Genomic DNA, 72,089 nt, shown 5'->3' on the forward strand with positions numbered 1-72,089 from the left:
TGTTCTTTCTCTCTGTAGACAACCTTCCTGGGTGGCGGTGCTGCTCCAAAATGCATCTGCGCTAGTTTCGCTCTCTCCGAAATTTCTACCTTCTGGATCAGTTCGATAAATCTGAAGATGTTTGGATGCTTGTGCTGGAGGGACTTGCCAATTCTCGAGTGGAAACCTTCTAGGTTGTTGTTTGTACGGGGCATTTGTGTCGCATGGTGATTCCACAGTCGAGGTGGGAACCGGGCATCGTCATCCACCCATGTCGTAACGATGTAGTCGCTCATGGCATCAGGTTGGCGCACGTCAGGGCACTGGTTCATGGCTTCAAGCCAGGCATCTTGGACCTCCAGAAGGTACATAGGCGTTGTCTCTTCCCTGGGCCTCTTCCTTATGGCGTTGACAAATCTCACTGCTCGGTCATCACTAGGTGGATGGTTGTGTTCTGACGTGCCGCGAACGTAGTCTCTGACTGTGGTGCACTTGCCACTGCAAGATCTGTTCACACACCTCCAGTACACATTTTCATTCTTCGTCCTGTTCTTAGCATATGTGTAGCCGTCTAGGAGAACTTGTAGGGCACCTTTCTGGGACAAGACATACTCAACTTTCGTAAGTCCGGCCATTGCTTAATTGGACGAGGTTGAAGCTTATGTTCAAATATATTCATATGTTATACCATACACAAGAGAAGGAAGTATTAGTGATTAGTGACAAATCCCACAACTTGTTTAAAGGTAATGTTTGAATAAGATTTGTGATGTACCGGGAGCAAATTAAAGAAAGGAGGAGTTTTTTTAAGACAATGTTGTTGTTGTCCACTACTGCTCATTGTCTCAACATATTGACAATCCCTCATAGCAGGGGAGTGGACCAGTCCATTAATTAATTATGTGTGACCAGCATGGCATTAATTAGTGAGCTAATTTTAACTGCTTTTTGGGAGGTCTGCATTTTGGAGGTCTACGTTATGGGGGGGACAACTATCCTGAGATACAATGCGGCAGTTTTGACATGAATACCCCTCTCAGACACAGTATACTGACTCCCAGCCGACAAGTCCTTGTTTTAGCCCCGTAATGCCAGCGCCAGACACAAGTACCATTTGCTAGCGTCTTATACATTTGGTGTCCGGGGATCGAGCCCCCGACTTTCGCTCCCCGAGCAGACGTTCTATCCACTGGGCCACATTGGCTGTCTTAGAATAATGATATTCTTTATTGGTGTGTTTGGCAGTTTTGCTGAGAACCTTGTTGTTGTTCTGCGATAGTCTGGTGTAATACAATAGCACAGCATCAACACCAATCGGTGCAAGTAAGGGCTTCACGGATAAAACGTTTGTTCAAATAAACATCTCTCTTTACAATCCATGACTCATGCATGCTGCTGTGTTTATCAAAGTAAAATGAGAACCAATTATACTCAGATAATTCATTGTTTAATATGTATAAATACATTTGGATTGGAAAATATTGTTAAGATATGCTTTGTGAGAGTAAGCAGTTGGAGACTGAGTTTTCGATTCAGACTTAAAAAAATATATCACACAATTATCGACTGTTCAAAGCGGCTTTAAAAACAGCGCACTTTTCCACTCCAGGCTCTACGTGAAATTCAGCATACCGAATGGTACGACAGAAGATCAGCCGTATAGATAGTTGCGGGCATCCTGTTAACAAGCGACTGGGAATGTTAAGATTTTGTTTTTGTTTGTTTGTATGTTGTTTAACGCTGCTATCGGCAACATTCCAGTTATATGACGGCGGTCTGTAAATAATCGACTCTGGATCAGACAATCCAGTGACTGACATCATGAGCATCAATCCACCAAATTGGGGTCAATGACAAGCATCATCCAAGTCAGCGAGCCTGACCACCCGATCCCGTTAGTCGCCTCTTACGACAAGCATAGACGCCTTTTACTGCAAGCATGGGTTACTGAAGGTCTATTCTATCCCGGATCTTCACGGGTCTTTTGTTTTTTTAGCATGAAGTGATATCTTAACCTCTTCTATATGTTTGGATCCTAAACTTTTCAAGTTAAAACACACAAAACCTTTATTCCATTTAGAATATATGCATAGTCTTAAACACGTTTCGATACAATATTCCTAGCATAATCATACATTTTACACCGAAACTCGTGTTTTACAATGTAACAGTATCGGTAAGGTGTTCCCAGCGGTATGAGATCTGAGACAACATAGCGTCTTAAAGGTATAACACTTTGTGCATACGGTCATTATCTCCCCTCGTGCCATATAAAATGTCGGGCAAAAGAAAGTATACACTTGAAATTTGGATTTGACCCAAAAATTAAAATCGTTGTCAAAACATTACTAGGCTGAAAACAATCGCCGAAACACTACTTAGGCCCAAAACACAACTATGATACCCGTATTGAATACCACCATCGAAAAAACATTTCATGTTTGTTTTTCTTTATTTGCTTTTTATACTTCCGTGTTTCGTGACAATTACATTTAGAACGCCCAGATTCATCTTATTAAGGCTTTAAAGATACGATGGCATTATCGTGTGCCGTGCGTGTCCCTGACTGGTTATGAATGTTATCGAATTGTAGCTCAGCTGGGTTTTAAAGCAGAAACCATGTCAATTTCCTTGTGCCATTACTTCCTGAAGTACTGTTTCAGGCATAACAAGGTTGGTTGGTTGGTTGGTTTGTTGTTTAACGCCGCACTCAGCAATATTCCAGCTATAGGACGGCGGTCTGTAAATAATCGAGTCTGGACCAGATAATCCAGTGATTAATATCATGAGCATCGATCCACGCAATTGGGATCGATGACATGCATCAACCAAGTCAGCGAGCATGAGTCGCAAACATGACAAGCATAATCGCCTTTGACGGCAAGCATGGGTTGCTGAAGACCTATTCTACCCCGGAATCTTCACGGGTCAGGCATAATAAGGAGATATGTTAGCTTAAATATAGTAGGCCTGTGGGGAACCCGGCCTAGAAATGTCCCGAGGAGCCAATGCTGGTCGTAAGAGGCGATTTGATGGACCTTGTGGTCAGACTCGGAGTCATGGCTGAAAGCACGTCATTGTAAACCGACGGCATAGGACGTTGCTCATAATTTCAATCACTGGGTTATAGCTGGTTGATTGTTCAACGTACAGTTGAGAATAATTTCACAGTGTAAAAAACACTGAGGCTCGCGTTATCGTCATCGGTGTGTTTCAGGCAATGAAATTTGACTTGCCTTTGCATGTGTTTGTGAACACCTGGTATCATCACTGTTTGATAGTGATTCATACACACATGCTTATGACACAATCGGAATCGTACAGTGGACACTGATTTTCGTAGATTGTTTTGTTATGGACATGTTTGTGGTCCTTTTGTATTTTCGTGTTATTGGATACCCGTGAAGATCCGGGGTAGAATAGGTCTTCACCAACCCATTCTTGCCGCAAAAGGCGATTATGCTTGTCGTAAGAGGCGACTAACGGGATCGGGTGGTCAGGCTCGCTGACTTGGTTGTAGTATGTCATCAATTCCAATTGCGTTGATCGATTCTCATGATATCAATCACTGGATTGTCTGGTCCAGACTCGATTATTTACAGACCGCCATCATATAGCTGGAATATTGCTGAGTGCGGCGTAAAACAACAAACCAAACCAAATCATTGTTAATGGTGTTGATATTGAAGCATACATTTTATTCTTCATGGATACACAGTTGGAATAAATCAGATCAGGAAAATTTGAATCATATCACTTGTCTGTCAAAATATTCTATTGCGTATCATGTATAATATGTTATACATTTATTTTTAGAAGAGGAAAACGGCGGTTTTGTTCCTCATTGATATCTCTCGATCTTATTATTCAGAACCGAGTGTGAACGTTTAGAAATGTATTAAATAACCTTATCATAACCAGTGTGCATATCGTCTCACAATAAGGTAATGTCATTGGGCCATGAAGTATTGTCAGTTTTAAATAAGGAAAATGTATGTTTCTGTTACTGTTATGGTGTATAAAAAAAGTTACAGAACAGTAAAGCTCGGTAAAGCTTTCAAGAGTTTTATGGTAGACGTTTGGAGGACATTTCCAACTTTGACGCATCATTGACAAAGATAATGTCCGATGCATTTATTTTGACTTGTACCATGTGTTTCCGTGTTTTCTTTCAGGTGAAATATTGCCTTGCCTTTGCGCGTGTTTGTGACTGTGCGAACGGTGGGGCAGGATACACTCGCCTTTTCGCGAACATCAGGTACCATCACTTTTGATAGTGCTTATAGCACACTCGGAATCGAACAATGTGCTGCTTTTAGCAGATATTTCTTATAAATATGGAAATGGAGTTGTCGCTTTTATTTCAACGCACCAAGGTCAACCAAGGTCAAAGTTTTAAACCTATTACAGTTTTTTTCGAGAAATTATTCAGAGGCATCGTGAAAGTGCGTTCTCATTCCTCGAGGCTACTAAAATCAAATCCGACCTGCTTCGGGTTTGAAATGAACGTTGTAAGATAGGGTTCGCCCTGCATGTAATTCAAATGACACCACCGTGACAAAATCCACACTTCTGTACCTATTATAGCGCCAAAGGTCCCAGTGTGTGGTTATTCTTTGTAGGGTGGGACTGCAGTCTTTGGGGTAATATTTCAACAAATCACGTTGGTATGTTTTTGTTGAGGAACAGGACCCCGCCAAGACTCCCATGAACGTGAGAGTAAGTCACGAAATCCGGTACCCCAGCAGTGTTTTTTTGCGCTGGTAAAGGTTGATTGTTGTAACGGTGGCATAAATGGCGGTTCTCAGCTGTTCTATAGGAACGTAATTGCTTCTAATGGGGAAAATAGTGTCGATGCCGCATAAAACACCATTCACTCATTTACCGGCCGATAATTACACCTCCAACACGTCTACACTTTTAGCGTTCCTCACAACCCCTAGACAAATTCCGACCGACATGGCAACGGGCTTTAGCAGAGGTATGATAGTCCAGTGCGGCACGGCCAGAGACCATCTATCTTTAACGACCGTGGCGTTAGTTGTGAGGGTAGCGAGGGGAGGGTGGTCAGCGATTGTGCGATTCCTTCATTTCTACGATACCGGGTTAAATTTTAAAATTTTAAGAATGTATGATACCGACATTTGTTCCCTGATATTAATAATTTAATTTCGGCTGTGGGGAAGGGTGGTTTTAAACCTTGTCAGTGGGTCTGTGTGCATGTATATATCCTCACCTCCTTTGAGGAGAGTGTCAGCCTCAACCAGCTCTTCCTACCGGGTACCCATGTGTGACCTTGTTGCGTTCAGGTACACAACCACATAATACCATGAGGGGTATTCGGGTAAACTCGGCTTGTTCCGTGACTTATATAACACCTAGGGCAGCAATCATTCGTCACCACTCGCCCCTTTCCGTAACCTGCAAGAAGTCTCGTCCCCCTATCGATGAATGTTAGGTGCGAAAATACGACAAACCAATCAAAATGCGCGTATGATTTCAAGTTCTTCGTCAAAGAATTCCTCAGAAATAATTTTTGATTTTACATATGTCTTGCATCTAAAAATATACCCAAGACACAGTTAAATGTGTTAAACCATACTGTATAATTCCGCATGTCCCGATGTGCTTTAACTTGCATCTGAAACATATATAATATACGGGGAATGCGTATGTGAACCATTACGCAACGACTTGACAATTGTTTTAGGTATGCCCGTTTGCGCTAAGACGGAACCAGGTCGCAAAAATGGCCATGAGAGGGGCACGAGTCGCTATTCGGCTTGTCCCGGAATAACACGAGTTGGTCACGAATGGGCAGCAATGTACTGGTCACGTGGCATGATTTCACTGTACACCGCATACCGATCAATCCGTTATGTAATTAAACGCCTCAAAAGAAGTAAAGGAACACCCGATTCTTTCATATGACTACAGTTAATCTGTCGTGGCTGATGGGTATTGCAACACACAGCCATTCAGTGGTGGATGCCCTTTAACTAGTTTTGATTAGTCTAGTTACGGTTAATACAAAATGGCGGCTGATTTTGAGAAGATCTTTTCTTTTATGGTCTACAGAAACAATTTGATATCGAGCAACATTGATATAAGGGTCGTGGCTGCTGCAAGATTGTGTTCTGATGTAGATGCTTCCTCATAATGACTGTGATGATGGCGATGCTATGTGGATAACTCGTTCCCAGCGTTTCATGGTTAAACTGTTGAACAAATCACAGCAAATTGATCACTTGCTCATTAGCCTGACTGCCTTTCGTATAGGTCGATTGAATCATTAAGAACAATTATCTCATACAACTCATACTTGCATAAACGCTTTTCTGATAAGCCCACAGAGAAGAATACTTTTGTAACATATTGCCTTTAATGAATTTCCCGTGAGTGTGTTATATGGTGTTGTTTGTTTGTTTGTGTGTTTGTTTGTTTGTTTGTTGTTTAACGCCGCCCTCAGCAATGTTCCAGCTATATGACGGTGGTCTGTAAATAATCGAGTCTGGACCAGACACTCCAGTGATTGGCATCATGAGTATCGATCTACGCAATTGGGATACGATGACATGCATCAACCAAGTCAGCGAGCCTGACCACCCGATCCCGTTAGTCGCCTCTTACCACAAGCATAGTCGCCTTCTATGGCAAGCATGGGTTGCTGAAGACCTGTTCTACCCCTGATCTTGACGGGTATCTGTAGTATCAAGAAGTAGCTGATAATTGTATTCTTAAAACCGACCTATATGACCAAGAAGATGCACACTGTGTGACCTAGCAGCTTGAAGAACTACCTGGACAGCGTATGTCGTTTTCCATGCCATTTCATCTTGTTTGTCTGGTCAAGACTCGGTGATACAGTTGAATGAAAACATTATACACGTGGGTGGTTGCGTATTCCAATGGGTTAGATTCCAAATCAGTATTGAGTTTACCCTGGTTACCATGGAATTAAATTTATCGGAATAGAAGCACGGTTGCTAGAGCGAGTGAGTTGTATTTTACGCCGCCTTTTGCAATGTGGGGATCGAAAAACGGCCATCGTAACGAAGTCCAGTCAGCTTCACAACAACGGGGTCTGAAGGTGTGAGTAAGTGAGTGAGTACGGTTATACGCCGCTTTTAGCAATATTCCAGCAATAACACGGTGGGGACACCAGAAATGGGCTTCACACAATGTATCGGTGTGACGAGCGAACTCTTTAACCACTAGGCTACCCGACCACCCCTCTGAAGGTGTGAAGGTGTGGGGGTCCTGCATCATTGTCCAAATGTTAACATGCCGTATGCCAAAATTTTAACAGACAATGCTTGTCAACCCGAAGGGATTTGGGGCAGAATGGTATCCTCAATCTCAGGGACAGCCGACGGAAATTGGAATGGGTGTATTCCACTATGCGTCCAATGTTGGGGTTCCCAGGTTACGGAAAAGCACGAGTGGGGACGGCTGGATGTGTGACCTGCCCGAGTGTCGGCGTAACGCCACGTCGTGGATAGTTGTGCACGCCTTATATGGGATAATATGCCATTAGCCTCATTCAGAGAATAAGCCGAGTGGTTACGAATGAATGTAGACGGTTATGTAGCCGGTGCGGGCGTATCACGGCGTTGTCGATTACCACACAGGTGAGATGAAGTGGAATAGGGTTTAACGTCGCTTTCAAGATTATTGCACTTACATAGGTCATATAGTGCTAGCCCACTGAGATATCACGCCACAGTGTAGTAGGAAAACCCCACTCAGACACAGTATACTGACTCCAAGCCGACCAGTCCTTGTGTAATCCCCTTCTTGTCGAGTTCTAGCCAGGGTAACAACAAGTACTATCTGTACATGTCTTTGGGTAGACGCGGCCAGGAGATCTACAGGGAGGGGGCGGGGGGGGGGGGGGGGGGGGGGGGAGAGAAAAGGTAAGCGTGGAGAAAGATCGGGTGCTGTTAAATACGCCTTGTATACAGACATCCTGTAAAAGCATTACTGCTTTGGGTTTTTAAGTTCAGAGTACCATACAGCTCGCGGTTGAACCGAAATAAAAACATTTTAAATATCGGGCCTCCATTCTAATCCAATTATCGATATGTTCCACGTTAGACTTCTGATATAACGAAATGATTTAATTTGTGGCTTGGCGTTCCTTACCTGTAGATGGATGAGGTTGATGTGGCTGTGTAGGAATATACACCTAAAAACTACCAAATTTTGATGGTAAGGAAATTGGCAAAATCAAACCCGACACTTCAGGAATTGGCAACCGGCCTATGATGTAATCTTCAGATTTTTCATTTTCATTTAGTGTACCATTCTAACTGAAATTATCTGCAAATATATCGATTGTGTTGTGTATCCATTCGTGGCAAGAATCAATATAGGAAAAAGCAACTCAATATTGTTGGAGATTTGATGTAGTTTCTGTACAGAATAAACATCATTAACTCGAAGACCTGGGGACCGTATAAAACACATCCAGTTATCCAGTATGTTCGAGTCGGCGGGATGTCGATGGTTGATCATAGAGGTAACATTATTTCCACCCTGATCATGAATTTAAATCCATAGGGGGGTAAACGAATATATAATGTTCGACTTAACGTGTTTAAACTTGATGTAAATTCGACTCAACGATGTTTCACGTAGTTATGTTCGAACTAACGTGGTTTGGCTGTATGCATGTTCGATTTAACTTGGTTTTCACATAATGCATGTTCGATTTAACGTGGTTTCACATAATGCATGTTCTAGTTAACGTGGTTTTCACTGTGTGCATGTTCGATTTAACGTGGTTTCACATAATGTATGTTCGTTTTAACGTGATCTTCACTGTATGTTTGTTCGACTGAACGTGGTTTCGCTGTAGATTTGTTCGATTTAACGTGGTTTCACATAATGCATGTTCGATTAAAGTGGTTTTCGACATATGCATGTTCGATTTAACGGTTTCACATTTTGATTAACGTGGTTTCACATAATGCATGTTCGATTTAACGTGGTGTCACTGTATACACTTTCGACTTAATGTGGTATAACTGTATGTACGTTCGACTTAAAGTGGTTTCACTGAATCCATGGTCGACATAAGGTGGTTTGACTGTGTGCATTTGTAAAACAACGTTCCTCTGCATGACGATCTGGTAGTTTGATTGTATGACAGACAACAAAACAAAAAAGTACCATGAGAAATTTCTTTATAAAATTGAACCCAGCATGTGTGGACATACCTCCCTACATAAGACAGTACAAAAGTTCGTGCACAAAACATGGAACGGCACAACACATCTCAAAACTCAACGACCACAAAACGAATACTCGTTCGTGCTGACGAACACATTATCGAATTCTCCCAAGGAAAGGAGAACTAGAGTTAGATTATCATGAATAAATTATATCACAATTGTTCTGCAGATGAAGAGCACTGTTTGTCCATTGGGAAAGTCTTATTCGAAGTTCCTCTCAACTTCAAGTCAGTGTAATGTCAACAATGTTGTGCGCGCGCATACGCCTAGCTAGCACCAAGAATCAGTTTCCGGCAACTGTCACATCCGGGGTATTTGCTAGCTTCTTGAACTTTTTTCGCAACAGCTTCTGACACAAGAAGGGCTGGACCAAGCTTCATGCCCAGATTTTTCATGAGGTGGTCGGTTGTAAGTAAAGGCAGTATTTTTCCATCCACTCGTTGCTCTCGGAAATTCTGGAAGATAATAATAATGACATTACAAATTTGAAAAATAATAGTTGATTCAATATACATCGAAACATGAAGAATTTTAGTTATCACGAGGCATAAGTAATTAAATACGTCTTAAGTACATTTGTTTCATTAAATTCCCTAAAACCTATTTAGAAGAGTCGTCTCCTTGTTGATATATACAGAAGGACAGATATAACGCTGCGTTGTAACAATTTGGACGGATATGAAGGTTGAGCCTGAATACAGAGAGGTCGGTAATTGGAACCATTTCTCAAATAGATTCATTCCAATTACTTCCTTAGTTTAATAAATTGTCAGGATTAAAGGTGATTACAAACATATTCTCCCAAATAGACGACTTTTAATGAAATCGTTATCAAAATCTGAACTTAGAACCAATATATCTGTCTAGGAATATTGGTACACTCGAAGCGTTGATATTACTGTGTCTCGAAGCCACGGCGCTTCTATATTACCGGAGGGCTAACAGTGAGACTGGCTAAGGCTCTTAAGGCACAGTAATATCTGTGTCGCTGAGTCCGCCTCGCTTTATGTCTGGGTATCGCTAAGCTATTGTCATTTCCCCACTAACTGAGGTTGACAATATACGCTGTGACATCAGGATAAATCTGGTTTCAGTGGCGCACAACATGAGCACTGTGTTAAAGCGTTATCTATCCAACCGCCTGTCTGCCAAGCCTGCAGTGTGGATAAATGATAGCATCTACACAACTAGTCGCGAGTATGCTCAGGTGGAAAGGTCTCTGTAGTAAGTGATACTTGCAGCACAACTACTTGTGACACGGTATTCCTGGTGGACGTGTGACGGCCTAAATGATAGTCGATTCATTAATGTCGTGACTTTCGTTTGCAGGGAACGGATAATAAACAGGTCGTACTAGTGTTACGACTACTTTCGTTCTAGATCTACGGTCGTCTGGTGGCTGGAACGGGATGCGGGTCGATAAGGGTTTGTCGCAACAAGACTTGGAATTATTCAGTAACTGTAGAAACCTATTTATCACTCCATGACTAAAACTGAAATGTAACACTCGTTACAAAAGACAATTTATAAGACATATAAATAGCCCTTAGCCTTAGCGCCATGGGCCTCGGGGCGAAAATAATTCCCTCAAAGATGTAATTAGCGTATCCTTACCTCAGCGTATAAGCTGCATCCGTCAAGCATACTGATGAATCTACACACATCTTCAACAGACCAAAAGCGGATGTCGCCCGGTCTGCTTTCCGCACACGTACACCTGTGCAGAACGGATTTCCCAGCATGGTCCATCCAAGATGGCGTGTAGGGTTTAAAGTCTATACTTCCGGTGGGCTTAAAACTTTCCTCTGCGTACATCTTCCGTGACAGTTCTTCACTCAAATTTCTGGAATAATCGTATCCATATGGTTGGAAACCATGACAACCGGGCAACGTGTCGAACCTGTAGTCTGGAGTAGGATATTCCAAACGCAGTCTTTTAGATGTGGATAAATCCAAGGCGGAAGCTGTCTCCATTTCGACACTCCCCCGTTTAAGTCCTCCCATAGTTCCACAGTGATATGGAACACTTCCGGGTATAGGTAAATATTGGAGAGATCGCGACATATCCACCATGGGTGGTTGGGGAACAGCGTATTGCATCCTAGGTTGCATCATATGCATCGGGGCAAAACATGGCGCCCCGATATTAGGCGGCAATGCGCCTGCAGTTGTTGGGTATAACACAGGTTCTTTCTGGACCATTCCAGGATGGCTGTACATTGAGCATGCGTGAAGAGGATGAAGCATTGCGGGATTGACGTGAATTTGCGGTGGCCTGATGTCATACATTGGCTCCATTCCCGCTGGCGGCTGATGTCTGAAAAATAAAACAATGTTCCTGTTAACTAAATATTACAAAGTATTGTTTTCTAGTGTTATGTCAATAGATGTGGACAAAAATTTCTTAAACACGACTTCCTTTATAGCCATGGAAGGACATAAAATATTACGACACTGAATTCACGAGTTCTGTAGTCGTGTGTCATAACATACACATTTTAGTACATATGAAGAGAGTTGTCATAAATAGGTCTTTCTTTTTTCAGCTTTGCAAGGACATGAAATATTACGACATTGAAAACATGATTTATCTATGCCTGACACTGACGTTCAAATTAGAGAAAACTTACAACATCTGAGGCCCATGGCCGGCAGCCAGAAGTCTCATGTAGTCGCTGAAGGCGGCGTCGCCAGTTTCTGGTTGTCGAACTTGTGCGACTTCATTTGTCGTCCGTGAGTCTTGTATCGACCGTGGTGACGCCTTCTCCAGCTCCCTCCTGCTGTTTTTGGGAATAGGCTCGTCTGTCACTTTATGTTTTGTCTCGTGCGTGACGTGAGTCTTAGGTTTAGCACTTTCCTTGCACTTTTCTGGTTCTTTCACGTGTGATGATGACACACTCGCATGTTCGACGACGTGTCTCTCAGCTGCTTTGACGGAATGCGATTTTGAATTTTTGGGGCACATTGGCAGCGTCCTCTGGCAGATTTCCGAGTCCCCGGTTGGTTCCGGCGACGAGGGGCAACTAGACGAGCAGGGTGAGGACGGTTGGGCGTCGCTTGAATTATTTACATCGTTCGCTTCCATTGGCACAGGCGTTGCACTTCGTGCAAGTGTCTCTGCCTTTTCGCTTTCCACTCTGATGGGAACCTCCACATTGTCTGTCACACACACTGACTCTGTTACATTGATATCAGAACATGATATGTCGTTAACACAAGGCTCCGGGCAGGTTTCCATTGGTTTTGTTTCCACTTTGACCTTGACCTCGACCTTGACCTCTGGTGGCAGAGGCTTTGACAAGGGTTCGGTGTATTTAACCTCGGGTAGTTCAACACGTTGTTCACACTTGGGAGGCTGCTCGTCTATTTTGATGATCTCTAAAATGAAATAGATGTCATAAATAAATAAATGACATACAGGATAATATCAACGAAAAAAACGCATGCCTCGCACACAAAGTTATGTAATGTTTTCCCCAATGCTCAGTTATGAAAAGGAAGTTTCAGACCAAGTTCCACTCATTACACAATATAGACCTCGTTAAGTTCAAGGTTCTAAAATTATTGAAATCGCTTATGGTCTCATGGAGCTCTGACTGTGGCGAAATATAATCGAAAGACATACCTTTAACTGGTGGTACAGGTGTACGTATCTCAGTAGGCGGCAATGAAACTACTTCAGGTACGTTTTCAACAACAGGAATCTTCGGAACTGTGATCATCGAATCGATGTTTATTTGACCTTGAACTTTGACCTTCTTCAAGGTCTGATCTTCTTGTTCAATCAGTCTTTCACATTGTTGTATCTTAGGTGCGTCAATGACGTTAGTTAATTTGGACTCCTTCAAGGGGCTGAAAAACAGATTGACATGTTTATCAATAACCACTTGGTGAGGGTGATAGTAAAAATAAAACGTTGCATCAGCAATATAATGATCAAAAAGCCACACATAGACAACGGGGCAAGAAGTTTCCTAAAATAGTATTCTGTTGTTTGATGTTCTTAGCCGCAGTCGGCATTACCCTAGCTATACCACGGATGGTAATTAATCGAGTCTGGGTCGGACAAACCAGAGTTTGGTATTATGTGCAATGCCCTGCGTCGTTGAGGTAAGGTGACACGTAACCTACAAAGTCACAGAGTCTGACCAACGGGTCCAACTTTTGTCGCCTCTTACAACACAGAATGGGGCGATGTGTACCTAGTTTTCATAGTATTCTAACCGGGAGCCTGATGCGTTCCTTAAGAGTACGAACACAGCGAACTGTCAGTACATGAACACTTACACCAGAGGATCTATTGCAGGCGAGCATAATGGAATAGCTTGGAACATCCAATGTCAAATCTGACCGGGGTGTTCTCACAGAAATATGAACTCGCCTTCTTTATATGCTTAATCAAATGACCCGGTGGTCACGCACGCTGACTTGGTTGATGCATGTCTTCAATCCCAATTGCGTTGATCGATGCTTATGAAGTCAATCACTGTATTGTCTGGTCCAGGCTCGATTATTTACAGACCGCCGTCATAAAGCTGGAATATTGCTGAGTGCGGCGTTAAACAACAAACAAACAAACAACCTTAATCAAGTATTCTACCTGCAATGTTTCTCCGTTGTCTTCTTCCCACTACTACAGGGGAAGTTCTGATCCTGGGGCAGTTTTCCGTCCACACCTGACGCAGGCTTGGCTCCTTCAGTGGGCCGACAACGATCCACTGGTTTGAAGGCTCCATTTGCATGATGCTCCACGGATCCAGATGATTTCTTGACTTTCCTTTCCTGAGTGGAGGGCGTTTTGCGTTTCTCGCCTGTCCGACACCGAGTCTGCAAGGAGAGGACAAACATAAAACACCTGGGACGATAATAAGTAGTTCCACCACGTGGAAACAGAATGGGGAAGATTGATCAGTGTGACGCTCAAGCGTTAAAGAGGTTTAGAGTTACCGCCCTTCCCATGACGTCAGCCGCCGCTAGATGGCGACGTCGGGGCCTCAAAGGGCACCGACTTGGCGGCGTTTTGATACGACAGAGGTAAACATTTACAAGCGATATAATTTTCACACTAGGCGTTTTGTGTTTTAACACGTAGACAACATGTGTAGCGGTTAACAGCGTTGGGACGCCGAGGCGATCCATATTGCATGTAACGAACATAGTCTGTTTTCGAAATGATATAAAAAATTGAATTCATATGAAAACACATGAGAATTAGATGGATAGAATTAGTCTTGAACGGGTTTGTTACAAATGCCTAACTTTCACGTTGGGTATTCCCCGAAGGTCTGCGCGAACAGCTTCGATTTCCTTCGCTCTAAGTACAGAACTGTGTGTGAATTCGCAAAACACACGAGGACAACAGTATAACGTTAAACGCCAGGTCGATGCGCCGCCGCTAGTTATGTACAGTCGCCACGCGGCAATATTGATCATATGTTCGCCGTTTTTCATTCTCTTCAGCTGTTTCGCATTCAGCATGGTTGTCTTTTCAGCCAGATATCTGGTTACTACTTTTAAAATGACTTTATAAAAATTTGTATCGATCAAGAATTTGATGCACGCTCATGCCCTGGCGAATATGGTGTTTTAAGAGGATTCGTGACGCCATGCGACTTCGGAAAAGCGAGTTTGTCGGCATATTGGGCAGATTGTTGAATTAAACTACTATAATTTTAAATTTGCTTTCATGTACATCTAAACTTTATGTCACTTCTCGGTAAAATGCAATAGCTCTTATTTCCAATAATTCACATTCCATCATTTAGAATTTTTTTATATATTGGCTGGTATATCGCTATATTCGCAGCATTGGTCTGAATGCATCTGATCTGGCCAAGTCAAATAAAATTGCCTATATAACAATGTGGGCTAAACGGTAACTTAATCTTCCTTGCATAGAGCAAACGTTAGCCAAACATTAATCTCTAACAGCATTGGGGGCTGATATGTATTTGAACGTCTCCCTCGGCAAAGGTGAGAGGGAAATGTGAGACCAATCCCCGACGATAGGAACGACTTGGGCGCCCGTATCTCCTCACCTGTCGTCTTCCCAGTAAATTATGGGGCGCTTTATCTGTACGTTTGTCTCGCCGTCATGACCCCTCGGTAAGACCTCCCGCTATCTCCGAACCCCGGACGCGTGGGGGTGACAAAAGGCCGAGTTCGTCTTGACGGAACGCCTGCCAGAGTTGATATAGGCCGACTAGACGCTCGGATACCCCTAGCGGGGCACTCAGCTATGCGTCAAAACGAAACTATTGGAAAGATATTTTTCGCTAAGCTTCTTATCCCCCTCTCTAGCCGCGGCTGACGGTTTATCGGAGTACGTGACTAGCCGTGCGGTCCTCTCGGGTGTCCTACCGGGGCTGGATTTGTCCCGTTGTCGAGGGAAGCTTGATCGGCGTTCGTTTTATCTTTACGATGCCAAAGATTTCTAAGGTGGGGTGATCCCCACGGCGTTTGAGTAACGCTATCCGCAAGGCGGGACTTATCTCCTTTGAGAGTACGAGATCACAGCTGGCTGTTAGTGTGAAGATCAGTGTCCGTGCAGCGTCTTTCGCGAAGCTGACAAAACGTGGAATTGGCATAATCTGTTTACCCTGCCTTCGTCTATAGGAGAGCGATTATACATTCAGAAATTCGAAGCGTTGTGTTCGGAATAATATCAACGGTTATTTTTTCTTCATATTAATTTCACGTTAGTTTTGAATAATTACAAATATTTACTTGTAATACCAAACGTCGGGATATTAATATCTCTGTACATATAAACGTCGTACAATTGTTCGGATTAATCGGAAATGAAATGAAGCAGATTGAAACTCAATTACTGATCAAAGCTTAAAAGCATGAGGAAATCGCTCGGTAAACACAGTATACATGGGACGAGCGAGGGATTATTCAGCCTACTGGCGATAAAAAATGAGTCACTGCCTGTTTCGAATGCGGCCCCAGCGCCTCCCGGCTACACCAGCCGCATCTTCAGGTGCTACAGTCGGGCTTCAGCAGCAGCGTGGTCTCATTTAGGAGCATTTTCACGTGTGGGGCATCGCCGTGTAATGAGGACCGCAAATGCTGCTTATTAATCTGCTATTAAACCGGGTTGACCTCGCTCCTGTGCCACACCTACACGAGGAGGCGGCTCCGTCACCCGTAGGCCATTAAAGGCAAGCTTTTCCAATTGGGATAATTATAAACTGGGCGTAAGCGGGTCTCGAACAACCTCGGTGTCTCAGCGCGTAGCTAAGCCCTATCCGCTCGCGAACCACTCCCTAACAAAAAGGTCGAGAGACGGCGCTCGCAAAATCCCACAGTTCGTGACAAAACAGCTTACAGAGGGAGCTCTCGCGTCAGAGCTCCCTGTGGTTTAGGGTATAGTCTTCTTCGCGAGAGTAAATGTCTGAATCCAGTCGCCTTGTACAGGGTTTATTTGTTTTGCCTTCGCTCCGCAGCCGTCAGCGAAGACTCTTCACAACGCCAAGCCGGAGACATGTGGGACTCGTCCATACGCAAAATGTAGATCGGGGAGGGGGGAGGGGGGACTGTAAACCCTACGCTAGTGCATAACCTCAGCCCACGTATAGTGCGAAAAAAACCTCAAACTACATAATTTATCCCCGCAAATGTTTATGATACGTAGATGTGATATATTGGATGTCTTACCGACGAGTCTTTGTCCAAAACAAAGGGTCTTTACACGCATCTGTATACGTCTTGCCGACAATATAAAACCTAACGAATAGTTCCATGTAATTTATTGGACATCAGGTGCAGATTTGAAGGGCAAGGGGAGTCCTTCACGTGTGATTCACTGTCGAGAGAGATCGAAGGCGGTGTTTAGGCAACTTTAGAGGACCTTGCCAGAAGCACGGCGCTAAGTGCTAGCTTTTGTTTGGGCGTCATCCACAACCTCGCCGTTCTGCCCCCTGTAATCAAATTTCTAGGACGGGAAGGAGTGCCGGTCTCAGGAGACGGAGAGACACGTTCAAGAAATCACGCAGGCGGAAGAGGTTGCCAGATCGCAGGAGATGGTCCCCATCAGATTGCTGTTACCGGAGAGGCAAACAAAGACGGCCTGCGTCGTTGTCGATATTTCCTATTACCTCGTCCAAACTGCGTCAATCTTACCCTAGCCATGGCGCAATGTTAACGTCGATCATGCGCGTGCGGAACGTGTGCGAGCGCCAACTACCGCCAGCCGCCCGCTGTTCTGTGACCCGCATATCGAACGGAAGACACTATCGCCCCGTCAACGCCTGCGAGACGGTTGATTAGAACGCCGCTCGCTGCTTTATGTGGCGATGCGACACCTTCAGCCCGCGCTGGTCGCCGAGTGTCGCCCCGCATCAGGACTGTTGATTTATGCCTGGTTTCGACCAAACGGGAAGATATGTAGGAAGACGCCCCACTCTGATCTCTTGGTGTTGGAGGAACGTCTCTCGCCAGCTACGTATATACGTCATATTTCACGCCGGCACTGGCGTCGGAGCGGATGCGCCCGCGGTGCCAAAATCTCGTCATGATTGCCCCTAGGTCAATCAACACCCCGTGCTAGTACTGCTGACGCTTGACCGATTTATAATTGCTCTATTTTATCGTATTTATTGCCAGCACAACCTTTCAAATAGTGGCGGTGCAAATCGGTTATTATCATGGAAATTAACGAAATTTGAATAAAGGCTGTGTGGTTCGGTATAGCTTTTAAAGTAATGATGTGCCCTGTAGATGTATGTGTTAAATGGGCATTGTTTCGAAGAACTAGTTCAATCAATTCAATGCATTGATTATCAATGTAACTTCACCGGCAGTTTCCCTTTCACTCGCATAGATATCCCAAACATTATCAAGACAATATCATGTTCCAATACCGAATTGAAAGATAAGATAGAAATTGCTTGACTGAAGAAAATGTAGAATATTTCAATATTTCTCTGGGGTTTAAAACCATATAATATTAATAAAGCAGCTCTCCATTAAATAATTAATAATTCAGAGAGGGTCACATCCCACACTAATGCGCTCAGCGTCAAACAAAGGCGAGCCACTGCCACTTGATCCACTGGGTAAACCTCATCGACTGATTATTTCCACTTGGCGATCACGTGACAGGAAGCACTTTCCGAATTACGGCAGGACGAAATGTCGTAATCAGTCCCGAAATCCAGAGAGGCGAGCACGAGTGACAACAGTCGAGATAAAGTGGTAGAAATTAACTGCTTGACTGCGTTTTCGTTTAGTTACCCTGGAAACGCTAGTATCACGTGCTGTGCATGACATGTTGTAAGAACGATTAACGACGGATATGCGTCCAGCTACTCACAACGTTCCAACGACAACAATTAAACAGCGAAGGCCGTTGTCATGTACACGTGAGATTTTAAAGGTGCATTGGAAGCCTTGATGTGAAGCAAAGCAATGGAAGTTATCTGTGCGTGTCTCTTCTCTGACGGTTTCCGAGAGATAGCCTACGTTAAATGTCAATAAAGATACCACTGACACGTTTTGCTTTTAACTGTAATCTGCGCACAACGTTGCGGAAATCACAATCATACTTGCTCCGGACGTAACCTAGCCTGGACAGAACATTCACCAAGGCCAACTCGTTTGACTGGTGCTAACCTCTATGCTGGTTACACGAAACACACAGTCCTAACTACACAAGGGCGATAACTAATGTAGTCTATCGCAAATTTATCAACATTAGTGTCCAACCATTTAAGTGATGTTCCTATAGCAACGACTTGAATCCGCGACTCATTAATTGGCATGGAACATAGGATTTCATCGTGACGGGTTAAACATGTAACAAAAGGGCAATCCCACACCACAAACCCATTTTCAAAGCATGTGACACTATACTACGTCAACAGAGATTGTTGGAATAGCCACCACCCTCGATTATGCAGGGAATGATAGCTCATGACCGTGGTGAGTGAAAAGTGACATAGGAAGTCAATTCCGAAACGAAGCTGTTATAGCAAATGGACTTATTATTTTCTACAGTGGACAGTTGAGGATGAATCCGCATATAATATGAAACATGACTGTGATATTGTTTTTTTGTTGTTGTTTAACGCCACACTCATCAATATTCCAGCTGTATGACGGCGATCTGTAAATAATCGAGTCTGGACCAGACAATCCAGAGATTGACATCATGAGCATCGATCCACGCAATTTGGATACGATGAACTGCATCAACCAAGTCAGCGAGCCTGACCAACCGATCCCGTTAGTCGCCTCTTACGATAAGCATAGTCGCCTTTTACGGCAAGCATGGTTGCTGAAGGCCTCTTCTAACACGGGTCTTCTTTCCGTGAAGTCTCGGAATAGTGGAATAATATTGTGTGAAGTGATCCGAGAACTTGTAATATTGGGCTCCGACAGGGGGATACGACTTGGCGGAACACACGTAGAACGTTTCCGCAGGCGTTTTTCCAGTGTAAAATTACATTCCGGCTTCGCGGGGGACTATTTCCTTCATCTTTTCGGAACTGGTGAAGCGGCTAGGCTCCATAACACCCGGCGGTGGAAACCTAGAGCTTTGCCGAGTCTAAAGCGAAAAGAGAATTAATGAAGAAAATCTCATTTTCGCAAGCTAGATTGATACTTTAGCCTGAATTAATAATGCACGATTCCCATCCACGGCAAGGCTCTAATCATACGAAATACTTAATGAAGACCGGTGACAATTAATGCGTCCCCCGAGGCGAACACACCACACGCTAAAACGATTAGTGACTGCCGAGGACGCGGTGCCAGGAGGGTGAGAAGATCCAAGTCGGCTTTGTGTTCTCCCCACACAACTCGCTGCGAACTCCCGCGGATACACGCCGTGAACTGCCACTCTAGGGTTTTCAATTTTCGCCAGCGACCTCCCCGAATCCCGCTGTACTCTCCAGTGTCCCAATAATTAATTTTGCAGCTCATCCTTACATTCGGCCTCCCGACTCCCGGCGCCGACAAAGCCCGCCGTATGCAAATACTGCACGTGACCGGATTTGCGCGCATATGATCGATAGCACGTTTCGTGCCGGCTGAGTCGGATTTCTCTAGAGCATTTGAATGCTGACACTCGTAAGTAATTTAGTTTCGCGCTCGTGCGGTGCGGCACAGCTCTACGCCATCCCATCGCGACTTGTGCAGCGGAAACAGTGCGTGTTTCTTTGAAACATTAGGAAATAGTTTAACGCGGGCTACGTGCCGGCGGAGTGAAGCAATCAATACCCGCCATATGCGATCCGGATCAATATTTGCGGAGGCCAGCTTGGGTCGACACCGGTAGTAAATTTCGTTTCTATCATATTATCGCCGTTCGCTGGAGACTTTGATAGAACCGCTTTGCAATTTTTGCTCACGAACTTGGTATGACGGTGACGGCTGTCCAGCCAGCTTGGTCGCCAAAGCTTAGCGGGGCATGCGGGTTCGGTATTTACTATGGGACTCTTTTTCAACGCGCCGTCGAGCGAAAAATAAATTTCTTTGTGCGCCGCTCCGGGATTAAGTGTTGGAATCGATTCCACTGCCCGTGACCGCCCGGATTTGAGCAATGGTCTTTAACTCGGGGCGCCCACCGAACTCTGTAATAATGCTGGGCCTATCGAATACGCTCGGGATCTACAATTAGAGCGCCAAATTACACCATACGGCACTGGGCTTCGTATCAATGTACAACTGGCTCGCTACCAATGCGATCAGCTCTCGTAGTCCCTACGACTAAGTGCCGACTCCCGAATAATTCATTCTCAGGCATAATTCGCCCTCACTCTTCCTAATAATAGGCATCTGCCCATATAGCGAAATGATTGTCGTTAGATACCATCACGAGATGGATTAAATTTTTCGATTTTCCCGACTTTGTTTTAGAAATGCATCCATTAGAAAAATGGGCTTTCAGTCATTAGCTCTGTGTCCACCAGATGGTTCGATGTCGAACCTACACTGCATCAAAGCGGATACATATCAAAATACTGCATGTCATAGCCGTAATGGATTGCATCCATACCTGAAGCTATAAATTAAAACTACTGTCGTGTAACGCACAATGATCGCTGTAAGGTGTGCGTCACTGAACAGGTGACTTGGAATTCCGTGGGATGATACGTGTTACAAAGACGACGGGGTTTGATCGATAGAATTTAATATCTGCGTAATCGTGACCATTATTAAAAAAAAGCCTATAAATGATCGAAGTTGGTTAACGCCGCTTTGAACAGTGTTTCAGGGATGTCATGGCGTGTCGACTGGATGTTGGAGGAAATCCCAGCGAGAAGCGGGTCTTAAGGGGGGTGAAATGGGGTTTAACGTCGCGTTCAAACTTATTGCATTTAGATAAATACGTGTATGCACGTGTGTGTGTGTGTGTGTGTGTGTGTGTGTGTGCGTGTGTGTGTGTGTGTGTGTGTGCGTGTGCTTGTACTAGTCTGGCGTGATGCCGGTTTTATAATACCAGCCTGCTGTGATACTATGTCGCGAGGACACCATTCGCGTCACTGCATGTGTCTCCGATCTGACCAGTTCATTGATGCTGAGTAGCAGGAATGGTAACAACAAGTACCATTTTTAACGTATTTGGGTATGACGCGGCCAGAGAAGCAGGACTTGGACATTTATCAATATAATGGTGCCAGAATCACGGCTCTGGAAGACCATGGAATCGTACAGCAAAAACCACTAACAAATACGTCAGGGTGTTATTGAAATAATTTTCAAATCGCAGGTGTATATTTGGTATCATACAGTCATACATGTTTACATGTTTATCATACAATCATACATGTTGACGCGTCAATATTTGTCGAACAAGAGGAAAAGGTATCGAGGAAAACACCACGTGTTGGAAGATTGTGTTTTCCTCAAAACGGAACTGTTATCATGTCGCAAACAACAAATTCTTATCGCCGTTCAAACAAACTTCCTCCTCTCCCAGTTTAGTTAACTCAAAGTCACGCAGTGTTATCGTTTTATCTCAGTAGTCTGTTAGTGATCGAGCCTGGCCGAGACAAATGGCTGAGCAACGAGTCATGTCGGCGGTAGTCCGTTCTGGCGATCACCCATCCAAGAACTATTCACAGTCAACGGGCATTGTGATCAACCGATTTTCGAAATAAATACGTACAGGTCTTTGAATAATCCCCCGTAACTAACGGGTCATATCTATATTGTTCTAAAAGAAAAGAAGATTCGATATCGTTCAGGCAATATAAGTCATAAAGCTTAAAGGAGTATTATCTTGCTAGTTTAGCTCGAATAGACAATGGTAAAGGAGGTGACAGGCCATATGTAATATACGAAGACAAGCTCAGACATGTTACACCGGCTTTGTTTAACCCGTCAATGTCGACAAGGGAGACTACTCACGAAGAACACGTGAAATACACTATCTGAAAGTCTATCATCTATACACTATATAAGGTTGACATTCCGCGGGCAAGTGATGATAAATGAAACTCACAAAAATAAAGGAAGTCGATATATATTGTTCGAATTAACTTTGTTGTTTAACGCCGCACTCAGCAATATTCCAGCTATAAATAATCGAGTCTGGACCTGACATCCTGTGATTGACATCATGAGCATCGATCAAGGCTATTGGGATCGATGACATGCATCAATCAAGTCAGCGAGCCTGACAACCCGATCCCGTTTGTCGCCTCTTACGACAAGCATAGTCGCCTTTTACGGCAAGCATGGGTAGCTGAAGACCTATTCTACCCCGGCTCTTCGCGGATCTCGAAATAACTAAGAGAAGAGCAGCCGTGTGTTTGGTGTGAAACTTCACTACCCAAGATATCCAGAGACTGTTCGATGATGTGTTGGGAGCACATCAGTTCATTTCGTTCAAAGCTGAATCAGGCTGTTCGTGTGGATCTCTTTCACTGAAAGCTTAGTCTGAAATATAATTCTGTTATATCATTCTATCAGTATGTTCCCATATGTTTTCCGTTTGTAGTAATTGTTGGCGATACATATGGAGTGTCCAGATAAGAATGAAGGTTCCCAGTAACCAATGCTTGTCGTGTGAGGCGACTAAATGGATTGGGTGGTCAGATTTGGTCACTTGGTTGATTTTCATGTCACCTCATTCAATTGTGTGGATCAATGCTCAAGATGTCAATCATTTGGTTGTCTGGTCCAGACTCGATTATTTACTGGCCGTCGTCATATAGCTGGAATATTGCTGCGTGCGGCGTTAAACAACAGCAACAACAATAACTGTGGGCGAGGTCGGGGGCTTCACATATCTACCAGTCGTGTCATTCCTGATCAAAGACGACTTTGTGTTTCAAACATGAGAAACTTACGTTTGACATTGTACATTCACAGGGGACAGAACAGACTTCGCTTCGGATTATATTTCAGGGTGTATGTGTTAAATTCTCTGTCAACAAAACAAATATCTGGTGTCGGGTGATGTTCTCGAGTCAGATGACATCCTGTGGGATCAGTAGTGAATACATTGGAGCCGAGTTTGCGTCTAAGCTGACAGAATGTGAAGAAGAATTGTCGAGGTACAATTATGCACAGGGTTGGTGGTGAACCGGTTTCACGTTCAGAAACAATTATATTGAATTGTTGAACGCTTTACGAAAGGTACATCGATACGTCTTGACTATACCCTCAAAACTATTTTTTTTAAACAATACCTATTAATAATAGTATTGGCAGACTGGCTAAATGTGTGCATATGTGTATCATTTGATTGTTTGTTGTTAAACGCCGCACTCAGCAATATTCCAGTTATATGACCGCGGCAATACTTCGTTCCAAAAGGTTTAAGCTAACGTGAAACTATACATCCAGCTTATATATTAATTTTCTACTCATTACACCAAACTGTTGTCTATGACCACTTGCTTTTGTTGACATATTTAGTTAATCATCATGTATTGTTTGGTTTAATGCCTTTATGAATATAACTTGTACTGGAGAGGTATTCACGTGCGCCTTCTTTGCTTGTTGACCGATTTGCATAAAAATATGTTTAAATCATATGTCGGCGGTTTGTAAAAAAAATAGAGTCCGGACCAGACAATCCAGTGATTGATATCATGAGCATCGATCCACATAATGGGGAGCATGTGTGTATAAGCATCCGTACGCACGAATATCGCATTCTAAACTACACAGACATTATTTTCTTTATTAAGGCTGTTTCATATGAAACTCATCACGATTTGAATTGAAGTCAACTTTATTCTCTATTTCGAATTTATTCATTTCAAAATTACACGCACAATAAGCAGTCTCGAAACAGGCGAGCGAAGCCATGGCGTGTCGAAACTACTACGGAAAATAGAAGGTTGCTCTGTAACAAATCTGGAAAATACATTTCAGCGGCAAGAAAATACGATTTCATAGCCTTAAACCTGTATGGAGAGTAATTTAAACTTTTACGACCGAGACTTAATACATTATGCAGGTCCGAGCACAATCTCCGCCAAACAGCTGGGCACTAGGAAGCGTGAAATAGCAGTAATTATCTCGGGCAGACGTGGAAGCGACCTAATACTGGGGCATTATACTAACGAGAAACGTAATAGCTGAAAAATAATATCCCCAGATCATTTGCCGGTTGTAAAACTATTAGAAACGCTCGGACCTTCTCGCTAGGGGTTACCGCTAGGGGCGGCACGGGAAACGCTGGGGGTCGGGGCTTTTATTAGCTGCATCTGATAAGCCCGGTCGGCGAACCGGCATTTTCCTCGGGGCATTTTCACTTCCTTATTGGGGTGGGATATTATGTCGTAACATAAACAAAGGATTGGAAAGATAGTAAAAAATCTTCCGGTCACGGATAACGACCTTCGTTTGTCTTGTCATTGGTGAGGAGGATATCGGCAGGTTTATTGGTGTTGCGGACTTAACGACTTAGGTGCCGATTGCGGGCATGTAATAACGGGATTGAAGGGTTTAGTGTAAGTATTTCGTTAAGTGTTAGATGTGACATCTAATTGCTGCTTTATTTATCAATTTGGCAGTGTACCTTTAAAAACATTTTAGTTAAAGATTTATTGAATTTATTTCGATGACATGTTCAGAAAACGGTTTTCAATCTCCGTGTGAAAAGCCATATTTCTGTAGAGTGAATGTGTTTGTCATAAACGTACACGGTGTTGTTATCAAAGGCGTTCTAGGTGCATTGAGGCAGTGTCTTTTAAACCATAACAGTGAATATGCTTTTAATTTAAAATAAATGTGTTTAATTTAAAATAAATGTGTTTCATTAATTCACATCACTTTATATCGACACATTTCGTTTGATGAGTTCCCGACAACAGCTTAGTTGGAGCTAATTTCTTACAGTTCATCGTCAATCTCAAATTGTGAATTTATAGTAAAAGTCAACACGATCGGATATTAATTCTCGGCATCGAGGTAACAAAATACCCCTTAAGTCGCATGCAAATCACAAGTTGCACCGAACAGCACGAAAACTGAAACTAGTGCTGAAACTCGATAACTCGCTATAAACCCAACCACGTCCGAGCGCCTGTGCTGCAAAACATTCAACCCATTCGTGCTCTACAATACGTTCAACGTACGACGTATTGTCACGTCAAACTGGGGTCAAACTGACGCTTTCTGTCACGGACACAACTGTGCCAGCACATTCAAGACAAAAACGCCCTCTCCGACGACAATTTACGGCGCAAACACGTGTGCCCCGATACGGCGACAGCATTCTGCCTCGGCAATGTGCCAGGACCATTTTACGCTCAAATCAATCTTGTTTCCGACGCCTGGTCGCATTTTTCCTAACGCGATGGGCACTACCGGGAAGACGTAACCGGCCATCGATGACAAATTGTGAAAGTGACTGGTATTTGGGGGGGGGGACGACTATTTTCACATATGTGCCAAATTTGAAATACTAGGTCTGTAGGAGTGTTCATTTGTTTTTCATACAAATAATATATTGTATACGACTTCTTGATGTGGAGCCATATTTAAAAGGAAAATTTAATTAACAAACCTTCAAGGGTGTTGACGTAATTCTTCATAGTAGATGTATAAATGTTAGGTTTTGAAATTATACAAATCCAAGGATATACAATGTTTACTATATGTACCTGAACAATCATACGTTTTACGTCTTCTGTTGTGGAGAAATAAAGTGATGATGATGGTGATGATGACGAGAGAATGTTAGTCGCTTGGTCAGATATTCGTCGGGGGTGTTTTCACGCGAACATATTTCATCATTCACAACAAATTCAAATCGAAACAGTTCACTGGTATGAACCCAACCGATGTGCTGGTTTTGGCGTTCGGTATAAACACGAGTGCATGGATGTCGATTATGTGATATATATCAACATGGATATCATCGTCTTATCGACGATACGATCAAGGACAATTGTATCTGCAGATAATTTCTCCTCTCTATCGCTCACTTAGAACTCGCCAGGATGACATGAGTGACGCTTGTTCATTCTCCCGATACCCTGTCAATCAGAACAGAGGCTCGATTTTAGCTCGCTCCATGCACGCTTGCTCAAGCCTACGTCAACATTGGCGTCGCCAAATGATTGAACGGCAATTGTAAACTCGCGTCAAAACTGGTGGGCCTATTGTTCGCGCTATGGACATAGCTCAATGTAAACTTTGGACCGCTCTGACAATGATCTTTAGGAGGGTCTCCCGTAAATAAGGCTTTTAGCTGGTTAGAATCACTCGCCTGTCGACGGAGTGCGGAGTATTCAAATCGTTCACACCTTAAACACTGAGTCTTTGTAATTCGCACACAATAGGAAGAGAGCATAGGCTGTTGCCACGACTTCGGGACAAGGTTTCTCGGGTTTGAGCCGGAGATAATTCCAGCCTCTCACACATGGAGGTGGTTTGTTGAATTAGAAAACTTTACAGTGTCGGATTTGGGATTTAGGAAACGCGGCCAGAAAAATCGACAAGTGAAATAAACATTCGCAATATTTCATTTGGGATGCCTGTATAATCTGTCGCCAGTTCATTTCAACATGTGTGTTCATACTGAAATATTTAATTTATTGAAAAGTTTAATTAGTTTCCTATATTTGACATTGACTGAATGTCAAGCCCATACATGTCCTCCACGTTAGATATAATAAAGTCTCAAATATACACACTAACCGTGCGAGTCTGATTAAAAACTGTCAGATCACGGCATGTTTTGATAACGTACATTATGACAAGCTTGAGTCTATGATTCTAAATAGTCCACAACATTCACGGAGAAAACGTGTATGGAGAGAGAGAGAGAGAGAGAGAGAGAGAGAGAGAGAGAGAGAGAGAGAGAGAGTATATACTACATATCTGGTGAGGCTATGCACATGTGTCTGTTTATATTAGTTCATACACACGATACCGTTGTACATTTCACAGGTGTAGGAGGATGTTATTGTCTGACGTTCAAACCAACTTACCGGAGTGCTGGAACCGTGGCGACATCCCTCACAATCACATACAGTCGGATGAACGGACAAGATGCCTTTAGTCAATAGCAACTTCAAACTCTTGCCATGGTGTCGAATAGATCTCTTCCAGTCTTTAGCGGTCTCGCGGCCACTGACGAACTGAAACTCATTGGGTGTTAACCACGAAGTTTGGAAGAATATACACGGCCCCTTGCTTCCTTGGCAAAGTTTCGACAAGTACAAATACGCCTTGTTTTGACCACACTCAACTTCCAAAATAATTTCACCGTCTTTAACAATCGGTTTAACATACTCCTCAGAATCGCCAATCGCTGCAAGAAGGGAAGCTGGGTTGGATGCCAAGTTCTCCTGAACTGATGTCGATTTCACACTGGGTGTTGTAGATTTCACTTTGACACTCGTCGATTTCACATCCTTACAAGTTTTGGGAGTTTTAGTAGTAGGGCTATCCACAGCCATTTCCGTGATGGGAGCGTTTTGTATCATGTCTGTCCGCTGGTCTGTTAGATCATTTGGTGGGTGGTCTGTCTTCGTAGTCGCAGACTGCTCGTGCGCCTCACATTCCCCCATCCCCCGTAAACATAGAGTGAGACCGTGGCTATCGTTCGACCTGCTACTCTCTCCGCTTCCCACTCAGGCTCCGCCCCTTCGCCACCGCTCGCCGCCGTCGCCCCACTTATCACCGCTTGCGCAACCCTCAGTCCGCCAAAGCGGCCGGCACATCTATCATTTACTGGTTTACTATCGCCGTAGAGTCTTTTGACACATCTGCTACGAGTCGCTGCTACGCTCCCACTGGCTCTGCCGTAAGCTCTGAGGCGAGCGGCACACTGTGGTAGTGAATGGTATTGAAACGCCTCGGGCCACTCACCAAGCTGTCACGCTTCACGGGGCAGTCGCTTGACGATTACATGGTCTACCGGGGTCGCCTTACTGAGATGCGCGGTGATTAACCAAGAGACAAAAAAACTACCAAAATGAGAATGAATTCACGCTCCGGCAGTCGGGAGATTGAGCTCCCGGAATTGAATTGATCAGAACGCGTTTTTCTCTAACCCTACCAATACTCCCGTCAACTCCTTTGGGGCGATTTGCTATGCTGGCCAGCCGAACGAATCAATAGAACGACCAACGTGGAAGACCCACCCAGGCTTTGAGAGCAACCCTCACAATTGTCGGATTTATGTGTGCAGTGCCACGCCAGTCGTAATTCCGAACGGGTAAAGTTCATACATTGAGATTGTCGATAAGCGAAAACCTTCGGCGCGCACGGCTCGTGTGTACTATGAATGAGAGGCGGTGAAATTTGACCCTCCTGTTATCTCCGTTCTCCGCCGTAATTCAGCGCCGGAGCAAGGACCCTTTTTGTGAGCGTGCGTGCATGGCGGCAGCAGGCCCGAGTTACTGCTCGTGTCGTTTGAATGTTTGGTCTTTCAAAGCGGGAAATTGTAAAACGCGACAATTAAAACAGGGCGGGCTTATTTACTTGGGGTAGGGCAGGCGCGCGGTGTAATCGGGTGCGTAAGGATCGAATGTGAAACGAGAATTCCAAGTCGTCCTGATTACAAAGCTCGACGTGTGCTTATTGAGAACCATGGATTCTTTAATTTGCTGGTTTCTGTTCAATCAGCGCTGGGGCGTTGTGGCCTTGCAACGGATCATATAAAAGGGACGTTATGCAGTGGGCTTTATTGTGATTTCATGACCGTTTGAAATATGTTTTGCGGAATGCAGTTTAGTGTGGTGACGTTGATTGGGGGCGGGTGAGAAATGTATACGGCAGTAGTGGTTAAAACTTAGAGATTTAATACATTACACCTGTCCTGTACTCCTGGAACGTCGACTTACGTTACGTTCGCTGCGTACAGTGTTTGTTGATTGGCCCCACTACGGTGCGGCAGCGGCGTCATCCGAAATCAGATTTCCTCACTGCTTTGTCCCTGAAACGAGGAGAGAGATAAACGGCTTTCATCAGCCACAACGTATGCATTCACACATTTAAATAATAAAACTTAATATCGGTAAACCATAATTGACTGGGGTGGGATGCTGTTGAGATCCCCGTCTCACGGCCATGCATCCCACTTTTAAAAAAAAGCTTTAATGATAAATGTAACTTGAATGTTCCGCGTGCACTGCATTATCCCAAAATTCCCATCAGTTTGTGAAAAGGGGCTGTATCCGCTACACACGACTCCGTGTGTAAGGAATTCGGATATATCGAACAGGAGGCGAAGGCTAAAGTGAAGCTATATCTAATGCTTTGTACGTGACGATTAATGTCCATTTACTATTTTGGGTATGTTTGTTGGTTATATGCGAGTGCATTGTGCGAGTAGTCACGCTTGTTTTACCTTACACGTCGTAAAAGGCTGGGTCACCTTCCCCAAAGCAATCGTAGTGCAACGACGATCTGACTCCAATTGTTTCAACATGGAATTACGACTGTCGTAGCGCTACGAAGGCTTTATGGATCTGGGCCCGTTCCACAAAGCGATCGTAGCGCTAAGGTGATCGTAACTCCCATACTTTAACATTAGCTTACGACAGTCGTAGCGCTACGTTCGCTTTGTGGAACGGGGCCCAGGAACCTGGGTATCGTTGTACAAACCTTTATTGATCTAAGGTGATCGTAACTCACACAGACCTGCGACAGTCGTAGCGCTAAGGTTGTTTTGTTTTATTTGTTTAACACCGCACTAAACAATACCGATACCGTTAGTTGCCTCTTAGACAAGCATAGTCGCCTTTTACGGCAAGCATAGGTTGTTGCTAAAGACCTATTCTATCCCGGATCTTCACGGATAGGGTTGTTTTGTACAGCGACACCCTGTTCTACATTGCAATCACGGCGCTACGACTGATGTAAGTCTACAGTGAAGTCAGCGAGCTAGTCCTGCACCATGACCGTGGAATATATTTATTTTATGAATAAATAATAATCTAGATATGCATACAAAAGCAAGTCTAGCCAGCTCAAGCTAGCTCTATTCCACGGCATGCAGAGGGAATTTTTTTTATTTTTAGAGTCAAGAAGGATATTGTGTAATATAAGATTTCAGAGACTAAATGTTAGACTATCAGCGAGCCTGACCACCCAATCCCGTTAGTCGCCTCTTACGACGAGGATAGTCGCCTCTTACGACAAGCATGGGTTTCTAACAGCAAACTAACTATTCTCATGTGGACATTCACGAGTGTAGGTGTTTATGACAGAAAACCAAAGTTTCAAGCACGCCAGAGAGAATCAATCAGGATAAATATAATTATACCTGCTAGTCGTCATTTTAAGTGTTGCAAATGGAAAGAGTGTTCCCAATCACCATGAAGCCGATAAGAACATATAGTCGGGGACATTATTAAGAATCAGATATGTTCATCGACAACACCCAAGGTATGAGCTTCGTATAACGCCGTCGTGTTGGAATACATACGATTTTCTTGGTCAGCTGGGGGGAAGGGGGGGGGGGGGGGGGGGTAATTTAATCAATAAGTGTCGTTTGACGCGCTTCCCACCTAGGAGGAAGGACGTTTCTAATGTCAGGCATTGAATAGGCAAATTGGTCAATGCGCAAGCGTAGCTCAAGCGATTAACTAAACCTCTCGTACCTGACAGAGAAATTAACGTTTGTTTGCATAGACTGTTGACAAACTGAGTTTTCCGATAGTTGTGTGCAAAGTTGACATTTATTGTGAACAATTCCGTTGCATATGGGAAAAATCTTTGGTTAAGTCCTTCCAATGAACCGAAACCCAAAACGTCCAGTTGAGCTATCTGTCTTTGTTTATTGTCGATTCGTGCGACACGATTTCCACGTTGATGCACGCACATTGGTCAGCTTGGCTACTCGCCATGTAAACACATTGCTTTAAGAGCATCTGAATGACGTAATGCTTCGTGACCCAAGCACGACGAGCAGCGTAATTGATGTGTTTCATTTCATGTGTCACTCACAAGCGTTGTTGATTTCATTGTGCCGTCTTGAATGAACAAAGCCGCGGTTGTGATGAAATATGTTTGCTATTTCGGTCTGTAAATCCTGCTCGCACCAAGAAAGTATATACAGTTCTTGCTCTCAACTAGTGAGCTAGAAAGAGAATATATTTACGTTTCATATAAACACTCTACAAAGTTATGAAATTCGGAGTTAATTTAAAACATTGTCTCATGTTGAGATTTCATGCAAGTTTATAAACAATAATTAAAATAAAATAACTTTATCAACAATCCACCGAAATGCCATACTATGCATATCAATACGTAGACATTCACGTATTCAAATTTAGAATGGCCAATTTTGTGAAGGCGTACGTGACCTATAAATGACACGGGGTATGAAAACCAAAATCTCATACAGTGAACACAAGGTTATTTTTCAGTGACTTAATATTCTGACATTATTCTTGAAATAATATGCGAAAGAGGCAGTACAAAAGTATCTAGATTTTGAATCAATAACGGCCCGTGAAGATCCGGGACAGAAGAGGTCTTCAGCTTGCTTGCTGTAAAAGGCGACTATGCTTGTCGTAAAAGGCGACTAACGGGATCGGGTGGTCAGGCTCGCTGACTTGGTTGATGCATGTGATCATATCCCAATTGCGTGGATCGATGCTCATGATATTAATCACTGGATTGTCTGGTCCAGAGTCGATTATCTACAGACCGCCATCACATAGCTGGAATAATGCTGCGTGCGGCGTTAAACAACAAACCAACCAACCAATTGAATCAATAACCTTGTCTTCACTGTACATTGTGTTTTTGGAATGCATCCCGTGTAGATGTTGATTTGCTTGACATAAGAAGCAGTTGTGTTGGAGTCTAGGTTACATCACCCATATTAAGTTTACGACCCGTGAAGACCCGGGGTAAAATAGGTCTTCAGCAACACATGTTTGCCGTAAAGGGCTACGAACGGGATAGGATGATCAGGATCACTGACTTCGTTGATGCATGTCATCATATCCCAATCGATGGATCGATGCTATTGATGTCAGTCACTGGATTGTCTGGTCCAGACTTGATTATGTACAGACGGCCGTCATATAGCTGGTATATTGCTGAGTGCAGCGTTAAACAACAACAACAAAAATAATTCAAGCCACATTACTGCGGGGATAATACAAATTGGCTTGCTTGAACCCATGTGGGGATTTACGTCGGGTTTCGGGTGCGACGAGCCACCCCTTTGACCAGTAGCCAGGCTACACATAGCGGCCTTTATGTGCACTATAATATAAAACGTCGACGTTGGAAAATAATCAGTCTCGATGGTCCAAGGAAATAGATTCCATTTGGTATACAAGGCAAAATAGCGGTGAAAAATATATGAATGGATCACTCAAAGTCAGTGATGACACCAGGTGTTCGCTAAAAGGGTAAGCATGTCCTGCCCTACCGTTGGCAGCAGCGTGAAGTCAATTGTAACAACGCTTGGCCTATCAGAACACCCGAATCTATAGCCTTAGCATCATATGACAACCTCACGGTGGCGTTACAACAGCGTCATGTCAATAGGAACAACGCTACACCTATCAAAACACCTTTATCTATAGTCTTAGCATCATATGACAACCTCACGGTGGCGTTACAACAGCGTCATGTCAATGGTAACAAAGCTATACCTATCAAAACACCCTAATCTATAGTTTAAATATCCTAAAACAAATTCTAGTGACGTTATAACAACATCATGACATGACAATAGTACAACGCTTGGTCTGTTGGACCACTCAACCTACAACATTAACATCCTATAACAACCCCACGGATGCGTTACAACAACCTCACGGTGACGTTACAACAACGTCATGTCAATAGTCAATAGCTTGGTCTTTTGGAACACTCAGTCTATAGCCTTAAAATCTTACAACAACCTCACGGAGGCGTTACAACAACGTCATGTCAACAGTAACGACGTTTGGCCTTTCAGAACACCCGAATCTTTAGCGTTAACATCATATAACAATCTCACGGTGACGCTATAACAATCTCACGGTGACGTTACAACAACGTAAGGCACGAAGACCACACCTATATGATAATGATCCTACATCAGCCCCAGAACCACTTTTCAACGCCAACAACAACGATGATAATAATAACAATATTATTAATAATAATAATGCACCAAATCCTACCCTAAAGTATATTCAAAGCTCAACATTATTACCCAGGTCAATGGTTATGCACTCGCTTTTTTATTCTCAGCTCCCGGGGGTGTAAACAACATTCTAACATTATAACATTATAATTCCAATCCATTGAAGTACAATAATGATTTAAATTTCAAAATTCCACAATCAATCCAGTACGTAATTTTCAAGCTTGTGACGTAGCATGGAGGGATGCGAACGTGACATATCCTCCTACGGCGACACACTAATCTCCGCACATATAGTTTTATGGTGAAATTACAGTAATTAACGGATGTATAGTTAACTGTTTCCGCTTGAGACAGTATAATCGTTGGCCGCAGGTGCCCCAGGGCACGAGGAAAGGCCAAGGCGTAACGGCAGAGAAACAGGCAATTACCTGGCTTGGAGGCCTCTTGAACGCCACCAGTGGGCGGGGCCAGGCTTTCACACATCTCCAGGAAATACTCAAGTGCCGCTCATTACGTCAAACCGTATCAGGCTTAGACGTGTGAACTTTGACAGGTGAAAATATAGCTGGAAACGCTAGTGCAACACACTACGTTATACACACGCATAGATGGACGAATATGTACATACCAGTATTACTGAATAGCCATTGTTGGGTAAAGACAGCTGTTACGAGCACAGGTGCCTTTACCCGTGTGTGTGTGCGTGCGTGCGTGTGTGTGTGCAGTGTCGACACATTATTATACTTTCATCCATAGTTGGAAAGGGATAACGTCGACTGTATTGAGTTTATAGATTTTACAATCAGTCAAACAAAGGTGTGCAAGGTGTGACTGTAAAATTAAAATGTGACACTTTTATTACAAGAAAAAGGTTTTACAAGTTCGATGAGGTCCATATTCAGCCGACTTTAACATCATTACAAGTTAAAATATGAAGAGAAACTTGACAGTGTTTTACGTACTTACTTCTGGTGAAGATCCGGGGTAGAATAGATCTTCAGCAACCCATGCTTGCCGTAAAAAGCGACTATGCTTGTCGTAAGAGGCGACTAACGGGATCGGGTGGTCGGGCTCGCTGACTTGGTTAATGCATGTCATTGTATCCCAATCGTGTATATCGATGCTCATGACACCAATCACTGGTCCAGGGTCGAATATTTACATACCGTCGTCATATAGCTTGAATATTGCTGAGTGCGGCTTTAAACAACAAACACAACTTCTGGAGATACAAAAACACATGCACAGGTATATAAAAGAATGTTGACAACGAGCTGTACCGTAATTCATATAGATATATTATTTGATAAAACTCAACAAATTAAAATCAGTCGGTCATCAAAAGACATTTTATCATCACCTAAATAAAAAAAACATTTTAGACCTTACATATTTTTAATATACCAATTATGTATGATTAAAAGACATAACACAATCACACAATATGTGTTATTACAAACAAATTAATGTTATATGATATGCGACTTATAGTTAAAACAGTATCGTATAATTTGTGACACGCCTATATAACAGTATCATAATCTGTGACACGCACATGTAACAGTATCGCATAATGCGCGACTCACAGACTAAACAGCATCACAGAATGTGTGACTCGCATATTCAACTATATCAGGTATATTTTGTGGATATTCGTTTTATTGCTCAAACGAATGGTATAATATTTTGTGATTATTTACCCATAAACGTAGGAAATCCATAAATTCAATACAGAACGATTTCTAAAATAACAGTAAAAACCAAGACAGCATGAAGCACCCGTGACGGTATATAAACCAACACGCACACAGATCCGCCAGCCAATGCTTGGCGAGTGTGACACGCGTATATTACATAATGTCACGTACACCAGGATCCTTTCCATCATGATAATAGTCGACTTTGACTGATGGATGTTACTGAATGCCCGGTCGTCAGTTTTATGACCGCTGGCGCTCACCCCCGACAGGGTAATCCCTCCAATAATTTCGTTATTTGCTTGATTTACAAATGCCGTTTGGTATTAGGTAATGGTTTTCACGTCGAATTATAACACAGCAGCCAAGAGAGTTTCGTCTTGTCAAACTATACCTCGACTTATTAAATTGGAAAATATATTGTCTGTTAACCCCGTGGGGATATCGGGATACGGAATGCCCTCAGTACTCAATACTTTTATTATTAACTTAAGAGGATCAGTGTATTAAAACGGATGAGGTGGATAATTGTAGACGTCATACCCCCGACGGCGTAGATCGATGCTCATGCTGTCGATGCTTGGTTCTCACTACGCAAAACAATGATCTAGGAACATCCCATTCCAGGTCACGTCACGAGAGAGAGAGAGAGAGAGAGAGAGAGATGTCAAGACCATACATGTCCTCCACGTTAGATATAATGAAGTCTCAAATATACACACTAACCGTGCGAGTCTGATTAGAAACTGTCAGATCACGGCATGTTTTGATAACGTACAATATGACAAGCTTGAGTCTATGATTCTAAATAGTCCACAACATTCACGGAGAAAACGTGTATGGAGAGAGAGAGAGAGAGAGAGAGAGAGAGAGAGAGAGAGAGAGAGAGAGAGAGAGAGTATATACTACATATCTGGTGAGGCTATGCACATGTGTCTGTTTATATTAGTTTATACACACGACAGAGAGAGAGATTCGCGTTGTACAGTATACATATATTTGATTATTTGCTACAGCACAGGCCAATTTCCACCCAGATCGGTGATCGTTCTGTGGCCATATAGGGAACAGCGTGAAATGAATATATGCGACACGTCCATGACGTCAAACGACATATTATATCGGCAGTGCAGGATAACATGTACTGCTAACGATTGTGTTCTGTCATCTTGCTCCTGTTTCATGTGTACAGGTTTTTTAAACCTTTTTTTACGAATGTAAATTATTCGTGTGTCGTGAGCATGTGAGTGTTGTTCCGAAAAATATCCAACTCCGAAAATAAGTGTGCATTACTGAGATGTTAAGTTAATAGAAAAATACCAAAAATAATAGTTTTTATTTCTGTGGGTTCGAGCTAAGGTTGGAATATAATTGCACCGTAAAACAACATTCACTCACTCCGACTGCATCCGTTCTTTCGTCTCCAGATTGAATGAGTGGGTGTTATTTTCTGCGCATTTAGCAATGTTCCTGTCATATTTAACGTTGTCTTTAATTGACAATTATAGACTAAGCAACGCCCCTTGAAATGACACACATCCTTCCGAGTCACACATTGACATCTGTGTGTGTGTGTGTGTGTGTGTGTGTGTGTGTGTGTGTGTGTGTGTGGAGTAAAGCCAAAGTGACGTCTTGCACTGCGGTGACAGGTGTGAAGAACGCGGGAGCAGACAAACCAAGGGTGAGTGAGCGGGGTTCAACGCCGCTTAACAACAGTCTTCCAGTTCTATCGCGGCGTGGCAGCTTAATGTGGGAGGAAAGCCCGAAGTGATGCAGGTCTTAGACGTTTACCACTTCGGTAAAACCCACGAGCACAGTTATGGTGCTGACAAACCTAGAAACATAATCGGGGCGAACCGGGATTCGAACCCACAATCATAGGTTTCTGGCGTGCCGCAACTCTGCCCAGTGAATCACGGCACCTTAGACGACTGGGCTACCCGTGCTCCTCAAACCAAGCGTCATAATATGGGTAAGTATGTATATATACATATAATTCTAAATATATCAACCAACATGAATGGTATTCGCGTGTCTTTTGTCCGTGAGTATATAAGAGAAGAGACACGCGAATACCATACATGTTGGTTAATATATTTAGAATTACTCATATTCAAGAAATATTAGATTGGGTCGATGCACAAACGAACATACTGTCACATGTGACGTCATATATCATGACTCGAGATGCACCATTTGTCTCGTGCAGGATTAGTGCGTAAAGTTTGGACATCACGTGCAGCATATCGTGATAAGAATAAAAAACCTCAGTGGTAACACTTGATTGTTAGTTAAGTGGTACCATTGGAAACATCTCTTCTTAACGTATTTGATTCTCTATATGTTTCTATGGTTCGCGTTTGTTTTGGTGGTGAGTATATATATATTTATATCCTAGCTTTCTTTCTTTAGTTGTTGCGTTGGTATTTGCAAGTACATGGATGTAATTTTCTTGTCTCATGCTGTTTCTGTAATTGCAACGTATTGTATTACGACATTGTTTCGTAAACGGCGGCTACAACCACACCGGTCCTAAATACACAGACCGCCTCCGTGGTCTAGTGGTAGAGCGTCCGCCCGGGGTTCGATCCCCGGCCGCGTCATACCAAAAGACGTTAAAAGATGGTACTTGTTGTTACCCTGTCTGGCGCTCGGCATTAAGGGGCTTTAGACAAGGACTGGTCGGCTCGGAGTCAGTATACTGTGTCTGAGTAGGTTATCCATGTTTAACTGCGGCATGGTATCTCAGTGTGCTAGCACTATAAATCGGCATCAGTTCGGACTAGTACAAGCAGCCACACACACACACACACGTGCATGCACGTCGCTATATAAGTGCAATAATCTTGGACGCGACGTTAAACCCAATTTCACCTCACCTCACCTCACCTAAATACACGATAGTTTTACAAAGGATCTTTGTGTCACTAAAGTGTTGAACATTACTTCCGCGAGGGAGGGGGTGAATGTTGTTTTACATCACAGCGAGGTGTGTCACCTGCAGAACAGAGACAGCAGTGACCGACAACTGGACGAGTCATCTCACAGCTCACAGGGAGAGTGAATGATGTTTATTGCCACAGTCAGCTCTGTCACGACGGCCTGTAAATAATTCATTCTGCGACAGAGTAATCAATCGTTGATAGTGTGATCAACGTCCACTCCAGCGATATATCGATGACACACTGTCACAGTTTGACCACTACAATACCATACCATTGGGCACGACAAACATGACGCACTAGGAGCCTATTCAGATCTTTAGTGTGTGAGCGTGTTTGTGTGTTTTTGAGTGTTTGTGTTTGTGTGCTACTGTGTGTTTGTGTGTATTTGTGTTTTTTTTTTTAGTGTTTGTGTACGTGTGTGATTATGTGTTTGTATGTGGAGTCACCAAGCCTGACTGACCACCCGATCCAATAAATCACCCCTTACAATCAGCAATTGTTGCTGGAGACCTATTCTAACTTCAGAAGCTCTAACTTCTGAATCACCGTTATCGTCATATAATATTGTATGTGGAATCACCGTTATCGTCATATGATATTGAATGTGGAATCCCCGTTATCGTCATATGATATTGGATGTGGAATCCCCGTTATCGTCATACGATATTGAATGTGGAATCCCCGTTATCGTCATATGATATTGTATGTGGAATCCCCGTTATCGTCATATGATATTGAATGTGGAATCCCCGTTATCGTCATATGATATTGAATGTGGAATCCCCGTTATCGTCATATGATATTGTATGTGGAATCTCCGTTATCAACATATGATATTGTATGTGGAATCCCCGTTATCGTAATATGATATTGTATGTAGAATAAAAAACAACTGCACTACATACACTTAGACCCGCGAAGATCCGGGTAGGAATAGGTCTTCAGCAACCTATGTTTTGCTTGTTTGTTCGTTCTTAACGCCTCACGCAGCAACATTCCAGCCATATAACGGCGATCAACAACCCATGCTTGCCGGAAAAGGGCGACTATGCTTGTGGTAAGAGGCGACTGAGGGGGTCGGGTGGTCAGGCTCGCTGACTTGGTTGGTGCATGTCATCGTATCCCAAATGCATGGATCGATGCTCATGATATTAATCACTGGTTATTCGATTATTTAAATACTCAATTATTTACAGACCGCCGTCATTTAGCTGGAATATTGCTGCGTGCGGCGTTAGACAACAAACAAACAAAACATGAAATCAAAGAAATGCATATATATCCGGGCGCTACAAGACGTGTCGATACACAGACATTGACGTCAAGCCAACCAACCTGTGTCCCCTCCGGTTTAACGATTGCGATCAGCCCCCGCTTTAGATTACGATCAGTAAAGTGACACGGGCTGTACTATCGTCAAACGGCCGTAATGCGAGTTGCCAGCACGAGCGATCTCAGGTGTGAGGCGGCTGCCGACTGCCATTGCTTACGGCACAATTCTCACTCCCGTCTGAAAGAGCCATAAAAATAAAACACGATCGCTTTCTAAAACAGTTAGCCACGGCCTTCTCCGTGCAATGTGGATACAGCGATCCAGTGGGCCGCATATTGACAACGGGCGGAGGTTAGCGCGAACAAAACCCTCCCTTTCATAGCCGCGGAACGCCAAAGCCCGCTGTTGTTTCGCTGTTACTGAGATCAATGGCTCGCCTACCGGATTCCGCGCCAGTCGCACTGCCGGCGATACAGACGGATCTGCGCTATTGAAACCTGGGAGCCGAACCAACCCGCTTTTTAAGACAAAGAACTTTCCTTACGGCGCTTTAAGGATCGTCACAAGCCACGATCGAGCGACACCTTTGCGTGATGTCGGAAACTTCAGATTGAAAAGCCTTCTCCACACCGCGTAACACTAGCAGCGCTCGAGGAGCCGAGTGAACGTGAGGTTTGCAGCTTTCGATAGGTAGTTGCTTCACGACTAGGTGGCGATCTTGAAGCCCTGTTCGTGACGCACAGGATGTTACGAAGCAAATTAAAAGAACTGTTATTCACTGAAAGAGGTTCGTTCGGCGTCCATATTGGACGGCGGGTGCTTTAAGTGCGCCTATATTGCGATAAGAGCGTCAACCCTCGAGTGTCAGAAAAGGGCTGTAAATTTCAACACGAGAGATGACTGTATAAGCAAACAAAGGAATGTAGACATGTTCGCTTGAAGGCGCCTAGAAAGTTTGGAATATGTATAGAGCAATGCTTTGTCACGCTTCAGGGCATTAATTTCTGATTTAGACCTTCCTGTCTTAAACAATACACATCGGAAAGTGGCGAGGAAACGGGGCGATTTCCTAATAATTACATCTATCTTACGGCAATAATGACCTTCACTAGATGACTTATTTACTTAATGGCGATAATCCCTTCATTGGGCCTTTATGTATGTAAATTTCCCAACCAAATTTAAACCCGCGTGTGTGGAAATCTGGATAAATAGGGGTTCTGACAATGGACGCCGTCATGCAGAGGTTATGAGGTTTAAATGGGTTTCATTTCATGGTAAACGCCTCACCGCTCACCATCTGAACGTTGACGTGTAGTAGATAAACACGTGTTGTTACTCAAATTCTAATCTTTTACCAGGTTTCATTATAACCTTTAAAAATGATGATTTTTTTTCAAAATGCTTTTATTTTGAACGTGTCGTAGAGGAGACTGACTTATTGGCGTGACTCACACTTGTGAACTGTGTGATGCTCTGCTTATTCATTGGCACTGTCAGGATTACTTTCAATTTTTAATGCCAAGTCGATTTCAAAGCCATTCGTCATTCGTTTGAAAATACATATCCTCAGAACAATAACTGATGACGGAGAGAATAGTGAAGAACACCGCATGTATTTTATACTCCAAGTCTAACTGTTTGAAAATTTATACTTGGAAGAAATAAAGTGACAGTTTAGAAACTGTCTTTGTTCTGTTACCAAGGTAACGGACAGTGATGAATGCCAAACATAGCCAGGTGCTTGCTGTGACCTGATGGTTTTAGAAAATTAGCGCCAACAGTTACGTACGGTTTCAACAGGACACAACTGGTAAACGATTATCCCCGATTGGGTCAACAACATGAAGCCAGAACAATGTACTGGTATATGGACACGCATTAATATTGAGGCTCCTGACTATACCAATTATCAAATACTAGTACTTAAACGGTGCTAGAATCTATTTCAGTTTTCTCCCACGGCGTGTCAGCTCAATGTGAGAGGACGCCCCGAAGAGAGGCTGGCCTTTGACGCTTACTACTTTCGTGATACCAACGAGTACGGTAATTGTGATGATAAACCAAGTATTATAATCAGGTTGAATCTGGAATTCGATGCCAAACCGACATTAGGATCAGGTACCAGACACTAAACCGACGATAGGATCAGCTACCAGACACTAAACCGACGTCCGGATCAGCTACCAGACACTTAACCGACGTCCGGATCAGTTACCAGACACTAATTCAACGATAGGATCATCTACCAGACACTAAACCGACCATAGGATCAGCTACCAGACACTAAACCGACGTTAGGATCAGCTACCAGGCACTAAACCGACGATAGGATCAGCTACCAGACACTAAACCGACGTCCGGATCAGCTACCAGACACTTAACCGACGTCCGGATCAGTTACCAGACACTAATTCAACGATAGGATCATCTACCAGACACTAAACCGACCATAGGATCAGCTACCAGACACTAAACCGACGTTAGGATCAGCTACCAGGCACTAAACCGACGATAGGATCAGCTACCAGACACTAAACCGACGTTAGGATCAGCTACCAGGCACTAAACCGACATTAGGATCAGCTACCAGACACAAACTCGACGATAGGATCAGCTAGCAGACACTAAATCAAGATTAGAATCAGCTACCAGACACTAAACTGACGTTAGGATCAGCCACCAGACACTAACCCGACGATAGGATCAGCTAGCAGACACTAAACTGACGTTAGGATCAGCTGCCAGACATTAAATCGACCTTAGGATCAGCTACGAGACTCTAACCCGACGATAGGATCAGCTAGCAGACACTAACTCAACGTTAGCATCAGCTAGCAGACACTAAACTGACGTTCGGATCAACTACCAGACACTAAACCGACGTTAGGATCAGCTACCACATACTAAATCGACGTTAGGATCAGCTACCAGACACTAAACCAACGATAGGATCAGCTAGCAGACACTAAATCTACGTTAGCATCAGCTACCAGACACTAAACTGACGTGAGCATCAGCTACCAGACACTAAACTGACGTTAGGATCAGCCACCACACACTACACCGACGTTAGGAAAAGCTACCAGACACTAAACCGAGGTAAGGGCCATCTACCAGACTCTAAACCGACGTTAGTACCATTGCCAGACACTAAATCGACTTTAGGATCAGCTACCAGACACTAACCCGACGATAGGATCAGCTAGCAGACACTAATTCGACTTTAGCACCAGCTAGCAGACACTAAACTGACGTTAGGATCAGCTGCCAGACACTAAACCGACCATAGGACCAGCTACCGCATACCAAATCGACGATAGGATCAGTTACCGGACACTAAATCGACGTGAGGATCAGCTAAACCGACTTAAGGATCAGTTACCAGACACTAAAGTGACGTTAGGAACAGCTACCAGACACTAAATTGACGTTAGGAACAGCTACCAGACACTAAACCGACGTTAGCATCAGCTACCAGACACTTAACCGACGTTGGGATCAGCTACCACATACCGAACCGACGTTAGGATCAGCTACCACATATTACATTGACGTTAGCATCAACTACCAGACACTTAACCGACGTTAGAATCAGCCACCAGACACTAAACTGACGTTAGGATCAGCTACCAAATACTAAACCAACGATAGGATCAGCTAGCAGACACTAAATCTACGTTAGCATCAGTTACCAGACACTAAACTGACGTTAGGATCAGTTACCAGACACTAAACCGTCGTTAGGATCAGCTACCAGACACTAAACCGAGGTAAGGGCCATCTACCAGACTCTAAACCGACGTTAGTACCATTGCCAGACACTAAATCGACTTTAGGATCAGCTACCAGACACTAACCTGACGATAGGATCAGCTAGCAGACACTAATTCGACTTTAGCACCAGCTAGCAGACACTAAACTGACGTTAGGATCAGCTGCCAGACACTAAACCGACCTTAGGACCAGCTACCGCATACCAAATCGACGATAGGATCAGTTACCGGACACTAAATCGACGTTAGGATCAGCTAAACCGACTTAAGGATCAGTTACCAGACACTAAAGTGACGTGAACATCAGCTACCAGACACTAAATTGACGTTAGGAACAGCTACCAGACACTAAATTGACGTTAGGAACAGCTACCAGACACTAAACCGATGTTAGCATCAACTACCAGACACTTAACCGACGTTGGGATCAGCTACCACATACCAAACCGACGTTAGGATCAGCTACCACATATTACATTGACGTTAGCATCAACTACCAGACACTTAACCGACGTTAGAATCAGCCACCAGACACTAAACTGACGTTAGGATCAGCTACCAGATACTAGACTAACGTTAGGATCAGCTACCAGACACTAAATCGACGTTAGCATCAGCTAACACACACTAAACCGACTTGAGGATCATCTACCAGACACTAAACCGATGTTAGCATCAACTACCAGACACTTAACCGACGTTGGGATCAGCTACCACATACCAAACCGACGTTAGGATCAGCTACCACATATTACATTGACGTTAGCATCAGTTACCAGACACTAAACTGACGTTAGGATCAGTTACCAGACATTAAACCGACGTTAGGAACAGCTACCACATACTAGACTAACGTTAGGATCAGCTACCAGACACTAAATCGACGTTAGCATCAGCTAACACACACTAAACCGACTTGAGGATCATCTACCAGACACTACATCTACGTTAGCATCAGTTACCAGACACTAAACTGACGTTAGGATCAGTTACCAGACACTAAACCGTCGTTAGGATCAGCTACCAGACACTAAACCGAGGTAAGGGCCATCTACCAGACTCTAAACCGACGTTAGTACCATTGCCAGACACTAAACTGACGTTAGGATCAGCTACCAAATACTAAACCAACGATAGGATCAGCTAGCAGACACTAAATCTACGTTAGCATCAGTTACCAGACACTAAACTGACGTTAGGATCAGTTACCAGACACTAAACCGTCGTTAGGATCAGCTACCAGACACTAAACCGAGGTAAGGGCCATCTACCAGACTCTAAACCGACGTTAGTACCATTGCCAGACACTAAATCGACTTTAGGATCAGCTACCAGACACTAACCTGACGATAGGATCAGCTAGCAGACACTAATTCGACTTTAGCACCAGCTAGCAGACACTAAACTGACGTTAGGATCAGCTGCCAGACACTAAACCGACCTTAGGACCAGCTACCGCATACCAAATCGACGATAGGATCAGTTACCGGACACTAAATCGACGTTAGGATCAGCTAAACCGACTTAAGGATCAGTTACCAGACACTAAAGTGACGTGAACATCAGCTACCAGACACTAAATTGACGTTAGGAACAGCTACCAGACACTAAATTGACGTTAGGAACAGCTACCAGACACTAAACCGATGTTAGCATCAACTACCAGACACTTAACCGACGTTGGGATCAGCTACCACATACCAAACCGACGTTAGGATCAGCTACCACATATTACATTGACGTTAGCATCAACTACCAGACACTTAACCGACGTTAGAATCAGCCACCAGACACTAAACTGACGTTAGGATCAGCTACCAGATACTAGACTAACGTTAGGATCAGCTACCAGACACTAAATCGACGTTAGCATCAGCTAACACACACTAAACCGACTTGAGGATCATCTACCAGACACTAAACCGATGTTAGCATCAACTACCAGACACTTAACCGACGTTGGGATCAGCTACCACATACCAAACCGACGTTAGGATCAGCTACCACATATTACATTGACGTTAGCATCAGTTACCAGACACTAAACTGACGTTAGGATCAGTTACCAGACATTAAACCGACGTTAGGAACAGCTACCACATACTAGACTAACGTTAGGATCAGCTACCAGACACTAAATCGACGTTAGCATCAGCTAACACACACTAAACCGACTTGAGGATCATCTACCAGACACTACATCTACGTTAGCATCAGTTACCAGACACTAAACTGACGTTAGGATCAGTTACCAGACACTTAACCGACGTTAGGAACAGCTACCGCATACCAAACTAACGTTAGGATCAGCTACCAGACACTAAATCGACGTTAGCATCAGCTAACTCACACTAAACCGACGTTAGGATCAGCTACCAGACACTAAATCGACGTTAGCATCAGCTACCAGACAATAAATCGACGTTAGCATCAGCTAACACACACTAAACTGACGTTAGGATCAGCTAATAGACACTAAACCGACTTTAGGATCATCTTCCAGACACTAAATCTACGTTAGCATCAGTTACCATACACTAAACTGACGTTAGGACCAGTTACCAGACACTAAACAGATGTTGGGAACATCTACCACATACTAAACTAACGTTAGGATCAGCTACCAGACACTAAATCGACGTTAGCATCAGCTACCAGACACTAACTTGAGGTTAGGAACAGCTACCAGACACTTAACTGGCGTTAGGATCAGCTACCAGACACTAAATCGCCCAGGATCAGCTACCATATACTAAATCGACGTCAGCATCAGCTACTAGACACTAAACTGACGTTAGGATCAGCTAATAGACACTAAACCGACTTTAGGAGCCGCAACCAGACACTAAACCGACGTCCGGATCAGCTACAAGACACTACCAGCGACTATCACACATTAGCATGACGTTTGGAGCATATGTCAAACATTAACATGCCGTTTGGGGCAGCTAAGATATACCAAACCGACGTCAGGAGCGACTTTCAAACATTAGCATGACGTAAGGAGCGACTATCAAACATTAGCAAGATGTTAGGAGCGACTATCACACATAAACATGAAGTTAAGAGCAGCTAACAGATACTAAACCGCCGTCAGGACCGACTACCACATATTAGCTTGACGTTAGGAGCGACTACATACTATAGCATGACGATAGGAGCGACTATCACACATTAACATGACGTTAGGAGCAGCTAACAGCTACTTGACCGACTTCAGACGCAGTTTACAGATTAACATGACGTTAGGAACATCTTACATGGACTAACACAGTTACCAGTTACCACACACTAAACCGACGTTAGGGGTAAATGCCACACACGAACATTACGTTAGGGGCAGCTATCACACATTAACATAACGTTAAGAACAGCTATCACACATTAACACGACATTAGTACGTGTCGGTTATATTTACGAGTACGTAGCAGACGCTTAGAGACAATACCAAAAAATAAATCGGGTACGAAGGTGTTGGTGTGAAATACTTATCCCTCGCCACGAGACTGAATCAAACACAGTTAAACGGCGTCACCACCGGTTACCAAGTACTTGAGCGCGTTTGAACGGAACATGATACATGAGCGCTATGTGATATGAACGTGTTACACGTGCTCCTGGTGATAGGAACATGCTGCACTTGCTCCTTGTGATATGAACATGCTACGTGTGCCCCTAGTGATAGGAACATGCTACACGTGCCCCTTGTGACATGAACATGCTACATGTGCTCCTTGTGATATGAACATGCTACACGTGCCCCTTGTGACATAAACATGCTACATGTGCTCCTTGTGATATGAACATGCTACATGTGCTCCTTGGGATATGAACATGCTACACGTGCCCCTTGTGACATGAACATGCTACACGTGCCCCTTGTGACATGAACATGCTACACGTGCCCCTTGTGACATGAACATGCTACACGTGTTACGGGTGATATGAACATGCTACACCTTTTCCGGGTGATATGAACATGCTACCTTTGCCCCTAGTGATATGAACATGCCCCACTCCTTGTGATATGAACATACGCCACGCCTAGTGATATGGACATGCTCCACTCCTAGTGGTATGGAGATGCTCCACTCCTAGTGATATGAACATGCTACACGTGCTCCTAGTGATATGGACATACTCCACTCCTAGTGATATGAACATGCTACCTGTGCCCCTAGTGATAGGAACATGCTACACATGCTCCTTTTGAAATGAACATCCTACATGTGCCCTTAGTGACAGGAACATGCTACACGTGCTCCTTGTGATAGGAACATGCTACACGTGCTCCTTGTGATAGGAACATGCTACACGTGCTCCTTGTGAAATGAACATGCTACCTGTGCCCTATTGATATTAACATGCTACACGTGCTCCTTGTGATATGAGCATGCCACATGTGCACCTTGTGAAAGGAACATGATACACATCCTTCTTATGATATGAACATGCTACATGTGCCCTTAGTGACAGGAACATGCTACACGTGCTCCTTGTGATAGGAACATGCTACACGTGCTCCTTGTGAAATGAACATGCTACATGTGCCCCTATTGATATTAACATGCTACACGTGCTCCTTGTGAAATGAACATGCTACATGTGCCCCTATTGATATTAACATGCTACACGTGCTCCTTGTGATATGAGCATGCTACATGTGCACCTTGTGAAAGGAACATGATACACATCCTTCTTGTGATATGAACATTCTACATGTGCCCTTAGTGACAGTAACATGCTACACGTGCTCCTTGTGATAGGAACATGCTACACGTGCTCCTTGTGATATGAACATGCTACACGTGCTCCTTGTGATATGGACATGCTGCACTCCTTGTGATATGAACATGCTCCACTCCTAGCGATATGGACATACTCCACTCCTAGTGATATGAACATGCCACACGTGCTCCTGGTGATATGAACATGCTCCACTCCTAGTGATATGGACATGCTCCACTCCTAGTGATATGAACATGCTCCACTCCTAGTGATATGAACAAGCTCCACTCCTAGTGATATGAACATGCTCCACTCCTAGTGATATGAACATGCTCCATTCCTAGTGATAGGAACATGCTCCACTCCTAGTGATATGAACATGCTCCACACAGGCATCCACCCCTGTCAGACACTGTTCTGCGAGTCGTCTATGTTGATGATGGCATTTTTTTTATGTTTGTGCTCCATGAAAAAGAACATAGAGATATTTATTTTTGTATTAAATGTCTTAAAGTTTACCTAGTTTGTGTCATTAATATTTTGTTCCATTTTAAGGGCTAATTTACTGACAAATCACACACACACACCCTGACACTTTGAATCCCGGCGTTTCCATTCCTGTTAAAGTTAAAACTACTGAAGCAGAGGCGTTCTCTTGACTTGAGGCCAGAATAACAAAGTACAGCAGATCGTGAAACCGAAAGCTTCCTCAAGGTAACTGGATGGAGATAAAAAATCCGACAACCACGTTATTGTAATAAACTGGTTTTGCGTACTTATTAACCTCACATAGCGAATTCAAGTGTCATGGTATGAGATTGCTTGGTTTTCGCTTTCGTTGAAAGTGAAAACAGTCAACTTTCCGAGCAAAGATTTATCAATATGTAAACATGATGAGGAAGTACTTACACGGGATGGGAACGTTGTGTTGTGTTGTATCTAGGAGGGTAATAACTTACTATCTCTTCGTTAATATCATATGGACCGCCTCCGTGGACTAGTGGTAGAGTCCCGGGGGTTCGATCCCCGGCCGAGTCACACCAAAAGACGTTAAAATGTGGTACTAGTTCAAATCGTTACCATGCCTGTCGCTCGGCATTAAGGGGCTAAAAGAAGTACTGTCGGCTCGGAGTCAGTATACTGTGTCTGATTGGGGTATTTATGTTACACTGCGGCATGGTATCTCAGTGGGCTAGCACTATAAGATCGGCATTAGTCAGGACAAGTACAAACAGACACACGCACGCACGCACGCAAGCACGCAGGCACGCAAGCACGCGCGCGCGCACGCACACGCACACGCACACGCACACACACACACACACACACACACAGACATGTAATGTACGTCGCTATGTTAGGGCAATAATCTTTGAACGCGACGTTAAACCCCATTTCATCTCACCTCATATCACTTGCACGCACCAGAAATCTTTGATCGCGGGGTTCGAATCCCAGAATGATCCTAATTGTTTCTATGTTCATCAGCATCATACTCGTTCATGTTGGCTTCATCTAATATTAAACTTTCACGAACTTCATCGCCTCGAGTTTATGTAACTGAAACATTGTTCACTCACTCACCCCATCAGTTTTGAAACTGTGGGTGTATTGACCGTTACACCGAGGAACGAAATATATTGAAAATAAATATGTTCCACTTTCCACTTTCAGTTTCCTTGTCATGGTGTTTTTCCTAACGCTGTAGATGCCTCCCGTACTTGAGTGAGTGAGTGAATGAGTTGTGTTTAACACCGCTTTTAACACTACTCCAGTTATATCACGGCATATCAGCTTAATGTGGCAGGAAAGACCGAAGTGAGGAAGGTCTCAGAAGTTTTCCACTTCGGTGAAACCCACGAGCACGGGTATGGTGCTGACAAACCTAGAAACATAATCGGGGCGAACCGGGATTAGAACCCACAATCATAGGTTAAGACGACCGGGCCACCCGCGAACAGTGACAGACCAGTGGTCTTAATAGGGTCAAATTTCGTTCTGCTGATGGCTAGAATAAGCGCTGATTGCGTGCCAACCCATCCCGACGAAATGAGCCGTTGAACACGCTATCAACCACTGGTGTGCCTCACCCACACTTGATAGGTCGCAGGATGCCGTGATCAACCTGAGATATTGTTAAGTGGCGTAAAACACCATTCACTCACTCTTCTGCCAGAACTGGTCTTGTGTGTAACCTCATCCCGCTCGCTCCACTATCGGCCACTGTTTGTCACATTAACTGATAATCAGCAAAATATGGAACTCATAATAAAAGACATCCTGACGTTTAGCAAACATGACAGGCGATACGTTATCCGTTTTATACAAGCGATATATACTTTAGTTGTACCAAGGCAGTAAATGTTGCAGTATTACTGACGTGATTGTGTTTCTATGCTATCTAAAACAATCGTTATCATGTGTTATAAACGCGTAGGTTACTCTACTCGGAGAGATCAGTTTGCAGCTCGTCACTGCATGATAATCGATGTGGTTGTGTGTTTAATCAGAGACGGAAATAACGAGTGGGCTTACGGTGTAGGATAGAAAGCGCTATCTATGTACATGGGTCGGCTGCTGATGATTGTACAGATGATAAAGATTCAACGACTGTACAAGATGATGGGCACACTCTCATGACACGCTGACAAAGGTTCAAGTTTGATTCTGTTGTTCCGGGGGCGATATTGGCGTCACTGTCGGCTTGGTGAACCGGGTTCAAGACTGATTCTGTTGTTCCGGGGACGAGTTTGGCGTCACTGTCAACTTGGTGAACCGGGTTCAAGACTGATTCTGTTGTTCCGGGGACGAGTCTGGCGTCACTGTCGACTTGGTGAACTGGGTTCAAGTCTGAATCTGTTGTTCCGGGGACGAGATTGGCGTCACTGTCGGCTTGGTGAACTGGGTTCAAGACAGATTCTACTGTTCGGGGGACGAGTCTGGCGTCTCTGTCGACTTGGTGAACTGGGTTCAAGACAGATTCTACTGTTCGGGGGACGAGTCTGGCGTCACTGTCAGCTTGGTGAACTGGGTTCAAGACAGATTCTGTTGTTCGGGGGACGAGTCTGGCGTCACTGTCGACTTGGTGAACTGGGTTCAAGTCTGAATCTGTTGTTCCGGGGACGAGATTGGCGTCACTGTCGACTTGGTGAACTGGGTTCAAGACAGATTCTACTGTTCGGGGGACGAGTCTGGCGTCACTGTCGGCTTGGTGAACTGGGTTCAAGACAGATTCTACTGTTCGGGGGACGAGTTTGGCGTCACTGTCGGCTTGGTGAACTGGGTTCAAGACAGATTCTGTTGTTCCGGGGACGAGATTGGCGTCACTGTCGACTTGGTGAACTGGGTTCAAGACAGATTCTACTGTTCGGGGGACGAGTCTGGCGTCACTGTCGGCTTGGTGAACTGGGTTCAAGACAGATTCTACTGTTCGGGGGACGAGTCTGGCGTCACTGTCGGCTTGGTGAACTGGGTTCAAGACAGATTCTGTTGTTCCGGGGACGAGTTTGGCGTCTCTGTCGACTTGGTGAACCGGGTTCAAGACAGATTCTACTGTTCGGGGGACGAGTCTGGCGTCACTGTCGGCTTGGTGAACTGGGTTCAAGACAGATTCTGTTGTTCCGGGGACGAGATTGGCGTCACTGTCGACTTGGTGAACTGGGTTCAAGACAGATTCTACTGTTCGGGGGACGAGTCTGGCGTCACTGTCGGCTTGGTGAACTGGGTTCAAGACAGATTCTGTTGTTCCGGGGACGAGTTTGGCGTCACTGTCGGGTTCACCTATCGAGATGAGATATGTTTTCAGCTAGCAGCTACAAAACTAGATTTTCCCTTTTAAAAATATGAGCCTGAATATGGTTTACGAACAACACCTTTCAACAATGTGAACAAGGCCAATGAGCTATATAACAGACACAGCAGTAAATCGATAGTTGGGGTAACGATCGGGGTGCGCTTACACACATCCAGTGAACGAGATCAGTCAGCTATATAACAGACACACTAGTAATCGATAGTAGGGGCAACGGTCGGGGTGCGCTTAAACACACATCCAGTGAACGAGATCAATCAGCTATATAACAGACACACTAGTGGTCGATAGTAGAGGCAACGATTAGGGTGCACTTACACACAATGTGTGCCAGGACACAGATTAGTGCATGCTGTTTAACGCCGCTGTCGGCATTATTCAGGCAAACCAGTGACTGAAAGCATGAGCACCAATCCACGCCACTGCGACACAACAACACAACATGACAACACGACAATCAGCCAAGTCACAGAGCCCGATCGCCCGATCCATTTTAGTCCTACGAAAATAAATAAGATGGTTGGCACCTACTCTAAGCCGGTTCCTGTTGGGCGCTCACAGACATACCAGAGGCGTGAGCGGCTCTGAAAACCAGTAACTGTTACCAACTGTTTTTAGTTTGGTTCCAAAAGAACGCAGTATTCCAGCTATATGACGGCGGTCTGTAAATAATCGAGTCTGGACCAGACAATCCAGTGATTGATATCATGAGCATCGATCTACGCAATTGGGATCGATGACATGCATCAACAAAGTCACCGAGCCTGACCACCCGATCCCGTTAGTCGCCTCTTAGGGCAAGCCAAAGCAATTCATATTGGGGTTATGTGTGACGTTGAATGAACCCGAAGTGTATAGCTAACGTCGGAGACAGTGCTCTTTCGCGTGTGAAGACATAGTCTTTAATCATACTCAACATGCCCCTTTAAATAATAATAACAGACGGATAGGTAAATCTACCTTTCAAAAAAATTGCTCGATTGTTTAGGTGAGACAATCATCAGAATAAAAGAAAAAAACACGTCCGGGTTTGCGTTTTGCTTTCATTTAAAATTTATGTTGGAAAGAAACAAACACTGAAATTGCAGGCTTTTCCTGTAACCCAGGAAGCAAGGCATCCAGATGTCCTCCGTTGTCATCAACAACACTAATGTCCTCGCTCCAATAAACAGAGCCTTCCTGGAGAGAACATTTCGTCGCAGGTGGCGAGGCCCCCAAATCTCATAAAATCGCCATTGTGACAAACTCCCAATCCCATGGCAATATATCGTCAATCATCTTAGCACCAAGCGCTCTAACTTATCAAATCACATACGAAATAACCTAAACGATCGCAGCTAATTCAATCCCGCCGGCTGAAATACAACGCTCGGCGGACAGGGTCTGTGAAATGACATGGGACGGGCGTCAAGCCGCTCTGACGATAGCATTCTTCCGTGAAGTTTTCTGCGGTCTTTGATTCGGGCAGCTGTTGGTTTCAGATCGAGGCTTGCGGCGTTTGGGCATTACTCGCATAGCTAAAACAACTGTACATACGGTATAATTTCCAGCACATGTCAATTATCTCATAGCGATTATTTATGTTTTGCGGCTGTCGACGAGAGAGCGAGTTGCAGTATTGAAGTTTCGTATGCTGGCTTCGACGCACGCCGGGTTTGGTTCGTCGGCACATGTGGCTTGCTACATGGGGCCGCCGCTTGTGGTCTTGAAAAATTTAAATGTCATCAGACGTGTTTGTCTAATCAGCGCCGTGAAACCGACGCCTTTACTTGATTGGCTGCTACTGATGCTAGGGAACGCGATAGGGGGTCAAGGATGAGCTTCCGGGGCGGGGGATCGTCTCTAGTGGGGGTCAGGGAGGCTCCCGGATCGGGCTATTGTTGTCCGTGGGAGCGTCCATTCAAGCGGCATCTGCTATAGGGTGAGACTGGCTGTGACAGTGCGGCGCGCATACGCAACGTCGGTGTGTGACATACATTGGCCGGGTGAGCCCGCCCAACGCAGCGTACTCGTCAAACATTTGTATCGCTATGTTTACCGAAGCCTTGCCGGGGCTGCCACATGAGTGCAAGCCTGTATTAGAGTATGTTTTCTCAATGTTTTGGATTGAACATGTCCTCCATTATCCTTGCTGACACCAAAGTTCTGCTACAATAACTGTACAAGTATGCCGTAGAACGCGTCGACTAAATATCAAGTAAAAGGCTTATCTCACTGTTACACGTTTGTCATACTATTTGGGTAAATCCGTGTTATAGGTCCCAAGCAACCTGTTACAGTACACTGCGGTTATAACGAACTCATAGGGACTGGTTCGTTATAACCGTAGTTCGTTATAGGCATATATACAGTAAACTACGTTTCTAACGAGCACGCTTATAACGAACTGACGGATATAACGAATTTATTTTTGGTCCCCGCCATTTTTTGTACATATGCTTATAACGAACTATGGTTATAACGAACTAAAATTACTGAACTCTTTGTGTTCCTTATAACAGTAGTGTACTGTAACTCAGGTTGCTGGCGACCTATGTTCTGACACGGATTTACCAGTACAGTAAACTACGGTTATAACGAACACGCTTATAACGAACTTATTTTTTAGCCCCGGCCATTTGTTGTATATATGCTGTATATATGCTTATAACGAACTACGGTTATAACGAACTAAAATAAGTGGTCCCTTTGAGTTCGTTATAACTGTAGTTAACTGTACATCAATGGTCGGGACCAAAAATAAGTTCGTGATATCCGTCAGTTCGTTACAAGCGTTTTCGTTATAAACGTAGTTTTCTGTAGTTGTAAGAAGCGACTAAATGGATCCTGGTGGTGAGGCTCGGTGACTTGGTTGATCACTGGATTGTCGGGTCCAGACTCGATTATTTACATGCCGTCGTCATTTTGCTGGGACAACGAAGAAAACCTTCAGTTGATGGGCTATCCTGAAATCACCAACCTTCCATCGACCACATTTTATCAGTGTTAAAACTATCATTTGATATCCACAATAAGATTTTCAGCTTCAACAAAGAATAGGCCTTCAGCAACCCATGCTTGCCGTAAAAGGCGACTATGCTTGTCGTAAGAGGTGACAAACGGGATCGGGTGGTCAGACTTGCTGACTTGGTCGGGCATGTCATCGTATCCCAATTGCGTAGATCGATGCTCATGGTGTCAACCACTGGATTGTCTGGCTCAAACTCGATTATTTACAGACCGTCTTCATATGGCTATAATATTGCTGAGTGCGGCGTTAAACAACAAACAAACAATCCGGGTATCCCGGGTTGGAGGTGGTCCCCTGCAGACAATGCGGGTCGTAAAAAGGAACTAAAAGGATCGGGATTTTTAGGTATGGTGGCTTGGTTGATAGCGTGACATCGCAGCTCGACGATGTCCATTGTTGCTCACAATATCGTTCACTGGATTGTGAGGTCAAGATTGTTTACAAGCTGCTGCCATATAGCTGGAATAGTGCTCCCTGCAACGTAATTAAACAACCTTTACAAATTTAAACCCGACTATTAATGCGTCGATATCGACAATTAGACCATATCTCACCTTGTGAGGAGAGCAAGTCGACGGACGTACGTCATTGAAGACGCGTTATAGACCTTTACCTCCCCCAAGGGCCTCCGATCTGTTTCACCAAGCCTCCGGCTACATAAATCAACGTACTTTCAGCTTTGTGAGACAAAATTGTGTATTGGAGCAAAAAGTACAAGCGACGATATGTCTGCATATTGTATGTATACGCGCCCGCACACGTATGCGCTATCTCCACACCGAGGGCGGCTGCCGCGCGCTAAATACCGGGTGCGATCGCTTGGCGTCGGTCATAGACGATCTAAGGATGATAGTTGGCGGATTTGCCGTGAAATGCGAGTATGTAGCATGTCGAGAGGGAAATTACAGAGCCCGGCAAGGCTCTCGAGACGAGATAAAATCAATTTTCGAAATACCGCCGATAATTATTGCCGCAAGAAAGTCGCTATGTGGCACACACGTGAATGTAAGCATTGCGTCCGCCGCGCTCTATATTAGAATGTGTGGCGTGACAGCCCAACACAAACCGTTCAAACGCCATAGGGAAATGACCTTGATTATATCTAAGGGCGCGAGAGTTCAAGTTTTCTCGAGTAGTTTGAAGCAATGCGTGAGATTTGGTGGCAGCGGTGGGATACTATTTGAAGGACTGAAGGGCCCCGTTCAATTGCGAGGCAGGTGCAAAGTGGATGGGGTCAGACCCCACCCCGGCCAACAAAACCCCCTCCCCTTTCTATTTCCGAATACGTTTTTGTCGAATTGATATTTAAGTCTTAAAGGCTGTTTAATTGGCATCTTCTCGTGACCTCATTCACAAACCCCGCCCACGTCCCCATACCCGGCTCGTCTCCAACGCCCACTCCAACATTACACTCTCGTCCCCGACCCGATCGCATAGCGATACCGCCACTTCCGCCCGCGAACCGATCTATGGCCCCACCTGAAGATACGACCCTCCCTCTCCCCCGATCCTGCTATCTGGGTGTGTGCATTTCTCAAGACGATTGTTTTGTGTATTTTTATTTGGGGCAAGGAGAACACTTACACGTTTCTGAGATAAAAATGAGTTATTGAATATGCGAGAACTGTTAATAATAATGTAGACTTGTAAATAATACACGTGCTCGTTGATTGAAATTACGATAAGGTAGCTCTGCATTCCTGCCTGTGATAGATAAGACCGAGATTTATCGTCTCTAATCTTACATTGCGTTTATCTAAGACGTGAAAAACACATCTCTTCCCGGAGAGTTTAAGATAAACAAACCTGTTAACAGAAACGAAAAACAATAACGGGACAAATGATACTTTCTATCTGTTGAGTGAGTGAGTAAGTAAAGCTTATACGCTGCATTTGGAAAATTTCCAACAATATCACGGCGGTAAGAGTTAGGATGGGCTTCTCAGGTGATACCCACGTGGCCAGTCGAACTGGATCTTCAGCGTTACGAAGCCACTGGACTTCCCGAGTTCTCTTTACCTGCGGATTACGATATATTGACGTTTAACGCTAGATTTGTTTGTTTGTTTGTTGTTTAACGCCGCACGCAGCAATATTCCAGCTATATGATGGAGGTCTGTAAGTAATCGAGTCTGGACCAGACAATCCAGCGATTGACAACATGAGCATCGATCCACACAATAGGGATTAATAGCATGGATCAACCAAGTCAGCGAGCCTGACCACCTGATCCTGTTAGTCGCCTCTTACGACAAGCATTGTCGCCTTTTACGGCAAGCATTGGTTGCTGAAGACCTACTCTACCCTAGATCGGGTCAACGCTAGATTTAGCCACTATCACAGTAACACGCTGCTTTGGCACGGCGGCTGGGGATGTGGGGATATTCCTACCTCTCATGTCGATACATATTACGATACCTGATTCATAATCATATAAATCACATTACGTGATTCACGATACAGCATATATCGCGATACTTGATTCAGAATAATGTACACATTGCGATACGTGATTCACGATGCTGTACATATCGCGATATTTGATTCACAGTCCTAAACATATCACGATACGCGAGTCTGGTCCAGACTTGATTATTTACAGACTGCCGTCAGAAAGCTGGGATATTGCTGAGTGCGACGTTAAACAACTAACGAACAAACAAACAAACAAACAAACAAACACGATACGCGATTCATGATATTGTACCTATCACGATATTTGATTCACGATATTATACATATCGCGATCCTTTATTCACAATACTTTACACATCGCGATATTTGATTCAAAATACTTTACATATCGAGATATTTTTTTCAGGATACTGAACATATCGCGATTGTAATTTGCGCGGTTTTTGCCCGTAACTCTCCTCATCCCATGTTGCCAGGGTGACAAGAGGCTGTTGCCATCAACAAGTTGTTTTATTTGTTTAGCACACGCTCGTTATAATAGCATTACCAGATTGTATGATAAATTGGCGTCTAGTTTCGTGACCAGTGGTGAGGTGAGGTGAAATTGGGTTTAACGTCACATCCGAAATTATTGCACTTATATAGCGACGTGCATACAATGTGTGTGTGTATGTGTGTGTGCGTGAGCGTGTGTGTGTGTCTGCTTGTACTAGTCCATACTGATGCCGATTTATAGTGCTACCACACTGAGATACCATGCCGCAGTTTAACATGAATACCCCACTCAGACACAGCGTACTGACTCCGAGCCGACCAGTCCTTGTTTTAGCCCCTTAATGCCGAGCGCCAGACAGGGTAACAACAAGTACTATCTTTTAACGTCTTTTGATATGACGCGGCCGGGGATCGAACCCCGGACCTTCCGCTCTCCGGGCTGACACCCTACCTCTAGACCACGGAGGCGGTTTGCTACCCTGAGAAGTTATCAGACCTGGTTATTGTTAAAATGAGTACATACATGTATATCGATACAGGATTCAAACATGAATCGATACATGCGTATCGTGTATCATATCGCCAGTTGTCATTTGCAGTTGATCGATACATCCGTGAATCGTGACACTCCTAGGTGGAACAAAAGTCGGATATTCGTCGCTAACAGATAAAATCAAACTGATTGTTTTTTTTAAAGCCAGATGTCTTGAAGTGAAGAGGAACTAAAGAAACTGAAATGTCGGTCAGCCACACATGCATATCCCCACCTCACCCTAAAGCGCCAACGTGAGACAGGCCACCTCAACAAATCCAATAAACATGTGACGAATAGGACAAGTGGCGGTTGTCGTAGAGGTATACGACGATGTAGTAGTTAAGAAGTATAGTGTTACCGGCAGTGTGGAGAAAGACGAGGGAAAACCGTTATTTTAAGTCTCACACATCAGTATGGAATTACTACATTATTGAATAAAACATTACAAAAGCGCCGATGGCCAACCGAGAGTATATTGCTGTAGACTGGTAGACGCTCACAGATTTGTTGATGCATAATAAGCGTCAATCCTTCTTAGCTGTACCTTTGGCGGTCACGAGATTTCCCATGGCCAGTAAGTGACAATGCCAGTACATGTCGTGACGTCATCGCACAGCATGGCATGGCAAGGCATGGCATAGCATGACCGATAGTCTGTCATACAGGCAAAAATTCACAAAAAATCACACACAAAATATCCCGTATATAAATTGGATATATGTCATTCGGAAATGTTGGTGGCCTGATATTCGACAAACGGTGCGTCAAAATGCAGCCATTGTCGATTTGCAAAGTCTTAAACGGCATTGTTTTCTAACTTGTTCAAAAATTTCGGTGGCGGTAGTGTCATGGTGTGGGCAATATACTACACCACGTGATCTGACTTGGTTGTGGTTCAGAAAAATTTGACAGCCAATCGCCACATGAATCAAATTCTTCAACCTTACCTTCTCCCAACCATTGACAGCCAGAGGGAGCTGTTTCAACAGGACAACGCTCCACCGCACGCAGCTCGTGTCACGGACGGTAGACTAACTTCATAATGCCAACATCAACGGCTTGCCCTGACCGATCTCAACCCAATCGAACACCTCTGGGATGAACTCGATCGACGTGTACGTCAACGTCAGAACACAAGCAGACACCCCACAACCGGCCAACCCGTTACAAGCAGAATGTCGCAGAATTCCGCAGGACAGGAATTCGTACACTTATCCAGTCAGTGCTGAGGAGATGCAGATCCGTGATTGCTGTCCGGGGCGGTCACACGATATACTGAGTTCAGCGCTACCTTGTGGCCTTATGGGACATGACAATGAATATTGTCTATGCCTTTGTACAACGACAACATGTGACTATCGAGCTCCAAAATTCATATTTGTATCTATGAAGCTAAATTAAATATATCGACTTTCTTAGGTACAATAAATTTACAAAAGAAATCTACCTGTGCGTTTTTTTAAGCGTGTATCCAATACACCCCATGCAAATCTATAATGTTTGGCAAATCTAGATAACAGCAGTATCATTCTGAAAATGAAGAAAGGCTCAGGGCTCCTGTTTATTATATCTTATAACTATAATTTTAAAATAATTTTTTTAAAAATGTTTTTTTTTCTGTAAAATATGTTCATTTCAGAGACTAGATGTTCATCAACATGAACGAGTCAGGCCCCCCGTTTTGCGGGAAACATGGGTCATCTCATTGTCGTGGCATTGCATGGCATGGTAATTTATCAGTCCCCGTTGTATTTCGTGGCCTAAAAATCGAAATTCTGCTGTCAATTTTTGTAAATTCTGCAACCAGTATTTGATAATTCTGCACACAGTTCTGCAAATTTTGAAGTTTATTTTTCGTGAATGTATTAGATTTGCAACTTCTTTTAAAGGCATTATTGTGTGATAAACCTATCCACGGCTGGGATAGCTTATTGAACTAAACCATGGGGTCACTGGCGTTAACATACGGACATGTACTTCCTGTAGGTAATAATACCAAAGCCAGCTTCACTTGAAATCACAAAATCAGATTATCGATTTTATTTAACCATTTCTCAAAAAGTGAAATGCTTCAAAGGTTGGTTATAACTTGATTTTTCTCTTTCCATTTAGTAGAAACTTCTCAAATAATTATTTGGAATGATAGATGTAGTTAATATAATGCACAATTGACATAATGACTGTTCGTTTCAGTAAATCTATGCAACTTTTACACATTTAAAAACTAGTTTCAATTCTAACAAATGTTATATTTGGGATAACACTTTCTTAGTAAAGAACAGATTATCGAAGTTTTTTGGGTTGAGTCCCGTCCCGGATTCGAAACCACGCGTGCCAGAGTGAGGCACCTAATCGCCAGCACACAAAGTCAGCGATCTAACCCAGTCAGCCACCGAGGCTTCCACAAAATGAACGTCCGACAACTGGTAGTCTAGATCGCGTACCTCTGAGTACCCCTCTGACAAGTGTAAACAAAAAAACAAACCCAAAACAACAACAAAAACCTACGAGAATCTGTACTTTTGGCGAGTTTTGCACAATAATATGATTTTCGGGAAGTTAGGTACATTTCTGCACCGCATTGGCATTTCTGAAAAATATTCCTCCATCGCGGAATCGTATAATACAGCGGCGACTGCTGGCCTGGACTGGTCTGGTCTGGTCTGGCTGATCTGTTCTAGATTGATTTGGTCTGGTCTGGTCCGGTCTGGTCACCCATTGAACGTTGTCTTTCATAAAACAATATTCACTCACCCATGTAACAGCAGCAGTATCTCTGTACTCACCATCATTGCCGAACACCCGGTGTCATCAATGAGTATCAGTGATCCATTCATATAATTTTCATAACTAAACTGGTCGGAAAAAGAAAGTATAGGTCGAGTTCCATGATCGATAAAAAATAATAAGAAGAGGTTTTGTTGTGAATTATAATATAAACTAGGGAGGGGTAACAAATCGTTGATCAACCACAGTTTGAATGAAATTGTGCAATCACAGGTAATGTAAGCTTAAGGTAAACAATGGTGGGGTAAGAAATTTCATTTTCAAAAGTTGTCAGACACACTACATGTTCATTGTCGACACAGTTGCCTTCAATAGAGTGTATGACAATGCATGCTGTGATACGCCTAATCGATGACGTCAGTCTTCTGATGACGTGGACTGGAATCCGTTGCCACACGTCTCTCAGGGCCTGCTGCAATTCTTGTCTGTTGACGGGAGGCTGATGGCGTACTCTAATCTGTCTGTCAAGATGGTCCCACAGATGTTCAATAGGATTCATATCGAATGAGTGGGCAGGCCAGGGCAAAACGTCAACGTTCTGCTGGTTTAAAAAGTTCCGAGTCAGTCTTGCAATAGGGGCCTGGCATTGTCGTGTTGAAACAATGTCCCCAGCTGTTGGTTTTGTAAGAACGGAAGCACAACTGGCTGCAACACTTGGTCTCTGTACTGCACAGCGTTCAGGTTTCCCCGTATAATCACCAAATCAGTCTTCTGATCTCAACAAATACCGCCTCAAACCATGACACCTCCCCCGCCGAATGGATGGACCTCTCGAATACGCGCCGGGGCCAAACGTTCCCCTCTGCGTCGATAAACTCGTTCTCTGCCGTCATTTCGAAACAAGTTAAACCGACTTTCATCAGTAAACAGCACTCTACGCCAATTTCTCACTTGCCAGCGTCGAACCTGCCTCGCCCTTCGCAGTCTCAGGCGTCGATGTTGAGCAGTCAGTACCTTTCCTCGGAAAGGACGATACGCGCGGATTCCAGCAGCACGAAGTCGTCGTAGTACTGTACATTTGCTAATGGGATGTCCCATCGCTGTTGCTGCCGTCGCCGTCGCCGTCGCCGTCGCCGTCGCCGTTACGAATCTGTTTCGCAGGTGAATGAGCCTTATCTGACCGTCTTCCAGTGGTGTTGTCAGTCGGGGTCGTCCGGTTCTAGGCCTGTCCTGTGTCCTCCCTGTCTGCCTGTACCGTTGAATCAGCCTGGCTACTGTCAATGGTGTACAACCAAACCTTCTGGCAATATGGACCATTTCGGCCATACCGATGGCTCTCTCTCTCTCTCTGCTCTTGTGACAGTCGTGGCATTTCTTTTGTGTGCTTTCATCACGTGTGGTTATACCCTGCAGACGAACGCATTTCTACAGCTAACATGCACGTGCAGTTTATGCCAAAGGCGGGAAACCTGTTTCACCATTTTTTTGTCGAAGGTGGCGCGTTCGGGTGAGGTGTTTTTTGGTACCTGTTCCTGGGCAGTCATATTCCCAATACCCACTTTCCACCAGTTATCGCTGTTTTAGGAAAATTACAAATTGCCAACCTATACTTTCTTTTGCCGTTTAGGTTTTTTTTTGCCTTTTACGCCCATGGAATCTGTGTCGGCTGATAATCAAGACTGATTTTTCGCTGGCGTTAATATTTTATATTTAAATCAACACGGCCGCCATTGAAAACGTATCCCCTGAATTGACAACATCCCCGTCATGTTGTGTGGAAATAGACTAGGATATTAAAACATGTCTGTGTGCAATACTGCACGTAAAGACGCACTGGTTGGCTTATTTTCTTTTCCATGTCGGCATCAAACAACTTCCGAGTGGTCATCTGCGATATTGCAATTGCAAGTTTCATACATAATGAATACTAATCTCATCGGTAGCCTACAGTTTACATTTCACGACCGCAACAATACAAAGCAGTGACACAATCAAGCAAGGAGCCCTGCCTGCTCTCTCGCCGTCTCCCCCGAACCATTGTCAATTTCTTGTCGATTTCAAACGCGACCGTTGCGCGTCTAATCAATTTCAGACAAATCGAAATGAAGAATTTCCTGTCATTCACTCCACAAACTAGGAAATCTTCGTCATGTGGTGCCTCATTTACACCTTTGTCAGCTGCCCGGACTCAACTTCCGCTGATCGATAGACTGGTCTCCCCTGACCAGCTATGTCAAGGAATCGATGAGGAGACAGGTTCCCAGTTTACGTGTATTAAACTGGTTGGGTGTGTTTACTTTCGTATGTACACAGATTTAGGATATTAACGGCATTCTGGGGGCGCATACACACAGTCTTAATATAATCCTTACGTTTTACCCGCTAATGTATCAGTGAGCAAGAAGGGTTTTAAGCCGCTTTACGCTAAGACGCCCTTTTGTTAATCCGTAAGTACGCACACTCGATCCACGCAATGATATTCGAGTTTCGTCCGGAGGGACGAGTGTATTATGAGCGATATGCACCGCAAGGGTCAGGGTTGGTTTCAAATGTATAGGCAGCCATCCCCAAAATATCCTCCCAAACCAGGTCAGCTTTACCTCTTTGGTCATACGGACAAGGCGTCCAATCTAAGATCAGAAGGTCCGTGGTTCGAATCCCATCACAGGTTGAAATGGCCGTTTCATGTCCAAAATACGATTCATTAAGTCACAACATACTGCATTTGGATACAACTAACGCCACTCCAGTATTAGTGAAGATCCGGGGTAGAATAGGTCTTCAGCAACCCATGTTTGCCGTAAAAGGCGAATATGTTTATCGTAAGAAGCAACGTAACGGGATCGGGTGGTCAGGCTCGATGTTCATGATGTCAACCACTGGATTGTCTGATCCAGACTCGATATATTTACAGACCGCCGTCATATAGCTGGAATTATGTTGAGTGCGACGTTAAACAGCAAACAAACAAACAAACCAGTGTCCGGCGTAAGGATATAGGCGAAGTCGTAACGATGATGCAGGTCAACGTTGTTGGGACGTCTTCTCTCGACAACAGCTATATACGAACTCGCGGAGATAACACCGGGAATGAGAGACGCCCTTGCCAAGTCAAGCAGGGATTAGCTGCATGCAGATTGGATCCCGTTATCTTCAACCTGGAGAGATCAAAGGAACCGTTTGAGATAACGGAATTGTTAGGACAGGGTTAATGAATAACACGAATGCTTTGCGAAAAGATGAGAATGCCGACATGAACAGTTGGACATACCCGGATTGAAACTAAAGCGAGTCGATTACCTTGAGAACGGAGAACTATACAGTACATGGTTTAAGGTAATCAGTGTCGTGATTACCATTGTGCTGTAGGTGATGTTTGTTTGTTTATTTCTTTTGTTTGTTTGTTGTTTAACGCCGCACACAGCAATATTCCAGCTATATGGCGGCGGTCTGCAAATATTCGAGTCTGGACCAGACAATCCAGTGATTGTCATCATGAGCATCGATACACGCAATTTGGATACGATGACATGCATCAACCAACTCAGCGAGCCTGACCACCCGATCCCGTTAGTCACCTCTTACGATAAGCATGGGTTGCTGAAGACCTATTCTAAAGCGGATCTTCACGGGTCTGCTGTATGTTTGTGAACTTGTGTGTGACTGTTTTGTTGTGTGCTACTGTTGTTGTGTGCTACTTTTGTTGTGTGCTACTGTTGTGCTCTACATGGGTTTCATGGGTTACTCAGTGGTATAAGCCGCCACTATTCGTTGTGAAGAGTTGCGTCCCTTGGGCATGCTATAAACCTTCCTGTGTTCGAATCCCAGAATCGCCTTGATTATGTTTCTGGTTTTGTCAGCATCCTTACTCTTGGGTTTCACTAAAGCGGTAAACGTTTAAACTTGCATCACGTCGGGCTTCCCTCCCATATAAAGCTGACACGCCGTGATAATACTCAATACTGTTATAATTGGCGTAAAACCATGCTCACTCGGATATGTCGAGGTATTCTTGGTGGTCTCAATATTTCACTCTGCACCGTGTACAACTTCTCTGTCAATACACAGACAAAAACATTTCCCGTGTGCCACAGCAGTATCAACAAGCGCTGCGAACCTAGTAACCGTGGTAATTATATCATATGTAAAACCAAATTCATGCTCAAGCGCTTAAGTTACAAGTAACACATTTTCATGTACGAATCCAGCGCTCCACCATAATCCACACGTCCCCGCTCCGCCTAATAATGTTAAGTTTGGGAATCGAACTGAGCGTGATGGCGCATCTTGTCCAAACCTCTGACAAACTGGCTTTGCTATGTTCTTTAATGAAGAAGCGCTTAACCAAATTAGCATTCCTGGTCGGGACCTGGGAACCACGACTGTTACGCACAGTCTAAAAGAGGGAGTGTGTAGCCTAGGCGACTAAACACGTCGCGTTTAATTTGAATTGAGAACGGTGGCTAGGGTAGGCTGGTCTGCGTAAATACCTAAAGGTCTGATTACTGCCTCAATTGGGTGCAAATGGTCACTTAGCTCTTATCAGTCAAATCCCAGTGCGACAGACAGTAAAGGAAATTTTACTTGAGGTTTTAAGTAGCATCATGGTCTACTTGAGATGGTGGGGAGAAAGAGCGAGTGTTCCGATTAAGTCTGTGTCTCAGTGTCCACGTGACAGGACGCAAGGTGGCTCGACAAGGACATTGAGGACGTAGGACGTTCTACCATCGCCTATTTCAGTCCCAGGCGATTGGTAATCACACGTGAAAATTAATTATTCAGAATTGAATAAAAAACAATTGAATCTTTGCTCTTGGTCTGTGCTTGAAACACCCCGACGGAGGACGTGTCTGAACAAGGAATTGAGACAAAGGGGTTGACTGTTATTGACAAGCAGTATAGCGTTATACAAAGGCAATATACCGTTATACACAGGCAACATACCCTTATACACAGGCAGTATACCATTATACGTTGGCAGTATACCATTTTACGTTGGCCATATACCGTTATACACAGCGTTTTATCGTTACTAACAGGCACTATACCGTTATATACAGGCAATGTACCGTTATACACAGACACTATACCGGTATGCACAGGCACTTTACCGTTATACACAGGCACTATACCGTTATGCACAGGCAATGTACCGTTATACACAGGCAATATCGTTAAGTACAGGCACTATATACCGTTATACACAGGCAACATACCGTTAGACACAGGCAATGTACCGTTATACGCAGGCAATGTACCGTTATACACAGACACTATACCGTTATGCACAGGCAATATACCGTATACACAGGATTCAACGAAAGTGATAAGAAAACACACACGCACACACGCACATACGCGCACACGCACGCACACACACACACACACACACACACACACACACACACACACACACACACACACACACACACACACTGGTGGAGTCCCTTGGAACGAATCGTCTCGGTTGTGGACAACGTTTAAACGTCTCTATATTTCTGCCGGTACAGAACGTTCCAACATTTCAGTCCTGAGTTTCCCCCATGAAGTTAATATGTGCAGCGTGCACCAGCTACTCTGTCATCTACTGTTGAGGTTCCGGGAGTCTGCTACTGCCATTTCCGATCTCTTGGTGGTCTGGGGAGGCACTATTTATCACCCTGGGCTCAAGGATACACCTGCAAAATCTTGTGATTTTGCCGCACTTTGAAAATGTCATCAAATTAGATGGAAGATAATTATTTCCGTGACCTTGACCTTCACTTGAGACCCTAAAGGTCATGCTCATCCGTTTCGCGAGCACCTGGTGTCATCACTGTAGCTCTACAGAGAAATGTTACAATTCATGCATGTGACGATTCGTACATGTGACTTCTTGAATTTGCCGCTGCCATTTGTGGGGTGTATAGGTTCATTTTCTTGCTGAATGAAGGAGAATATCCACAAATTTTCTAACTAAAGTCAATATATCTACATACATACGCGCAAAGCCTATCATTCGGGGTTTTACTTCAAAATTATCCCGTACTGTCGCGAACGTGGCGAATGTTCATATATTAAAATAAAAACATCAAATCATTATTTTTATAATATTCCATTCTTGTCTACGTTGAATGTGTCCAAAGAAAGGGGTCTTGACACACATATTATCCCGAATGAGTGAAGTTTTAGGCCGCTTTTAGCGATATTGTTTCAAACCGCGATGAATCTTATTGTCCACGTTTCCTAAAGAAGAGCATCTCAATTGATATTTTCTCAGGGTGGGTAGGGGTTATCATGCGAGTGCCTTCTGGGATGGTTAATATCCTGCATTTGGAATAAACATTGTATTTAGCGAGCCTTGACGAGCTAAATACTATTACATGATGTCATAGTGTCAGTTTCAACCTGAAACCTGTATCAGTGGTGTATCTACAAGTTGGCAAAATAATTACTGCCTGCACATATTGTTTGTACTTGTCTTTCGCAGCAATCCATCCGTCAGCCCACTCGAGAAACTGCCCTTTATCAAAGAGAAGCTACTCTAACGTTGACCCTAGTCTATAAGACGTTATGTCCTGTCATGACGTTGAGAAGTGTTGAGTTAGAGGGTTTGTTTATTTGTTTGTTTGTTATTTAACGCCGCACTCTGCAATAATCCAGCTATATGACGGCGGTCTGTAAAAATCGTGTCTGGGACAATCCAGTGATTGACATCATGAGCATCGATCTACGTAATTGATATACGATTACATGCATCAGCGAGCCTGACCACCCAGTCCCGTTAGTCGCCTTTTACGACAAGCATGGGTTGCTGAAGACCTATTCTACCCCGGATCTTCACGGGTGCAGAGTCAGATGCACACACAACGACAAAATGAAACTATGTAACAATTCGGACATATCCGGCCCAATCCAACTGTTAAAAAGTGAGAAAAAGGCAGCAAGCCGCCGAGTTCTACAGGCTACAAGCGCCGATATGGAAACTGATCCCGCTTGGCTAGTCTCCTCGCTAAATCGTTTCGCAATCTCCAAAATGCCTCAGCTACGACCCAGTCAGACACTGACAGATTTTAAGTATCTTAGACAATTGTTTTAATAATGATAACAGTTATCCCAGTTGTTTCTCCAGATTCCCGATGGTTAATTCTGACTTGATCGCCGACTGACAAGGGCGACGCCTTGTTTGTTTGTTTAAAGTAGTATCTACCTGACCTTTCATATTAGCATCTTTATCCACATATCAATTTCATCTCATGGTTTTATCCTGCCGAGAAACCTACACGTTACATGATAAAAAAAATTGAACTATCATTCAGATTATTTATCTGTCAACATTTTAAGCAATTAAGATCATTTAAGTGACCCCATCCTCTATAATCTAGTGTATTATATCTCCAATTCATTATGATTAACACCCTGGGCCCTTACGCCACCACAGCTTGGTTTCATGACATCACAATCTCTTTCTCTCTTATCAGTAAATTCGCACAGAATTGTCATCGCTCGTGCGTGTAATGTGATGAACCGCTATTTCTAGCATCGCTTGTGACACAATATGAAGCGCTACGACTGTCGTTAGTCTGTGTTGACGTATGGGAGTTAGAGACCGGCCATTAATATTCTGGGAATTAGTACGGAGACTGGATATTTCTGTCAGCTACAGATACAAAACAAGATATTTTTTATGTTATGACTCTGGGCCTAACTGTATAATTTATAAAACACACCTTACAACAATGTATTTTTGTGGCAGACAATGTATCTTTGTTTTCGATAAAATCCCAATCACCTCCCCGCACACCCCCCTCCGAATACCCCTTATGATCGTCTTAGCGCTTTGAAGATCAGGCGGCTGGCCCCAGGGTATTTATTATATTTAAATGGGCATACATTACATTATACTGTGTAGCCGAGGATGAAGTGATTCTGACTCAAAACTAGAGGATGAACTGATGAACTGTCAGTGTCGATACATACTAAACCCTGAGAGACTCGAACTCGGAGAAGAGTTGTGAATAATACCATGTTAATCACAGTGAGGCCAGGTACTATGTACCCTCAATCCTCCGTCTCCACGCGTGCGATCAAAGGGGATTCCTTTCTAGATTATGTTAATGAATTCAGACCAAGGGAGACGTTTGATATACTTATGAATTTGCTTTTAAAATGGACAGTTTTATTGCTGTTTATACCACACATGCGGTGGGGTAGTCAAGTGGTTCAAGCGTTTGCTCGTCACACTGAAGACCGGTTTTAGTTATATGCGTGCAATGAGCCCATTCATGTGTGATCTGTTCTGTCATGGTGCTGTTGGTATATTGCTTAGAGCGGCATATATCCTCTATCCACACACTTAGCAAACATAAATTTGCATTTGTCTTTTAAATATTTTTCGAGACTTTTGTAGTTCCAAATATTTTAAGATTACAGACGAAAAATCTGAAAGCGGCGTTCACTTTTTGTTTCTCCCTTACTCTGGTAAGACATTCGTCTTGGTGCAGATGTAAGGGAAGGTAGGGTAGCTAAAAGGCAACAGTGGGTTATTTGTGGTTCGATTCCACAAAAAAAAAGAAATATGATTTAAGCCTATTATTTATCTTCCCGCCGTGATAAAGGCAACAAAGCGTATTAACTCATTCATTCTTCGCAGGGCATTACCCTTCCCTTAAATGTCAGGATCCGTCACTTTCATCCGTAAGATACTCATCACCCTTTACCCCGGGCATAACCGACCGCTATGACCCAGGTAGGATATATAGCTGTTGTCTTCACTTCTCCAACTCTCTCCCCGCCATATAGCTGGAATATTGCTGAGTGCGGCGTTAAACAACAAACAAACAAACAAAATCTCCTCCTCTCACAACGGTTCTAAATTCCAGCCTTCCTCAATCCTGATGAACACTGATTGAACTACAAATTTGAGTTTCACATAAAATGTAAAAATAAACCGCCAAACGGATAATTTACAAAGGCCTGCATCCCCAGAGGATTTTATCAAGTCTAGAATCACTCACAATCCACACCAGCGGGTCGGTCCTATTTAAGGTATAATTATGCATAACCCACTATCTGACAATAGAGGGACGACAGGAGATACGGGTGGCGATAACGGGGCCAAATAAATCATTTCAAGGGTTAATTTATGGTATCGAGGCTCCAGACCTGACGCGACCGATAAACACTTCGAACACTCGCGAAGTCACGCGGTTTTTGACAAAGAGTTGTTTTGTTCGTTGAAACTTGCCCTGCTTTCAAACACGAGTATGTTCACATTCACCGCACGTGGGTCAGGGTCGAGGGTCACGTGACCTTCAATGACCCTGAAAAGCGAACGTCAATCAAGCATCCGGTATGACCAAGTGACTTTTTGATTAACAAATTCTATCTGGATCTTTCAAGATGGCGGCATGACGCAGGAAGTCGTGGGCTGCTGGCTTGTGGTACTTTGCTGTAGAGAAAAATGAGCGTAACAAAAGCGTTACTCGGACAAAAGAACATCGTTTTGGGGATCTCTTACAAAAGAATAAAATCCTATAATTACTCGCTTTGTGCGGCGTTTGATACGGGGTGGATCTCAGACCAGGTCGAAAGGTTATCTTCAATGACAATGCGTTGAAGAGGGATTTGAGATATGAGAATTTAGATCAGGACTTTGATAGTGTAAACGGATTAAAATGTAGCGTCGCTAATGAGGCAAACACCGCAATGCGCTAGGAGGATTTAATAATGAAATCGCTTACGGTTAGCCTTGGTAATTTCAAGCTGAAATTCAATATTTCTGTCTTAAGTATCTTTGTGTTGGGCGTGGCAAGCAGCCGCCATAACGGGTGACGCGAGGAGCTTTAATTGGGGTTGGATTAACAAGTACGAAATCTCCGACCCAAAATCGACCCCCTGAAATTCCTGCTCTAACCTCTTCTTCGCTCTTTACACCCTAACTCAATTTATCATCGCTCAATATACTCCACGAGCGTCTAATTCGACCACGTGACTCGGGTAGCCATATTGGCACCTTCGCTCGTAGTGCACAATAATTCACACCAGTTCCTGGGCATCGTATCAAACATATAACGCTAAAATAAACACTCACAAATTATCTAACACTGAACAAATAGCCCAGTTGCCAGATCAAGCCCGAGTCGGCTTAGCCCTCGAGGCAGCGAGGTGTTGAGTTTACTCCACCTCAAGTCCTGCATATTCATTGCATTAACCAGACCGTGATCTGGAATCGTTGGTCAGCTGATATCGATTGAGGTGTGTGCTCTCGACTCCGTCTACTCTGCTGACACCGTGGTAAAAAACTACCTCATAACATCTCAACACATCCTGCAAATCGCACGCCCCTAGAAACCTCCAAAGCCCATTTTTTGGTTACCTAAAATCAATTTTCGAGGCATGGACGATCAAGTGAAATTAAAAGTAAATTCATCAGGAAACTCGACCCCTAACGGCTCGGTCAAGTTCCGAAATGTCTCATTGTAACGGTGGAACTCTTGGCGAATTTATTCACATCCAGCGGTTCAGTACCCCTCCGCGTTCTTTAAATCAATTTGTCAAAATTGCCGAGAATCGACGCGATCGCCAAGGCAATTATTGAGCCGTGCCCATAATTCTAAATCTTTACTTCCCCATCGGATAGCTTCCAAGTTGACTGTTCTCAGCTCAAGGGGTTCAATTTGACATGAAGAGCCCTCGGGGTTTACAGGGGCACAAGTAGAGTGAAGTTGGGTGTCTGTTGAGTGGCGATTGTCCCTGGGGTGGCGCCGCTAGAGGGGGACGTGGGCTGGGGCGCCCCTCGGAGAAGAAGGGGGATTTGGCAAAGAAGCAATCTTGTGGCCATGGATTCAGGAAAGAACCTGCCGCGCCCACAGATTTATGTGGAGTATGCTACGCCGAAGTCTCGGTAATGAGTTTAATCTACTCGTATACGTTCGGCTTCTTCAAGGTTGGAATTTT

The 72,089-nt window shown here is 43.9% G+C and overlaps 1 protein-coding gene across 1 annotated transcript; it reads right to left on the reverse strand.

Moving 5' to 3' along the window:
• Nucleotides 1–9,162: 9,162 nt before the first annotated feature.
• Nucleotides 9,163–28,901, reverse strand: LOC139468424 (polyhomeotic-like protein 1). Its single transcript, XM_071250381.1, has 6 exons — nt 27,620–28,901; nt 13,816–14,042; nt 12,841–13,067; nt 11,846–12,593; nt 10,830–11,532; nt 9,163–9,670 (listed from the first exon to the last, which is right to left on the reverse strand). The coding sequence occupies exons 1-6, from the start codon at nt 28,199–28,201 to the stop codon at nt 9,482–9,484; spliced, it is 2,676 nt and encodes an 891-aa protein (XP_071106482.1). The 5' UTR covers nt 28,202–28,901; the 3' UTR covers nt 9,163–9,481.
• Nucleotides 28,902–72,089: the final 43,188 nt, after the last annotated feature.

Source organism: Haliotis cracherodii, unplaced genomic scaffold, assembly GCF_022045235.1.
Source record: "Haliotis cracherodii isolate W230 unplaced genomic scaffold, xgHalCrac1.p SCAF_2, whole genome shotgun sequence".
Lineage (NCBI taxonomy): Eukaryota > Metazoa > Mollusca > Gastropoda > Lepetellida > Haliotidae > Haliotis > Haliotis cracherodii.

Bases quoted from the DNA above. Each gene is read 5' to 3' on its own strand.
- LOC139468424 (XM_071250381.1), bottom strand. From the start codon at position 28,201: ATGGGGGAATGTGAGGCGCACGAGCAGTCTGCGACTACGAAGACAGAC. The intron at 11,533-11,845 runs GTAAGTTTTCTC...TTTATTTTTCAG, and splicing joins GGCCATGGGCCTCAGATGTT to ACATCAGCCGCCAGCGGGAA. The intron at 9,671-10,829 runs GTAAGGATACGC...ATTATCTTCCAG, and splicing joins GATGCAGCTTATACGCTGAG to AATTTCCGAGAGCAACGAGT.